The sequence below is a fragment of the Phragmites australis genome, chromosome 5, assembly GCF_958298935.1.
Source record: "Phragmites australis chromosome 5, lpPhrAust1.1, whole genome shotgun sequence".
NCBI lineage: Eukaryota > Viridiplantae > Streptophyta > Magnoliopsida > Poales > Poaceae > Phragmites > Phragmites australis.
In genome coordinates, this window is record NC_084925.1 from 5,219,317 (window position 1) to 5,291,405 (window position 72,089).

At 44.2% G+C, this 72,089-nt stretch overlaps 4 protein-coding genes across 4 annotated transcripts; 1 reads left to right on the plus strand and 3 right to left on the minus strand.

Annotated features, from left to right (window-relative positions):
* Window positions 1-323: 323 nt before the first annotated feature.
* Window positions 324-7,634, minus strand: LOC133918545 (glucomannan 4-beta-mannosyltransferase 1). The gene is made up of 9 exons (XM_062362463.1): window positions 7,245-7,634; window positions 7,018-7,116; window positions 5,159-5,411; window positions 2,076-2,186; window positions 1,848-1,984; window positions 1,567-1,680; window positions 1,237-1,436; window positions 920-1,126; window positions 324-839 (listed from the first exon to the last, which is right to left on the minus strand). Exons 1-9 carry the CDS (start codon window positions 7,521-7,523, stop codon window positions 677-679), a joined length of 1,563 nt encoding a protein of 520 aa, XP_062218447.1. The 5' UTR covers window positions 7,524-7,634; the 3' UTR covers window positions 324-676.
* A 29,392-nt stretch (window positions 7,635-37,026) lies between these two features.
* Window positions 37,027-39,188, plus strand: LOC133917399 (protein LYK5-like). Its single transcript, XM_062361298.1, has one exon. It carries the CDS (start codon window positions 37,030-37,032, stop codon window positions 39,064-39,066), a length of 2,037 nt encoding a protein of 678 aa, XP_062217282.1. The 5' UTR covers window positions 37,027-37,029; the 3' UTR covers window positions 39,067-39,188.
* Window positions 39,189-56,528: 17,340 nt separating this feature from the next.
* Window positions 56,529-56,963, minus strand: LOC133917448 (uncharacterized). The gene has a single exon (XM_062361350.1). It carries the CDS (start codon window positions 56,961-56,963, stop codon window positions 56,529-56,531), a length of 435 nt encoding a protein of 144 aa, XP_062217334.1.
* Window positions 56,964-69,713: 12,750 nt separating this feature from the next.
* Window positions 69,714-70,473, minus strand: LOC133917400 (uncharacterized). The gene has a single exon (XM_062361299.1). It carries the CDS (start codon window positions 70,413-70,415, stop codon window positions 69,822-69,824), a length of 594 nt encoding a protein of 197 aa, XP_062217283.1. The 5' UTR covers window positions 70,416-70,473; the 3' UTR covers window positions 69,714-69,821.
* Between the last annotated feature and the right edge of the window lie 1,616 nt (window positions 70,474-72,089).

A 72,089-nucleotide genomic window follows, 5' to 3' on the forward strand; every position in this document is an offset into this window, starting at 1 on the left:
CTTACTGCCTACTGGCTACTGCTACTTCCAGGATTTCAATTTCATGTTACTTTTTTTTTTCCACCGGTGAAAAGACCAAAATTCATGAAATTTTAGTTATTTTTCGTCCTTTGCTATGTGAATCACAAATGTCAGTGGAAGAAAATTTCGGAATTAGTTATTTTGTCCCCTCCAAAATTCCTGAAATTCGCAAAATTTCACTAAAATTTCAACAAAAATTTTAATCCCTGACTACCTCGTAGTTCATAGAAATAGACCCACAAGAGGGGACTATATTCGACACATGTCAAATGTAGCGGCACACAAGAGAAGGCTTGGAGAGGTAAAAAACCAAGAGAAGGCTGAACACTTGATTTTGCTCAAAACATGTCTGAACCTCTTTTTCTGTATGTTACTAGTACATTGGAAGCAGTCATCCTGCACCCCTTAAAACACAGCACATACTTGCTATATATAAGCAAAAACACCAAAACATTCCTGTCCATTTCCTGCAGTGATCTTACCACACTGCACTTCTATTTTACAGTAGTACATACAACAGAAGGCTACATGATCAGTCCTCAAAAAGACACAGAAAGTGAGGACCGTGTGATCTTTACTTCAAACTGGTTGTCCACTACGAAACTTGCTGAAGACATTGCGAAAATCAGAGGCGGACGATCTGAACATGCTTCTGTTATGACTGCGGGACGATTGTGCCAATGTAGCCGATACCGACAATGAAGAAAGCGATTGACTGAAAGAAGAGGTATATGAAGAAATGGTCCTTCCCATACGCAACATCATAGCATCCGCAGGAGAAGAGGAAGGCTCCCACGCCGAGCTCCGTAACGTGTAGCCTGAATTTTGTTATTGAAAATTAGTTTCAGGGCTTAAAGAAAACACCGGGAAGATGGTAGAATTCATTTTTGTTCCATACCTCTCCCATATCCTCATAAACTGTTTCATGAACTGTCTCTTGTTCGCTTTACTAGACGATTTCATCTTCAGAGCGTTGCCGAGCTTCTCTGTGACGACCCATTCGTTGGCCCTGCCAGCCTCTAACAAGCCGATCAATGTGGCCTTGGTTCTGTGCAGTGACATGACGTTCTCAAAGGCGACCCAGAAGAAAAGCAAGTGAAAAGACCTGCAAAATCCGACGTCTTCGAGTTAAGCAAGCATGTGGTCTGATCACCAAGAATCATCTTTTATGGCCATATTTCATTGGCTTTGTAAGGTTTTCGAATAGATTTTCACCTGGGAGTTCCAACAGCATTGAGGAGGGTGATGCATGAGGGAATGTAGACACAGCCCCACTTCGGTATCCGGACCTCGGGGACAAAGATCGTTGCTGGGATAATTAGGCAGTAGAACGTGAAGGTTATAATATGTGCCACGATCTTGCGTATCAGGAAGAAGTTGTAGATGACATGGATCTTCTTCCAGATTGTCACTTTCTGCAGCATGATCAACACCATGTGGGTTAGCAACACTTTCTGCTTGCCTTAAGTTTTCTGAACTTAATCGGATGTACTGTGTTTAGAGGGTTTAAATTTCTGAATTCATGTTTAGAATGTTTACAGAGACCTTATTTGTCACAATCTCCATCAGCATCTTCCTGAACAGGTTTGCCGGCCCACACGACCACCGGTGTTGCTGAAACCGGAAAGCCTTGAAAGTGCTCGGCAGCTCACTTTTCACCTGAAAAATTGCACATGTCGTGGATTAACTTCACTTCCCTCTTGGGCAATCTGAATGTACTATTGTCTCAAAAAGAAGAAATGGCTGCAATGCAATGAGAGCAATGCAGAAAGCTGCGCTGGATGCTAGCTGAAGTTGATGGATGCCATGATTGGCATGAACTGTACCTGAACATCACCCAGGTAGACAAACTTCCACCCCTTGAGGCTCGCCCGGATGGCGAGATCCATGTCCTCCACCGTGGTCCGGTCCTTCCACCCTCCCGCCTCGTTCACCGCAGAAATGCGCCACACGCCGGCAGTCCCTGGTTGCGAGAACGAATCAGATGCCATGGACAAGATGCGAATGTGGAATGCCAATTGCAGGTAGAGAGCACAGGATGTGAGCTTGGCTACCGTTGAAGCCGAAGAAGGCGCAGACGGAGGAGCTGACTTCTTGCTCCACCGTGAAGTGGTAATCCAGGGACATCTCCTGCATCCTCGTCATCAGGCACTCGTCTGCGTTCACTGGTCACCGCCAAGAACAGGAGAAAAAAATAATACAGTCATCATGACCATCATCGTCCATGATAATCACGAGGAAAACGAGTGACAATGAAAACTGTGTACTAATAGAACAAAGAGATCGGCCAAGAAATCACAGCTAGACCACACGTAGTATAAAAGGGTTTTTTTCTGTGCATTATCAGTTGGGTAGACCAGACAAATAATTTACTGCTGCATTGGACCAGCACTGCCGCGGATACATGTGCATGTTACTTTTTTGGGATAAATGCAAAAACCCCCCCAAAAGTCACTTGGATTTTGACTTTCCCCCCCAAAAGTTGTTTTGTTGCAAAAAACCCCCCAAAGGTTTGATTTTGTTGCAAAAACACCCCTAAAAATTCAAAAAAATTTAAAACAAATCACAAAAAATTCTAAAAAAAACTAGAGACAATTATAAGACCTTTTGTGAAATTTGTTTTCAAAAATAATATCCTTTGCATCATATTTCATAGAGAGTAAGTTTGAAAAAAAAGAAAAACGTGCAACTCATTTATTAATTCGAGTTAAATGCATAGTTAATTATTTACTAATCCAAAAATCATGAAACAAAATTTTTTAGTCTTCTTACATGATCCTCTATCTTGTAAAAATACATGAAATCTTGAAATAGTTATTGTAACGTGCAGGATTCAGTAAATGAGTTGCAGATAGATTAATTCATAACTAATCCATAACACCCCCAAAATTAGTGAAACCACTTTTATTAGTTTACTTAAACAATTATTTGTGTAGGAAAAATAATGGTAGACATGACAAAGTTAAAATAACATGAGTTAATAAATGAGCTGCACATTTTTCTTTTTTTTCCAAACTTCCTCTCCATGAAATATGATGCAAAGGATATTATTTTTGAAAACAAATTTCACAGAAGGTCTTAGAATTGTCTCTAGTTTTTTTTAGAATTTTTTAATGATTTTTTTATTTTTTTGAATTTTTAGGGGGTTTTTTGCAACAAAGTCAAACTTTTGGGGGGCTTTTTGCAACAAAACAACTTTTGGGGGGGAAAGTCAAAATCCAAGTGACTTTTGGGGGGGTTTTTGCAGTTTTCCCTACTTTTTTTAACCTGTTTTTCTTGTTCTGACACTTCTAGCTTGTTTAGTGACCAATTGGACCAGACGACCAAGCAATGTGGTCAGGCTGGACAAAGGCATGGTCTTTAAAGTATAGATTTGAACACTATTTTTATTCGAATATGTTTATAAAATATAATAAAGTTGTGATAAGGTGAAACTACTTTTTTAAATGGAATATGTACATATGATTTTAGTGTATCCAGTATAAATATTTTTAAAGATATTGGTAGTCAAAGTTTTAAAAACTTGAACAAAATATTATCCAAAACATCATGTATTTATAATCAGAGAGAGTACAAAGTTACAGCCAAAGGCATCTAAAAATAAGTTACAGAGGATGGATCACAGCACACTAAAGCTGAATGCCAATTGTCAAACCCAAAGCAGAGTCAGGATTAGTGTCACTCCGTGCTAATTTTGGTTCCATTTTCCATCCACAAATGAGGATGGCATTCCATCCAAAACTACCATCCTCAGTCACGTGTAGACTCCCTCACGCCTAATGCGCGAACTTCCTCGGCGCCGTAGCTTAGTTTAGTCCAGGGAAATCCTATAATATATTTTTGCTCATAAATAAATTCACCATGCTTATCCGGATCTGGATGCGTTTCCACATGGGCTCCGGTACCGATTGCAACTCGATGACCGTGTTCTTTACTAGTGAATTGAGAGAGGCTCAAGGCTAGGCTTTGGGGTTGGCGCACACCAGGCGGCCATGGCGAGCCTGCACTGCACGAAAGCAGAGCAGAGACAGCGAGCCCTGGTCACGGTCAATTATGTGTGCCCACGTCTGCGTTCCGGGATCACCGACGTTTCCGGCGGACCCATGGTCGCAGAAAACTTGTCCGGCAGCGAGTGGGCCGGCCTACTGTCACTCTGTCAGTGGAGTGTGGAGCTGGGACACGGTTCATGTAGTTCTGGTCTTCTGGATAGGGACTTGAGAGAGAGAGAGAAAGACAAGAGAGAGAGAGAGAGAGAGAGAGAGAGAGAGAGAATGCATAGATAGATGGAGCTGGTAAAGTGAAGCTTTTGCTGTGTTTCTTGTGACTCCTCACGGCAGGCACCGATGTCTCTGGACTGTGCATCATCAGTCCCACGTGGCACGGTTCGGTAAGGATCTTATGCCACCACATCTGCGCAGCACGAGCGAATATGCAAATCCTGACAGTGAGAGGCAGTAAACGTCCGGCAGACAAAACGCTAACTTACCCAGGCCGCCGTCACCGACCGACGGCGACACCGCAGGCTGCGACCTATCCTGGCGACGGGGACGGAAGCACGCACGCTCCCTGCCGCGGCCGCCGACGGCATCGGCGTCCTCGCGTTATCTAGATCGGCCGTGCTGTGCCGGCCAGTGCAGACTGCAGAGGATCTGCCGGTGACGATGCCGTCCGGTCCCCGTCGGTGGCTTCTGGTGCCTGATCCGGTCAGGTCAGGGGAGATCCAGGTGCCGGGTACGCCAGCTCAGCCCGCCGACGGCCGTGGCGCGCGCGGACGTCAGCCGCGGCACACGACAGACGACAGCCCCACGAGCAGAGCGTGGCACGAGCCGACAGGGTCAAGGCGGCTCGCTTTGCACCCATCCGCTGGATCAGTGGCTTCTAAATTTAATCCAATGCCTGAGGACGCTTCTCCTCGTTATCCTATTTCAACGTTGACGCTAGCTCCTTCGACATGTGCCCTACTTAGGCCCCCGAGTCTGTTCCAAACCCCGGTTTCGGTTTAACACGATGAGTAAAACTCACTCACTTGGACTTGCATCCTAGCAATTCCCAGGATAAATTAAACCAAGTTATCTTGGACGAAGAAAACTGTGTGCAATTAATTCGATGGATGCAGCAGCTGGTGAATAGCTCTTACCGAACCTCCATCGCGCCTGGACGAGCGCGATCTCCGGGTTGTGGACGAGGTACGGGATGGTGCGCTTCAGGAAGTCGGGCTCCGGCTGGAAGTCGGCGTCGAACATGGCCACGAACTCGCACCCGCGCACGTACGCGTGCTTCATGCCCGCCTTGAGCGCGCCGGCCTTGTACCCCTGCCGGTCCTCCCGGATCTGGTACGTGATGTTGATCCCCTTCCTCGCCCACCGCTCGCACTCCAGCCGCACCATTTCCTGCGTCGCGCACCATGGATTACCTTGGCAATTCTTTTTTTCTTTTTCTTGTACGTGCTTTTAGAATAGGTTTAAAACTATCGAGATTGGTTGTATAAATGTTGTAATATTAGATTTGTCTTTCTTTACTAGTGCTTCAATAGAATACACTTTTATAATGATGTATTTGTTTTAGGTTATGAGAAGTAGTACTCACAGTTATATCTCGGAGATCGTAAAAAATCAAAATTTCACTACCATTAGAACTGCGGGACGCGTGCAGGCGGCTAGATGCTAAATTATTTATATCTCCGCACCTCGCACTACCAATGCGGAGTTGCCAAAACCCAACCCTCCGAGTGTAAAGAATGGAGAGGGTAGCGGGATCCAATGTAAGCCTACCTCTAATAGCAACTTCAGCTCATTTTCTATTTTTACTCCCTATTTATGAATAAAAAATTCTCTATTCAGATTTTTTTCTTATTTTTCAGCATGTTTCAACCGATTCTATAAATATGCTTTCCATTTACTACAACGCGTGTCTGTAAAATAACTATTCTTACAACGTGTCAACAAATGGATAGAACTTCTCCCATTTACTAAATATAGGGAGTAATAGATGGTAAATAAAGAGTCTAAAAGTAGAAAATTGGATAGGAAACCGATCCGAGAGTGTTTTTTTTACCGTTTTTGCTAAAGTTTAAGATAGAAAAGAGACCAGCGGCTGATTGGAGTTGCTCTAAGGGGTCAACACTCGGCACGGCTTTTGCACGTGCCTCGTCAGTGCTAGGGTCCTTTTGCTGTGAGGGTCAGCCGGTCAGGGACAGAAGACTAATGCTGACGATGCGTCGCAGACTCGCAGGGGATCTAGGAGAACAAATCCAAGGTGCCGTAAGGTAAGAATTTTCTTTTTATTGCACAAGACGTTTTCTTTTGACACGCTAGGAGCTGCTGTACCTGAAAAATAATGAAATGATACTAGTACGACCTGATAATGCGTAGGCACAGTTCCCGGCAATAATATTTTCTTGATTCCTCGGGAACGGAGCCATTTTCTGCGTTCTAAAAATGGAGTATTAGCCTAAGCAAAAAACGTCATGCGTTGCTCTTGCAATGGGAAAATTCGTTCGCGTGAATTTAGAGAGAGGGAGGGGAAGAAAAAAAGGAGATAAAAAAAGAAGAAGAGAGATGCATGAGCCCCTCCCTAGCTCTTCTCTATCCGGCACTGGATAACAGGGAGCCTGCCGGGGGAACTAGGGACAGCACGGCCGTACCATGATGCGATGTGCAGCGTGAGTCAAGACGACGAGCGTGGTCCGGATCAGGCGTCTGGTAGCGTCACGGTCTTTTCGATAAAAGTAAATTTTATAGAATTCCTTTTTTATATGTATTTTTTAATATAATCATTAAATCAGATGATATATGATTAAATCAGGAAGATCTTTGAAATTTACTTTCCTTTTCGTAAAAGTAAAAAAGCGTTCTCCATCTTTTTTTAATTTTTTACGAAGTACTATACTTTACTACCCCCTCCAAAGCCCGTATCAACGGCCACCCACCGACAGTTGTCTGTCGAAGGAGGACGATAGCTAGATGATTACGAATGATTAGCACTAATGACGCATACCTTAATCACCGGGTCCGTGGAGTCGTCCAGCACCTGCACCACCAGCCGCTCCGCCGGCCACGACAGCCCGCACACCGCCCCGATCGAGAGCTGGTACACCTGCAGCACGCCGTCACGCACAGCCAAGGTGATTAATCACTCCGGATCGGCCGGTAACCAAGCTGAGAGCTGCTGCTAGCATGCTCGGCGAGGGCGGCCGTGCGGGATGCGCAGCGTACGTACGGTACCTCGCGCTCGTTGAACATGGGGATCTGGACGAGCACGGAGGGGAACGCGGCGGGGCCGAGCTCGGGGTCGTCCTCGGGGACGGGGTCGCAGCGGTACCGGCGCTCGGGGCGGCGCCCCAGCAGGCGCACCCCGGCGATGACCACGGCCATGTACAGCCGCTCCAGGAAGAGCAGCACGGACATGGTCAGGCACACCGCCACCGCCAGCCGCAGCAGCGGCACGATCACCGGCGCCCGCACCTGCGACCACGCCTCCGGCAGCGCCGCCGCCGCGTCCATTGGGTGAGAGCGGGCAAGGGCAATGCAGCGCGCGCGGGCGGGCGGCCGCCGGCGTGGGGTGGGTAGCTAGCGGGCTGAGGTGTGGGTGTTGGGGCGCAGGCTGCGGAGTGTGGGGGAGTGAGCGGGGTTTATAGAGGCGCGTGGAGGCACATGGCGTGCGTAGGGTTTTCCATCCACTGTACACTGCGAGTACATATTTTTTCCCAGAAGGACTTTTCTAGCTCTAAACTATGAATATTTAGTTTTTTTCAGAAGGACTTTTCTAGCTCTAAACTATGAATATTTAGAGTGGAATAGAGTATACAGAGAGGAATCGAGCAGAATGGCATTGCTCCAGTTTGTGATTTGTTTTAACAAGCGTATGTATCATGCTCTCGACTGTGGACCTGTGTCAAATGAGGTTGGAATCCAAACTGTTACACATCACAGTGAAGAAAAACAATTGCATTATTACTGCAGAAGCTGACGGTATCATAAAAATGAAATGGAATGGATCAGATGGGGTTAACAGTAAGAAACATGGATGGATGGATTGGAGCCTACTATACTATTGGACCATCCATCATTGTCCTGCCCGGCGAGGGGTGTCGGTGGCGCGGCGAGGGCTGCCTTGAGAGAGAGAGAGTTTCCAGGTCTGTGTAGGACGCTTCTTTTGTCTCGGGATTGGCAAACAAAAGCGAAGAGAAAACAAGGGAGCAGACGAGTCAAGTTCCTAGGTCGGCCATGCTTTGTTTCCCTGATTTTCCTGCAGTGGATGAGCTAGCTTTGCACTACACATGAGTCTCATTTCATGAAGCGGACCAGAAATCATTACCGCTCAGTGATGTCCACAATCATCATCTAACATACGCATATCTCTTCATCTGGCAAACTTATGAGCATTTTGTACGGTTCCTCCATAGACCCGTGACTGTGATTTTCTAGTCGACGAGAAAATCGATCCTTGCTTTTGCAACAAAAGAAAATCAGAGATGAGCAAACCAGGCAAAAGTGCCAAATTTCTCTAAGCTTGTAGTCCTCCAGGCATTTCAATTTTGATTTACATTTTTTTTTCATTCACCGGTGGAAAGATCAAAATACGCCAAATTTCACTAAGCTTGCAATCCTTCAGGATTCAAATTTTGTTTTATAAATTTTTTTTTCATCGGTGAAAAGATCAAAATTCACAAAATTTCACGATTTTTCATCCTCTGATCTATGGATCCACATGTCAATGTAAGAAAAATTCAAATTAGATATTCCGTTTCCCTCCAAAATTTACAAAATTTGGATGAAAATTCGGTGAATTTTTAATCACAAATCCTAGTTTCTGAAGTGGCCTTCTTTCTAGCTAGCACACAGAAATAAAGCGCCCCACTTGGCTTGCTTTGGAGAGAGGAGGGGCGCACCATCCACAAGACGGCAGGCGTTAACAAGGGAAGTGTTCCCTCCGGCCCAGCCACATGCGCGGCTTCATTTCGCTGCCCTTGCCGCGCTCAACATGCAGAGCTTACGATAGGTTTGGTTGGAGGATGGGCTAAAAGAGATAGGGCTATATATTTTTTTAATAAGATGATTTATTTTTCTGTTTGTTTGGGATGGATAAGATGAATTAGTTTTTTTTATAGAATGAAGTAATTAAGGATGAGTCAGTTTTCTGTTTGTTTCGATGGATTAGATGACTTGAGTCGGTTATAATGAGCTTACCTTTTAATGGAGAAGAATTGGATAAATTTGTGCATGTTTAAATTTGTTTGAATTCAAATTAAATTAAAAAGAGAATATTACATAAAATGATAAAAATAAATATAAATGGAGTATTACAGAGAAACTCTTTTTTTTCACCAAATAATATAGGGTTGGAAATATTTTTATAAATTAGTAGATCACATGAGAAGAATATTAGTGAATTTTTCTAGATTTTTAGGAACTTATTTGAGGCATTAAAAATTAGTAGAAGTTATAAAAGTAGTTTTTTGAGAATTTTAATTAAATATTGGTTCAGACTTTTTAGATTAAACTATTGAGTTCTAGTTTGCTCATAAAAATATTTAATTTTTTTAGATTAATCTTATACTCATAGATAAAATAGAGAGTTAAATAAAAAATACATAAACTCATATGTACGATACAAAGAACTAAGGAAACATGATGAGTGGATCCGGCCGATTTAGTCGCACGGAGCTATCTACCGTAATAAGAGAATATTTCTTTCCCTAACCATTTCATCCACTTTCATCTAGGAACCAAATACCTAGAAAATCTAGAAAACCTGAATCTACCAACCAAATACCTAGAAAACCTGAATAAGACCATCCCAGGTTCACCCTATGAACCAAAGGCACGCTTAACCAGCAGCCGCATGGATTATTCAAACATGGCCTTCGCTAAGACCACGAGGCCATCCAACGAAACGACGAGTCGCGTGGCCACCAGACCCCACCATGCGTTCTCTACGGCGCCGGAGCTGTTCGTGGAGGCGTTGTAAAACTGGAAGCCGGGTGCTTTCACGGGATCGACGACAGCGCAACGTGACCAGCCACCGCATCCAAAGGTCTCCTACGTACCGAGTCAGCGCTAGCTCACCGACTGTATTCATTTCGTTTTTTAGCTGTGTAAATACAAAGCAGCGAGATGGAATGTCTTGAAATTAGAGAATATTTTTTAAAATTTTAAGATAGAGCTGTTTAAAAAATAGTAGAATACAGTTGTTTTATTTCGAATGTGATACTGATGGTGAGCTCAAGGTACTAAAATAAACTTATTCTATCACACTTACTAAACAAATATTTACATATGAATGAAATCATTCTATCCTTAAATATATAAATGGAATCATTTTATCTCACTTCACTCTCAAACCAAATACTACCTTAGATCAGTCAACTCACGGCCTATCGTCCTATCTCTTCGCCGTTTTGGCCCACACCTTCTTCTCACCTCCAACCAGTCTTCCACGGTGCCCACCCCTTTCTTCCCATCATCAACTAAAAAAATACCTTCTTGTTGCCCTGCCCTACCCACGTCCCATCTAGAGGTTAAAATTTCATCGAAAGTTCTACGAAATTTTGCAAATTTTGAGAATTTTAGGGGGGACTGAAATATCTAATTTTGATTTTTTTCTTTTAATAAAATATGAAACCTACATATCAGTGAAAGAAAATTAACTAAAATTTCAATAAAAAAATTATAATTTCAATATTTTCCCTGATGAATAAAAAAAATTATAAAACAAAATTGAAATGCTTCCCACCACTGCATGTCCTACACAGCCGAACTGACTCCCTCCCGGCTTCTACAGCAGCCAGGGGAGAGAACCCGCGAAGGATTGAGATCCTCCGCGCTACAGTATTTTACGCTGTAGCAAATTCACTGTCGCACGGACACTGCCTTAAGGTGGCTTTATTGTGTAAAGACAGAGGATCTCAATCCACCCGTGAAGTACTATCAGCAGTCGGGTACTATCAGCAGCAGTGAAGTCAGAGTGATGGACATCAGGCCTGGTCAGCTGTGAGATGATGTTCAGCTAATATTTCTAAGAGAGATTAGCTTTTCACAAGGCACTGATTACGCTAACAAGGACAGAACATGAGGCGATGAAGCAAAAGGAGATACAGGGAGCAGCAGAACTTAATTTTTCATGCTTAACATAGTATAGTAATACTTCTGAGCAGCCAAAAGCATCACAGTGTCTCTGTTCAAAATACTCTACTCTCCAGTGAGTATATCCCAACTTTCCTTGCATCGATCTTGCAATGCATTTCTTCTGACACTAGTGCAAACAAGAACAAGAAAGTCTGCTTGATCTTTGTAGAATTGTTTAGAGGAAGAGGTACAAGGAGTAATGACTGTTCCCGAGTTCAGCATGAGGCATCCACATTCCGCAGAAGAAGATGAAAGAGGATGCCTAGCATGCTAATAGTATCAGCACTTGAAGTTTGTCTGAATTTTCAGAAACTGATAGAGTATCATGATGCATCTGCAGAGACCTTGTTTCGCGTAATCTGGTACAAGCATTTCCTGAACAGGTCAGCTGGCCCACAAGACCCATCTTACCGTCTGTTGTGCTGCTGCTACCGGTAAAGATTTGGAAGTATACTTCGCAGTTGAGTTTTCACCTGACACCGACACACATCTCGATTGGCTACCCTCCCCAATCTGTTTTATCTCTTTGCCTTTTTAGGGATAGTTTGTTTTAGCTAGATATTATGAAATACAGTTGGTAGATTTTATATTGTAATAAATTGTATTGTAAAAGCTAGATCGTAAAAGTTAAATTATACAATCTGCAGAAGCTGATAAAATTCAGATTGTTGGATTGTTACAATCTAAAAGTTAAATTGTTACAATCTAAATTATGATAAGAGACTATTTTGTTTTAGCTTGCAGACTGTGAATCATAATCCATAATTTTTAAGGTCCTAATTATTTTAGCTGTGGATTGAAAAAACAGCTTGTAAATTATGAATAATAAAAAACTAAGTTGTAAAAACTGAATTGTACAATATCATAATCTGTAATTTGCAAGCTGGATGAAACAAACCCTTAGCTTAACAACATGCAATTCCTTAGGGGGCCAGTTTAGAACTTTTTTTCTCTCCCCCTTAATTCCTACAGAAAGTGAATTGTTTCCTACGGGATTCATGCAAAATTCCTATTAGATTCCTGCTTTCCAAAATGATGCGAGTGAGAGTCTAATGGTTTTTTATTATAGTGTTAATTTAATGGAAATTGTAAAAAAAAAATGTTTTTGCTCTCCGGCTAGCAGGTCTTTTGTTGGCATTTCGTCGGCCGATAAGATACTATTTTGATAATTTTTCAAAAGTAAATATCACTTTTACAAATTTCTATTAAATTAATAATATTTTTTTTTTTAAAAAACGTGAGAGTCCTACCATCTCCTTGCTAGTAGATCTTGCGTGACAATCGTAGGTATCCCTTCCATGGCAAGTAACCACGCCACGCTATGGGAAGTGCGACACTGATGGATTAAACTCTAGTGGGCTCGACGGCACCCTGCTGTTTTGCCATCAGGCTCTTTGCGTGTTCGCCTCCGCTTCGGTTTCTAGCAAGCATATGATCTCTCTTGGTCGGAGCTAGCGACGTGCGGCGGCGGCACCTGCATAGCAGGGGAGGCGTCGTACCGGCGAGCCTAACCCGCTTGTTCGGAGGCGTAATTAGCGGCGGATTAGGGCCGTACATGACAGGCCGACCATTTAATCAGGCCGGATTCGACGTTGGTGTGACGCTGACGCTACTAGAGTTTTTTTTATTTTTTTTATTAAAAATTTAAATAAATAGATTTCCTGCAAAATAATTTGCAAAACTAGGCGCCTGCAGCCCTCTCAGGGGCTATAGCTCTCTGAGGGGGCGGTTAGGGCTATTTTTTTCCTCCAAAAATGTAATTTTTTGTGTAATTAAAGAAATAAAAAGGAAGGGGTGTAAGAAAATTAAGAATTTAAATTTGGAGTAGGTTATGTAATAGTCGGAGAATAAAAAATCAGTAATTAATAGTCGCAGTATTTTACGTGGGTATGGGGTGCGAACGAGGACAAACATAGGGTGAAAACATTACAATACACTGTAACCGCGACGACACGATGAGAAAACAAAAGTGGCATGTACGGTTCGCACTAAGACCTACTTATTAGTGTGCCAATCCTAATCATAACATGCCTTAGGGAGGGAAAAGTATGTCGGGTTACATTAGGTACTCTCTACTGAGTGCATCTAGGATACTTTCCCTTTCAGAGGGCATCGGGACCTGCCGCCTTAGCACGGCGGACTCTCTCCCGCTTCCATTCCCTCTCAGCCTCCTGAGCCTGAGCCACGGTACGGTCGCGCGCCGCCTTCCTCATGCGCTCTTCTTCCTCCCGCTTGAGGCGAAGTTCCTCTTGCTGTTGCTCGTACTCCCGACGTGCGTACGCTTCCCTTCTCCACCTCATGTTCATGTCGATCCACTGCTTCTGTGAGTCATTTTTCTCATTATCGAGCCACTGAATAAAATCACAGAGCGGTGGAGGGGACTGAACAAATGGAACAAGATGAGCGGTGTGATCACTTCTTCATTGAACGTGTCTGAATACGAAATGCATTTACGACATGCTAAGTCGACCATACAAAGTAAACGTGTCTTAATGCATAGGAGTACATCACGAAGCGAATATGCATATGTAAGTTACATAAAATGTAAAATGCTACTGTTGCCTCCCACATTGCCGTCACCCGTGCACCCCATCGTGGTCCCGATGACGCTGGTTAACCCTCACGTGACCCCCTGGAGTAGGTGAGGGGGTCGGGTGGACCGACGTGTCTGGTAAGCCTAGTAGGGACCACCGGTGTCGAGGCCTCGTCCTGCGTGAGCTGTGTTCGAAGGGGAGCACTAGAAACCTGGGACCGTTTTAGGACGTCGTAGTCAGGTGTGCCCCCGAAGAAGTCACGGACGAGGTCGTATGCGGCATCGGGGCCAGCCTCATCCTCCTGACTAGGGTAGGAGGACTGTGAAGGCTCCGCAGGCGTCTATGTGTACTGGTTGGAGGGGCCTACGAATAAATAATCACGTTAGATACGAACAATATGGTATTGAAAGTAGTAGTAAAAATTGTATAATTGTAACTGCATGGTACGACGGTGCAGCAGAAGAAGACCATGCTGACGTGCCGTAGTATGGCTCGTACGTGGCGGGCGGGGTCGGGCGTGAGGCCGCCAAAGACGGACCGACCTCGTCACCGAAGTAACCAGAGCATAATATTAACTTATTTTGCTGAAAGTATTACAAACTAGGATGAAGAAAACCGGCAGTACCTGAGGGTGGACGCACATGGCTCAATCTACGAGGCTGCGTCGAGACTTATGCAGGCGGACCTAATGAATGTTTAATAATAATAAGTAAAGGATATTGTTCAATATTATTTAAAAGTATAATTCGTACCAAGTTGCTCCGAGCCTCCATGACGTGGTAGAAGGGGTCGTGTGGGTGCCGACACGGAAGAACGTCGGTGCACGTCTGATGGCCGAGACGACTCGGCGTGGACACCACTGGACCTGGGAGGCGGTCCATTGTCCCCTGAGAGGGCTGCAGACGTCTAGTTTTGCAAATTCTCCTGCGAGGAATCTATTTATTTAAATTTTTAATAAAAAAATAAAAAAATAAAAAAACTCGACGTTAGGGTGGTAATGGGCCGGATCATATCAGGGCCCTACGGGTTTTAATCTGGCAGGGACGAGTTCAGGGGTAGAAATCGTCTCACGGGGTTATCGGGTTGGGCCCAATCCGAGTTGGGTTTGGTTCTGGATCTGATTTTGCACCGCGTGTGTCCCATGAGCCCGAAATCCCTCACGGCCCATTCCCTATTTACGCCTTACGGCCCATAAGTACGCACACCTCTCTGGCAAGCCGAGCGGCTCCTGTACTTCCTCTTCTCCATCGCCAACAGCTCAACCAAAATAAATCCCGATTGGATTCCTCTCTATCTCCAACAACGGGTTTGATCTGTCACAAAGGGGCGGAGGAGAAAGGGGGCGGAGCCCCTGCTGCAGCACGAGCCGACGGTGCCCTGCTACCTCTGTGACCGTCAGCGCTCTGTTGGGCGCCGTTTGCATGTGGTCGCTCGTGCCAAAGCCCAGCGAGCTGACGTTCTGCCGCGCGCCACATCAGCTCTTGCCGCACCACGGGTCGGCAGCGCCCAGCTACCTCTGTGACCGCCGGTGCCCTGCTAGGCTGCTAGCCGCCGTCTGCATGCGGCCGCCCGCGCAGAAGCCCTGCGAGCGGACGTCCTGCTGCACACCACATCAGGCCCTGCTGCCCACGAGGCCACGACACGCACCGACGGAGGCCCTGCAGCAGCATTTGCCACCCGAAGCACAGGAGGAGGAAGGAAGTTATCTACAACCCTGTGCCATCGTGTCGTCCTGTCAATCTGCGTCATGGAGCCGCATTTGCCACCCGAAGCACAGGAAGAGAGGGCGTCGCTCTCCCGCTACTGTCGCCCGTGCATCAGAGGAGGAAGCCAGGCGGAGCCCCTGCCTCCACCCGAGCCGGCGAGCTTGTGCCCCGACCAAGGCCCTGTCGCTGCCCACTGAGAAGAACGGGCGGAGCCTGCCGCGCTATAGTCCTTAATGGCCGTGCCCGGTCTCTGCTGCTGCTGCCTGTGGAGATCGGCCGCGCGTAGAGTGAGAAGAGACAGAGCCCCCCTGCTGCCATGAGCCCATGAAGTCACGCCGCCACGAAGGCTTGTCACCGCCATCCCGCCGCACCAAGACTGCCGTCGCCGTGTAAAGATCTAGATCCGCTCCTCCCCGTTCTCGGGTCCCTCCAGGGTCAGGGAGCCGGATTGATTTTTCATCCGGTAAACATTTCAGGGCCGGATCAGATTTTTTTTTTTTACTCTTCACCACTGAATACAGCTGTAGTATCTGAACATGAACGCGTACACTCACTTCACACACGTAATTTTAGAGGAAATACGCAGCATCTGAAATGCGCAACATCTAAAATTTTAGAGGAAGAACACTATTTGACGATAAATAGTATAGAACTATTGTATCTGAATATACTAGGATTTTTGTCAGTCTTAGGGTATAATTTTATCTTTGAGAAGAGAATCTATGGTCGTATAAAATCTGCTCGCATATACTCAAGATACACTACAAGAAATCTGACTGGCGATGGTCAAATAAGACTAATGATAACATATTTTTCGCATCACAACGCTTCATCTCAGACTCTACATCATTAAATGTACTCAGTAACAAAGTTCACGAAATTGTCATGTAACGTATTACATTTTATGACAATTATACTATCGTCATGGAAGAGAGACTTTTCAGTGAAATTTTATTTGTCATGTAATGTGAGATTAAATGTTATTATTGGCTTGTGTTTCGTCACTAAAATTCCCACATCCACTGCTTGTCCATGACGAAATAAAGAAATCGACATATAGTTCTCTCTATATCACCACACATCATATGAGAATATTAGCAATATCAAAATACATTATAGAACAATATGAATATTTGGACCATCTCATTACATCAAGCCACATAATCTTTTATAAAAATATAGACAACACAGATCAAGTTCATAACTACAAAATATAAGCATGCCGTCATCTTGCCATGTATGCAGTCATCACAGACTTTAAAAGATATTTTATACCATGTTCTACTAAAAACATGATTAATTTGAACCATGCATTCATCAAAGGCTTCAAAAGCTACCTTGACCGTATCTGGAACGTCCCCTTAATCTATGTTCCCTTGCCGCTGCCACTAGTCTCATTATGCCCTCTACCGATGAAGGCATGGTGGTGGTTCACTGAGCTCATTGATGGCCCCGTGTACAGGGCGATGGTCAGGACCAGCTAGGCATAGCACCACGCCGTTGGCCTTGGCCATCCTCGATGAGCTCCTCAACCTCACCACTTTCAACCTGCATACATATAATTTTATTTTAACACAGGAGAATTAATCGTGTATTTTTATATCGAGCTACATTCAAATTAAGGTTGTATATGTGAACTAGTATAGTAGGCCATTGTTATTATAATTAATTGACAAGGAGATACTATAATTATAAGGGGCTGCCAAATTTTGTAAGTGAGGACGTGAGGCTTATGTTGTACACATTTATACTCACTTTATTTCTACAAATGCAACCAATACCCACTTCAATAAATTTAGCAGCAAGTTCTTTTTTTTTATAGTTAAATATTCATACCCCCTAGTATTAGTTAATTAGGAATCAGACAATACAGAATAGTCCAAAAGAACCCAAGTAGTTAAATGAAAGAAAGAAGGTAAATGCTTCAGAAGAACTTACATTTATTTTTTCTATGTCGATTTTTTCCTGGAAAAGAGCATTGGACATTGATTTGCCACTGACCTTTTGCTTCCTCATTTGTTTATTACTGCTTTCCTGTAGACAACATTGACACGTATTTGGAAGTGTCGGTGTAAAGAATAGTGGGGTTCCCTCGCGGGCGGATCCACGCCGGTAAGATATCAGCAAGTGCCACATGCCATGTTTTGTTCGGAACCATGGTCCTCCCGCATGACCAGTCAGCAACCGCGCGACCAGCCAGCGACCACGCAACCAGGTTCTCCGACCAAGCTCCGCGACCGGTCCCCAGTCACAGGAGCAAACCCCGCGACCAGTCTCCTCTGGTCGTGGGGCAGGTATGTGTCTAAACAATCTAATCACAATAAATACTTTTTCACTTGAGTATTTTTCCTTCCCCAGGTCCTCTTTCCGGTCATTCACGACATGGTCGGCGTAGAGCAGTCGTGACCCGTCCCGTAGCATAAAACGCTACGGGACGACCTAACAGACATGGCAGGAGTTATTTTGCAGGTGCGCAGGTGGCTTGTGGGGACGGGACAGGGTAGTCCGGGCGACCGGGATGACGTAGGCGGTGGAGTTATGGGATATGCTCTGTAGCGTCGTAGAGAAAATGGGATACGTCTGCTCTTAGTAATGATGAGCCTAGGTGGGAAGCTCTAGCTAGGCCTGGATCCATGTCTTGTCTTACGTGTAAATCCTCTCTCCCTTTGATATATAAAGGGAGGAGTACTAGGCTTGTAAAAGGTTTTTTGGGCCCAACGAGTAGAAGGCTGGGTAAGAACATCATCTGTACCCAACTTAGACCACAAGAAAAGAATACACAGGATACATGGCTATTACCCTGAGGGGGCCTGAACCTGGATAAACCCCGGTGTTCTTGAGTTGCACATACTCAACCAGATTCAACAGACGCATTCCGAACAAAGATCACGCACCCACTGTCCAACATACATCGAAATCACTGTCAGGAATTTGCCCTCGACAGGAAGTAACTAGAATATGGCACGATGCTGCCACACTTGAGTGCCCGCATATAGCAAAAATAACCCTATTAGATTATGATTGTGATTCTGATGATTAATGACAACATAGTCAATGAGACTGACATGTTTGTCAAGAATATATGTTAGTAGGTTTTATGGATACAATACATAAAGAAGCCATGGCAACCGTAACAAAGTTAGGTCGAATTGAAGAAGTCATAGGAAGATTTTCATCACCGGATGGTCCGGTAATGTGGATGTAAGCTCACCAGAGCATATTTGACAAAGAGGGAGAGAGGCTTGAAGACCTCACTAGAAGGTCTGATGATTAGCAAGTGTGTTCACCGGAGCAAGCAATTCTTCCAGTGAAGGGTGCCATGCTGAAGAATTAATGCTAAGTCTCACTGGATAGTCCGATGATCAAAGCAGTAATAAACATCCACAGCATTGAGGTGTACTAGGAGATAGAGAGGGAGTAGTGTGGGGTGCAGGCGGTGGCTAGGGAAATGAGAGGGAGCAGTGCTAGGGATGGGCGGTAGTGTGGAGACGAGATGTTATTTAGGGTTGTTAATGGGCTATAGAGTGCCGATATTGGGTTGGGCCATAAATTTGTTTATCTGAATCAAACCTGAAGAATCACTGGGGTATACTGGGCTGGGCTCTATGACAAAACTGATTTTGTCATTGAGGTGTACTAGGCACCGCCTCATATTTTTGTGACTATGATATATAGTAACATCATAAAACAATGGACATTCGATGATGATGGTAATAGTTCGTAATAGATACACCTGACGAAACTACCCTACAATGGACTCATGACGAAATTTCTTGAATTGTAACCAAATAACCCCCATTTTGTGACATTTTCAAATTTTGTCATGGCCTTTTTGTCATAGATGATCAAATTTCTTGTAGTGATATCACGTAAACAAGGATGTTTATCTCCAAGAACAAAAAGAAAGGACTCAAGAGACCGCACGATGACCCTCCTATATATACAGAGCCAGGGAACCCTACGGAGGACAAGCCCATCTAAGTCATTAGAAGACATACGTGTCATCTCATGCCATTGAAGACCACGGAAGCCCTCAATCCACTAGATTTAGATTCATCTAGGCTAGGCGCGCACCCCTTTATAACAGTCTTAGAGATCAATACAAGAAAAATATGACATAAGGTTATTATCTTAAGGAAAGCATGGACTTGTATAAAAATTCCTTTCTGTGTTCTTTGATTTGTCTACACGAAGCGTCCCCTACCTCTTCTACAAGTTCTTAAGATCAGCAGTTCACTAATCATCGACAACTGGCATTATCCATGGGGATCAAACCCACGACCAGCTTTGTAAGTTTATGTATAAGTACTTAGGATATATATATATTGTAATATTAGTAGTCATATTACTAAATAGATCAATATATATCGTTTTTCCTATTTCGATCCAATGCCTTAAAAGCTTAGATAAGCCGATATTCAGGTATTTACGCCCATGTGCGCTCTCGGATTTTTGGACTACATATCTGGGAACTCTTCCTCGATAACCATTTGTGGGCTTCATATGTATTCAGACTACAAAAGCTTGTCGTACGCGCCACAAAAAAACATTTTCTGACGAGAAGGGAAGACCAATTTTAGGGACCACAAAGAGTCTTATCGAGTTCGCGAGTGCCTAAAAGCTAAGACGCTTTTCGCTCTAAGTCTGACCTAAGGTAATTGCGATGTACATCTCAAAAGGTGGTTCCAAAACTTCATAAACTACTTAGAAGATACAATTCAAAGGCAGTTAAATGTTTCTTGTATTCATGAAGAGTCACAGTCTAAGCATTATAGTAGAAATATGATATTTTCATTTAACAAAAATTTGAGCACTTTTACAAATAAGCTAAAGGAAAATAAAGAAATTTACAAGAAGCCCTAAGATCTTCTAGGCGTCGGGCAGGAGGAGGAAGAAAGAAAACAAGTCAGGGACATCTCTCCCTCGTCTTTTTCTACTATGACTGCTGTCATCATCTTCGGTGTCGTGGAGGATGAAGACGGTGTGGAGGCCCTGGCTCTCCACCATCATCATCGGTGTCATTGCCCTGGATATCCCCTTCGGTTGTCCTCGCCATTGTTGATTGAGGGCGAAGGTGAAGAAGAAGACGAGACCTTGTCATCTTTAATGGAGACGCTGCTAGTCACCTCCTCTTTCTCTGCCTTAGCCGCCGCCTCTTCTTCCTGTATCTCTACCTCCAAGAGGTTCTAGTTTACTTCATCTTGGATTGGGGATGAGTCTTCGGGTGCCAGGGACTTGCTGTCTTTAACAGCGACACTACTGGTCACCGCCTTCTCTTCAACCTCCTTGTCGGAGGAGATGTCGCCGACTTTCACAACAGAACTAGACTCAACGCGCGAGATTACGGTAGTGTTAGAGTAGTATACTCTAGTGAAGATGGATGGCTTAGTGAAGATGGAGACTCCATGACTAGACTCTGGTTTGGAGCAGCAAGGCCTCATCGCGCAAGGGCTTTTAAAGGCTTCCGAGTCAGGGAGACGACATATTTTCGCATTCGAGCATTAAATGCTAGGCACAGTAACGTAATGGCTCAATGGCAACCAAGCTCTAGCCAACCATCAATATCACATCTTTTCGGCTTGATCATGCAAACAAAGGGGCAGCCTCTCGGTGCATTCAATTACACGCTGTGTATTTTGAAGCGCACGTGGCGATTGAGAGAACAGAACATTACGTTGTCATACTCGTGCAATTCTTTTTGTTAGTCAGAGAATCTCTTCATCATCATGTAATTTTTTTGCTACGATGGTTCAACTTTCAAACTTGGGGAGCGACAAGTCTTTTCCTCTCGTCCTTTTGCAATCAGGCAAATAAAAAATCCTACTCGAATGGAATACCTTCTCGAGGACTTGCTCGAGAACTCGGAGACATTCAAAATCCCAAATAGATGATCTGAAGACCCTAAGAACTCGGTTGGACATGTCATCCTAATTGGGAGCCCGAGTTCTACTCGATGACGTGGTCAGTCAAAATGCTAATCTTTGCTGACTTGGTCTTTGATCCGTCGAAGCCTTATTTTATGTATCGGTGGGAGACTTGACGATGAGTTGTATATAAGTACCATATTTGAATAACCAATGGTTTTTCTTCATTCTTGAGGTATATCTTTATCGCCGGGAGAAAATCCCTGAACAAATAAAAACTGACCGCATATATCTAGGATATCTCGTAAATAAGAAAGTTTATCTCCAAAAATAGAAAGGAATGAGTCACGAGGCCATACAACGACACAATATATATATATACAGTATCAAAGGACCCTACGGAGGGCAATCTCATCCAAGTCATTATTAGAAGACATACAAGCCATCTCCGCTATTGAAGACTGTAGAAGCTCTCCATCCACCAAGCCTTTCGCAGTTAGATCTATATTAGCATCTTCCCCTAACTACACGCAAGGGAGCTGTCCGTCTAGGTTAGATCAATCTAGGCTAGCCACACACTCCTTTGTAAGAGTCTTAGAGATCAATGCAAGACAAACAGTACGTAAGGCTATTATCCTAAGGGTGCCCTGAACTTGTATAAAAAAACCCATTTGTGTGTCACTGATTTGTCCACTCGAAGTATCCCCTACCTATTCTACAAGTTCGTGATATCAATGGTTCACCAATCGTCGGCACTATTAATATTGTAATCTAAACAAAATGTAACCAGTCCTATGTGAGCCTAATGATGCAAACACATAGGCAACACGGGAACCATCTCTTAGTGTGAGGTGTGAGGGTATGACTCCACATACTAGGATTTCTATAATTTTATGCACATGCGAGTGTTTTCAACGGTATTTCTTTTTTAGGAATGACGGCACGAGCTCTGCCAATTTTATTAAACTAATAATAAAGCAAAAGTTTAAGGGAAAACAAAGAGGGTCACTAATGAAGGAGTAGACCACCACAACTGAAACAAAGGGGCAGGAGGTGGCAACTTCCTATCACGTCACGGACCTACAGCTAACATATATTCGTCAAAGTCCTCTTTAATCTTAAGGGCCACATCTAGAGCCGAATTGCTTGTGTTTTTGAAGGTTCTTGCATGTCTCTCCTTCCAAATGTTCCACCAAAGAGCGATCACGAGTCTGTCAAAATGTCTTCTTAGCTGTTTATCTATCTTCTTTGCGGTAGCACGCCACCAACCGAAGAGGGTGTGAAACCGATCCATCATTGGTAGGTTTTTCAGCTGCAACAAGCTTAGGAGACATGACCACACCACTTTTAGGAACACACAATCTTTACAAAGATGTGTCCGAGTTTCATCTTCTTGGTCACAAAGGCAGCATGTCTGAATATGATGCCATCCTCTTTTTGCCAATTGTTTGCTGTCAGGATCTTCTTTTGTAGGAGAATCCATGTGAAGGTTCTGCATTATGGATGCACTTTGGCATTCCATATAGCTTCCATGTTGATTTTCATCATTGTACCATGGAATTGAGCATTGTATGCACTACACTGCTTGTTTGTCATCCAACGCCAAGCGATTTGGTCAGGCACATCTTGAGCAAGATTGACTTGTTGGATGCATTCCCAAAGTTCCGTTAACTTCAATAGCTCTTCTGGCATGGTGATTTCGTCCAGGTAGGATAGCCACTGATGGTTGCGAAGCCCTCGTTTTACACGGAAGTTCTTCCTCCTTGGTTTGGCATAGATTAAAGGGGCCATATTTCTTGGAACCATCCCATTAATCCAACTTGAATTCCAGAAGTAGGCTTTCTCTCTATTTACCACTACTACTATTATAAAAGCATGAAAGAGATCACGATCTGTTTGGTTATACGGCAAAGGAAGCCCTTTCCAAGGGCGATCGTTGTCTTGCCATTGGAACCAAAGCCAATGGAGGCACAAAGCCCTTGCAAATCTTTGAAGGTCAACAATACCTAAACCTCCATTCTCTTTTGGTTTGGTTACAGTTGCACAATTCACCAAGCAATGGCTGGCACAAACCTTATCGGGCCCCTCTCCCTTCCATAAAAAGTTCCATCGAATACGATCAAACTTCTTTTAAAGCCATTTCTATAGTGGAAAAATTGTAAGATGGTAACTTGTTTTCGAGGATAGAACTGATTTGACTAGAGTCTCCTGTCTTGCGATCGAGAAGAGCTTTTCTTGCTAGCCTGGTAGCTTATTTCTGACCTTGTCGATAAGGGGTTGAACATCGACTTTTCTTAACCATCGTGTGTGTAGAGGAAGTCCCCGGTCTTTAAAAGGGATGGTTCCAATTTTCCTTGGGAAGCCAATCGTGATATTTTCCATATTGATCTCACCGCAACATATTGGCTAGATTTCCATTTTCGCAAGATTTGTGATGAGCCCCGAGCATTTGCCAAAAGCATCCAATATCATTTGTAGGGCATGGAGCTCTTCTCTATCAGGATTGGCGAGAATTGCGGCGGCGTCTGCATAAAGGGAACATCGAAGGTAGGCTCCACTTGGTAAAATCGATTTGAGAATGTTAGCTCTAGCTGCCTCAGTGATGAGTCTATGCAGGGGGTCGATAGCCAGGATGAATAACATTGGTGATAGAGGATCTCCTTGTCATAGGCTTCTTGCATGATGAAAAGCAGGACTTGGGATCCTATTTAGCATAACCCTTGAGGAGGACGTTTCCAGAGTTGTCAATACCTAGTTCCTCCATCTTTGGCCAAAACCAAGTACTTGTAGAACTTCGATCAGGAAAGGCCAACTAACGGAGTCAAAAGCTTTGGAAATATCTAGTTTGACGAAGAGTGCTGGATGTTTAGCTTTGTGGAGCTCTTTGATCACATTCTACACATACAGAAAATTATCATGAATGCAACGCCTCTTTATAAACACACTTTGGCTTTTAGGCACTAAATCTTGGAGGTGCGGTGCAAGTCTATTCGCGAGCATCTACGTGATAATTTTAGAGATGCTACTGATAAGGCTTATCGGTCTATAATCGGCTACAAGTTGGGGACCATCCTTTTTTGTAAGTAACATAATATGTGCCTCATTGATCAAGTTAAGTTTGTCTGATCCCAAGCGATGGAAACTGTTCAAAGCTTAAACAAGATCCGCCTTGATTGTTTCCCAATATTTTTTGAAGAACAGTCCTATGAACCTGTCTGGGCCCGGAACCTTTTTGGGATGCAAATCATTGATTGTGCTGCGTATTTCCTCCTCATCAAAAGGGGCTTCCAATTCTGACAGATCACAAGGTTGATAGTTCAAAGCTTCCCAGTTGATAGCAAGTTCCCCTGGTTTGTTTGTGATAAGATGATCGATGAAGTGCTTGTACAATAGCGTTTCTTTTTGCTACTGGGAAGTGGTGATTTCATCATTGGAAACTAAGGTTGGAATGTTTTTCTTTCTCCTCCTTGCATTTGCCGAGATATGGAAGAATTTTGTGTTGGCGTCGGACAATCTGATCCTTATCAACCTTGCTCGCTGCTAAGCATAGGATTTTTGTAGGACAGCTATGCCGGTCGCCCTCTGCTTCAGCCACCTTCGCACCTTCGAAGGTCTTTTTCAGCTTGCAAGAGCAATCGAGCCTCTTGTGCAGCATCAAGTCTGAGAATTACCTCTCTTGCTATTTGTAAACGTAAACTTAGATCTCCAACATTTTGTTTCCTCCAACACTTGTGGGCTTTGGTGGTCCCATTTAGCTTCACATGGATTTTGATAATGTTGTCGGAGACTAGGACCGGTTGCTGCCAGGTGTTCTGGACTATTTCCTGGAACTCCGGTAGAGATGCCCAGTAAGACTCCATGCGGAAACTAGTGTATCTGTGTACCAAGGCTTCTCCATTAAGAAGAAGCGGACTATGATTAGATCCATCTGAGGAAAGCGTCGAGAAGTGTGCAGTCGGGAAGAGCAAGTCCCATTCAATAGTACAGAAGAAGCGATCAATTCTTGTCATAGTGGGCTATGCCTGATCGTTGCTCCAAGTAAACTTGCGTCCATGGAGCTTCAACTCACTGAAATTTAAGTCACCAATCGTTCTTTTGAATTGTCTCATCATGTTTAGGTTTAGTCTGTTATTATTTTTATCTTGTGCCTAATAAATTAGGTTGAAATACCCGTTAATTAACCACATAGGCTTTATTAGAGGTTGAAGGGCAACGATGTCGTTTAGGAAAAGAGCTTTTTGATCTTGACCCTGAGGGCCATAAATGGTTGTAAGGGACCATTTATAGTTTTCCGCTAGCATGTTGATGGTGGCTAACAATGTATGCTCTGTTGTGTGACACTCTGAGATAGTAAAGAAATTTTCATCGCATGCCAATAGAATGCTACCACTCGCTCTAGTTGATGGCAAAGAAATATAGTTTTTTTTATGAAATTGGGTCCAAGAGTTTCCAACATAAAGGCTTCATCCCAGGTCTGAACTTTTGTCTCTTGAAAACAAATGATAGTCGATCTAGTGGATATGACCAAGTTTTCAACGCTTGTGCATTTTGCTGCAGAGTTCAGACCCCTGATGTTCCAACATAAGATCAAAGCATTATGTTATGACATGAACGAAGGACAGAACAACTCGACTTAGAGAACATGTATATAGCTCACAGCCAAAAACAAAGGATGCGACCCTGCTATTCCCAACACACACAGAGGCTGTTTTGGTAACCAGCAGCTTCCTAACACACACATGTTGGCATGACCCTACTGTTCTGCTAACCAGCAGCTTCTGTTCGACGATGAGAGAGTCTGAATGACCTGATGGCCCTCTGAAGGCAAAGACAACGGCAGCACATGGTGACACTAGAGAAGGGCTTGGACCAACTAACTCCTAAAAGAAACAGCAAAGAAAACATAGAGAATAACACAGAAAGCATGGTTGGGTAGCTGATTGCTACTGGCTTGTTCCTCATGACCTTTATGGCTACACCAGCTCGGTTTCTTGGGGTGGTTCTGACGCAATCTTTCTTGTTACCTTCCTCTTCTTTCGCAGGCCTTCTCCCTTGTCCATCAGTGTGGTGATCACTTCAATAGTTGCTTTGGACAAGGGTTACTCGAAGCTCTACAAGTAAGAGGAAAGTTTATCGATTTTGGAGGGTTGTTTGGGGAAACCTCCCCTAATTTATTAGCTAACACTTGTTGCGCAAACGGTAAAACATCTTTTCGTAATGAAGCTCTTTTGAGAGCCTGTCACTTCTTCGTGAGGTACTGTAGCATTGTGTGATTTGGAGTTAAGATCTGGAGGACTAATATGTGAGCATCATGTAGCAAGGGTGAGTGAAACCTTGCTACTGTTGGTACTGTAGCATTTTCAGTGATATTATTTATAGCGGTGCGATAGATATACTTATGGGTGTATAAGTGTGTGATATATATGTGCGGCTACGTCACCTTGTTGTACGATGCCAACTCGTCGAGCACGGGCAGCTTAATTTTGTTGCACGATACGGCGAGGAGCGCACTGAGACGGTCAATCCCGCGACCGGGCCAGCAAGCAATGATGTTCCGTGAAGTGTGGACGGGGAGCGTGAACGCCACTGGACCCTACACTCACGTCGCCGGCGTCATTATTCCGTGTCACGGCTGACCGACCCCGTGGCCATGGACCCGTCGTTTTTGACCGATCGCCGCTCCTCTCTACGTATCGTGCACGTCGTCATTTGCTGCTAGCTTAACTGCGAATCAAGTTTACAAATCCGTTTTATAGTTGAAAACCGGAACTTACCAAATTTCAAAAAAAAAAATATTCAAAATTTCCGAAATTTGTGAATATAAAAACAATCATTCAAAATTCGATGAGAGTACGATCAAATTCACTCAGTTAAATTTGTAAAATTCAGTGAGAATTTGACTGAATCGATCATTTAGTAACCGCTCGAATTCAACCGAAAACCGACCGTATTTTTTTAATTTTCTGCATTGAACGTATTTCAAACGAATTCTTCGAAAACCTTTTGGTTTTCCTGATTTGCTGAGTGCATTTCCCAAAATGCAGTGAAGTTTTTTTTTAAAAAAAATTAGTTCAACCTTGTAAAATCAATAAATAATTCATCCGAACTTCAAATCAAGTGAAACAAATTTTTTTATTCCCTTATAACTATCTAAATGAATTTACTAAATCTAGTTAAATGCATAGTTAATTATTTGATAATAAAAAATATGAAACCAATTTTTTTAGTCTTCTTATATAATCCTATGTCTTTTAAAAATACATGAACTTATAAAATAGTTATGTACCATGCATGATTGTGTAAATGTGTTGTAACTAGATTAATTCATAACTCACTAGTCACACCTCCAAAATTATTGAAACCACTTTTATTAGATTACTTATACTATTCTTTATGTTGGAAAAATAATGGTAGACATGAAATTTTAATTATAGTGTCATTTCTTAACATGTTCACTTTACGCCTGTGAAATTTGTAAAAATTATGGAGAAATTAATAAAACTCTAAATGAAGTGAATCCAATTTTAAAAATCCTCTTAAGATATGATTAAAAAAATGTGTTTATATGTTAATCTTTTACTTAACATGTTGGGCCAAATCATCCTACTCATACAGCTCATTTTAGCATTTTTTTTCTCAAACTTACTCTCCATAAAATATGATGCAAACACCATTACTTTTGAAAAACAAAGTTCACATAAATTCTTAAAATTATCCCTAGTATTTTTAAATTTTTATTGTTTTAATTTAATTTGGAAAATCGGTTGAATTTAGAATACGGTACGGACCGAATTACACGAATATTGTGAATACTGAACGGTTTTCAATGAATTTCCAATCCGTGCTATGATTGCACCTGCATGATCCGTTGAGAAAAGGGGAAATTCAGACTACGCCATGCGTGACTTCCACAAAATACCATCCATAAGCTGCAACTCAGTCTCAGCATACCATTTTCCCCTCTCCCTCCCTATTTCTTTTATTTTTGGCCTAAATTGGCAAGCGCTATGACTGTTTTGCCCCTGCAGTCACATCACACGAATTTTCACTCCATAATGGTTGGATCAAACCAGATAGCAGTTATAACCTATTTTTGCATATGTAATGGTTGAAGAACAATGATGTTTTAACATGCCACAAAATTTTTACATGCGTCAAATAACATGACACAAGCAATTTACCAAGCATCCAGATTACTTTACATGTCCAAGCATATATAAATAGTCCAAAAATTACATCCAATTTGAGAATTCAGGTAATTGTTTGTATCTATCCATCCTAAACACATCAATTCATCCTTGGGCCAACTTCTGAACCGGGATAATCTTACTCATCTTGAGCTGTTGATGTTGGATTCTTCAGCCATGGCCATTGCACTCGAGTCGCCTTCACGTGCATGCCTGGCATTCTCCACAGCCACCCACCGCGCGTCACACTTAGCTAGGCAAGCGTGTCGCCCCACCGTGCCCAGCCGTGGGGGCTTTGCCCCTTCTGCATAGCCGCCAGCGCACGCCCAGCTGCGCTGGTCGGACGCCATGGCCTAGACGTGCTCGTTGTAGTGAGAATGGTCTTATTAGGTCATGATTGTGATTTTGGTGATTAATGATAATATAGTCAATGAGACTAACATGATTATCAAGAATATATGTTAATAGGTCTCATAGATACAATACATGAAGAAGTCACCGCAGCCAGGACAAAATTGGACTGAATTGGAGAAATCCCAGAAAGATTTGCCTCACCGGATGGTCTGGTGCTCTGGGTGTCGAACTCACCGGAGTATATTTAATAAAAGTGAGAGAGGCCTGAAGATCTCACTGGAAGGTCTGGTTATTAGAGCAGGTACACATCAGAGCATTTTGTCCAGAGAAGGTTGCAGCAATTGAAGTTAATTATTAAAGCACCGGATAGTCCGGTGATCAATATGTTGCACACACCGGACAAATGAACAGTGTAAATGGACAAAAGGAGGTCAACACACTGGAAGGTCTGGTGTATGTGTTGTACACACCGGAGCCTTAACACCCGACTAATTTACACAGGGTGCCAAGTGTTGAAGAATGAAGTTCAAGGTACCGGATGATCAGGTGATGAATCTGTGTACACTAGAGCATTATTTCCAGAGAGGGTTGCATTGTATCGGTTGGCTGAAGTCAACTCACCGGATAGTACGGTGATGAAGTGATGTGCACCGGATGCTAACATCGGAGTAATTTACACAGAGAAGAAGGAAAGGCTCGGATAACTCAGGATAACTCACCGGATAGTCCGGTGATAGGGATGAAGTATACAACGGAGTGCTTGGTGTTCACAGAGGCTTGAGTGAGGTTCTAACGGCTAGTTTGTGAGAGTGTACTCACCGGATGATATTATGTTAGTACTATTGTTCTTACCGGATCATCCGTGTTAACAACTATTCTGAGTCATTGGGTTAACGGCTAGTGCACGGGTTTGAGACTATAAATACACCTTGACTCAGTCATTTGAAGGAGTGGCATGCTGTTGGAGTTTAGAGGAAGCTCATACACACTTAAGAAGATATCTAAGCCATCAAAGTGTTTAATGTGATTATCCAAGGTGATTAAACATAAGATTAATGAGTGATTAGTGCTTATAGGCCTAGAGAGACTGTTGCTAGGTGATTGCTGCCTAGAGAGTGGATGAGGGAGTGATCCAACCTTGTACTAAGTGGTACGCTAGCACCTTAGAGTCTTGGTGGCTCGCTAGCAAGCTTGTTGACCATCCGACTTAGTGTGGAGCGGCGGCAAGACGATTGTGTGGGGACGCGGAAACCCTTGCCTTGGTGGCTTAAGCTCCGAAGTGATCACGACGGCAAGGAACTAAAAGAGAGGCTAGAGATGAGACCTTACCTTGGTGGCTTAGTGGCTCATTCGGGTGGAGGTCTTGTCTTTGTGATTTGGTGGTTAAAGAGTCGTGACCAGGTGCCGACTAGGAGCATATACTTTGTGGAGCTCCAACATGGATTAGGGTTGGTATTCATGCTATCGATACCATGAGAAAAAAATTCATTGTGCCGAGTTTGCTCTATCTAACTTATTTACGTTTTCGCATTTACATTTTTGCAATTTATCTTCTTAGATAGGTTGCAAGCGCTTTGGTAGAGTAAACACATTACATAAACCTAGAACACATCTAGATAGAATTTGATACAGATTTATCTTGTGTTATTTTTGGAGCCGAAATAGATCTAAGTGTCTTAATTCACCCCATCTTAGGACATCACTAATCTCTTCAATTGGTATCAGAGCTAGGGCTCACATCTAACTTTACAATTTGTGCTAGAGCTTCACACCTTTCATAAGGTTTTGTCAATTTAAGTTGCATTTGAGCCTTAGTTTTATTGTGATACGTTAGGCTTACCACCTAGTGAGTTGTGACGTTCGGGGTTGAGATGGATTCCTATAGTGCTCCAGTTTTCGATGGCACAAACTTTTCTTGGTGGAAAATTCTAATGACTTGTTATTTGCAAGCTCGAGAATTGGATATTTGAAGAGCCACCGAGGATGGGATGAGATCTCGCATCACCAACAAGGAGTAGAAGATCAAGAACAATAGGGAGACAAGGGGAAGAGCCAAGGTATTCACAAGCATATGAAAATGGGTGAGCGATGATGAAGAGTCAAGCTTAAGTGATGAAAGCTTTATCATCCTCCCCTCCAAGAAAAGTTCTTCCTCAAGGTCGTTATCACACAAGTCGTCATTGCGTAAGTCATCACTCAAGTGTTTCATGGCCAAATATATGGATAGCGATGTAAGTGATGATGAATCCGATAAAGATTCTCTCTCCTATGATGGACTTTTTTATTTGATTATTGAGTACCAAAGGGTTCTTAAGAAACAATCAAAAGAGCTTAAGAAATGCAAAGCACTTAATGACATTCATGCTACATTTGTTTCTAATTATGAATAATTATTGTGCAAATTTAATTTGCTAAACAAGGAGCATGGAGAGCTTAAAGCTAAATTTGAGTGCATTAAATCTCAAACTAAGGTCCCTTTGAAGCAATCTATCTCTCTATTTAATTTCAATTCTAAGGTAGATGCTTCTACTTCTTATGATGATTTAATTGCTTTATCTAGCTCACCCCCTTCAATGAGAAATACATTAAGAATATTTTTATAGAATCATCTAACAACCTCATTGCATAAGAGAATGATGAGTTTAAGCAAGAAGTGAAGAAGCTCAAGTAGGACTTAACGAGTTTAAAGGGCAAAGGACATGTCTAACCTCCTCAAGATAATCGTGATTTCATGGTGAAGAAGCTTACGAAGAGGTTCACTGTGACATGCTTTAAATACCATCAAAAAGTCTAGAAGTCCTTCCAATGCAAACAAGTAAAGAAGGAGACCAAGGAGAAGAAGAAGAAGATGATGAACCTCTCCAATAAGATCTCTAACCTCTACACCAAGCCCAGTTACAAGATCAAGATCAAGAGCAACCACTATAAGCTCAATAAGAAGGACAATAGTAAGGTGGTTGCACACATAGTTGGAAGAACGGATTGGAGGTGGAACCAACCCATTTAGGTGTCCAAGAAAGTCATCACCAACATGAAGGGGCCCTAATCGGTTTGGGTTTCAAAGAAGACTTAAAACCTAAAGGGTCTATGTAGATTTGGAGACTTGGTTCACAAGATAAAGTGAAGGTTCAAACAAAGAATCCAAATCTACAAGAATGAGTACATTGATGAAGATTATGATCATCACATACCTAAATCCACATCCAAAGGTAAAAGAGGAAAATGGTAACTAGACTTATGTTCATACATTTTTTTTTTTAGCTTATTTGCCTCATCTAAGATTGTATATGCTTATTTTAATTTATTGTAATATCTATTGTAGGTTTTCATATGATACGTTACTTGTGTTTATCTCTAATCTATGAGCAACCTAAATAGTTTATTAGTTATGGGTTCTTTACATGGCACTAATTTTTATAATTAGTATCTTTCATATATCATGATCCAATCTATTGGTTAAATCCCTATTATTATCAATAATAAGTGCATATATCTCACAAGTATTCAACACTTGTATGCACCCTTTTAGGGGAGTATATCCTATAGGTTGTGATTTTAAGACTGACATGTGTTTCTAGTGACATCATTTGTAGTCTCTAGTCTCATGGAGCAATCAAAATATCCCCGGAGGTATGTAATGCTTAAATGTTTCAATTGTTATCATTGTCAAATCTTTTATTCATTTAAGCTACCTCCATACATAATATAGCTTAAACTTTTTATGTTGACATATTATCTAGTTGTGCATATATTTCTTTCTCATTGTATATATGCACACATATAGGAGGAGTTTAGACTATATTATGTGAGTTTCATTATGATCCATGTACTTTTATAACCTACAATTGGTATCATTCATTTATAGTGATATCCATATAATTGGTATCCTTTTATTGGATCATGATTTATGAATCACTCTCCTATGTACTCTAATATTTTTTCTTTGAGTTCAACATGTATTTATAGTCTTTTTTGGGGATTATTGATAAAGGGGGAGAGTTTTGATGACCAAAGCAAGATGCCAGTTTGCAAGATGAACAATATGGAGGAGATTGTAGCAACTAGCAAGATGTCTAGGAATGCCGAAGTCGACAAATGGGGAGAAGAAAATATGCTAGGCGTCTAGATTGACAAAAGAGAAGCTCTTATATAGGTCGTTCAAAGGAGATAGTGGCAATAAAGAAATGGAGAGCCACAACAAAGAGGGACTAAGTGGTAAGAATATACATCCAAACAACGTGGTAAGACTTTGTAATCGCTTATGATCTTTATATTTGGTATCATTTATTATTTGCCATTTCCTTTGGTTGTGTTGTCATCAATTACCAAAAAGGGGAGATTATAGAGAAAATGGTCTCATTATGCCATGATTGTGATTTTGGTTATTAATAACAATATAGTCAATGAGACTAACATGATTGTTAAGAATATATATTAGTAGGTCTTATGGATTCAATACATGAAAAAGCCACCGTAGTCAGGACAAAGTTAGACTGAATTGGAGAAATCCTAAGAACATTTACCTTACCGGATGTTCTAGTGCTCTGGGTGTTGAACTCACGGGGAGCATATTTGACAAAGAGGAGAGAGGCCTAAAGACCTCACTGGATGGTCCGGTGATCAGAGAAGATACACACCATAGCATTTTGTCTAGAGAAAGTTGCAGCCATTGAAGATGAAGATCAAAGCACCGGATGGTCTGATGATCAATGTGTTGCACACACCGGATAATGAACAGTGCAAGTGGACAGAAGGAGGTCAACACACTAGAAGGTCGGATGTATGTGTTGTACACACCAGAGGCATAACACCAGACTAATTTACACATGGTGCTAAGTGTTGAAGAACGAAGTTCAAGACACCAGTGGTCTGGTGATGAATGCTATGTACACCAGAGCATTATTTCTAGAGAGGGTTGCATTGACTCGGTTGGCTGATATCAACTACTGGATAGTCCGGTGATGAAGTGATGTGCACCGGATGCTAACACCAGAGCAATTTACATAGAGAAGAAGGAAATGCTTGGATGGCTTAGGATAACTCACCGGATAGTCCAGTGATGGAGATGAAATATACACCGGAGTGTCCGGTGTCCAAAGAGGCTTGAGTGGGGTCCAACAGCTAGTTTGTGAGAGTATACTCACTAGATGATCCGGTGTTAGTACTATTATTCCCACCGGATCATCCGGTGTTAACAACTTTTCTGAGCCATTGGGTTAATGGCTAGTTCGTAGATTTGAGGCTATAAATACCCCTCCACTTAGTCATTTGAAGGGTGGTGTCGGTGAATCAGGAACCAGGGGTCCCCGAATCCTGAGACCAGGTCAGCAATCCGCCACGTGGCGCCCTTCCGCGGGTATCATCTCTGCGGGGTACGAAAAGACTAAGTCCCGGGAGGGGGTGCTTGGGGCCATGAACAGTGGCCCCCGAGTGCCCAAGTTCCCCGATGATCTGCGAAGACCAAGTGTCAGGAAGGGAGTGCTCGGGGTCATGAACAGTGGCCCCCGAGCACCCGAGTACCCCGAGGACTCAAGGAAGGTAGTTCCGGGAGAGAGTGCTCGGGGCTGCGAACAGCGGCCACCGAGCACTCGGTTCCCCGAGGATCCGAACAGTCGATTCCGGGAGAGAGTGCTCGGGGCCGTGAACAGTGGCCCTGAGCACTCGATTCCCCGAGGACCAAGAGAGCGCGTTTCCAAGAGAGAGTGCTCGGGGATGTGAACAGTGACCCCCGAGCACTCGGTTCCCCGATGGCCCAAGAAGTCCTTCGCCGGTGGCCCTCACAGGGGTTCAGCGGTGAGGTGTCAGCCAGTGAAAGGCCCGATGCCGCATTTAAGAGGGCGCGTGGCCTGTCACATCCAACTGCTCCTGCCACGCTCGGTGTTAGTCCCTGCCACATCCTGGCAGGAGGATGTGGGGACATTTAATGCACGGGTCCCATCCCGCGTCATCCGGCGTGCCTCGGGATAGCATCGCGAGGCCCAAGGCGCCCCGCCTACCACCCTGCTGTGTTAGGCGAGCAAGACGGGGCGGGCACGCCGGGCTACTCTGTCGCTGCCCGGTGGGCCCTCTCCACGGCGCCCGTTGCCAACGCCATCATGACGACCAAGACAGGGCGAGGGGCGCGTTTTCAACCCCTCATCACTTCGCGCAGCAGCACATGATGACTGCCTTTCCATTTATGGCGCCTTGGAACTCGTGTCCTCCCTTTCGGGGCATGCTACCGCCGGCGAGTATTTAAGAGAGCCGGCGAGCACGGACAAAAGGAGACTATGATACACATTCTCAGAGGCTGAAGAATCCAGAGTGAAGACAGAAGAACACCTCAGTACAAGCACAGAAGCTGAGACCACCGAAGAACAAGGAGCCCGAAGCTCTAGGATAGACAAACATTCTTGTAACCAGCAACATCTCTGAGGGACATTCCCGGGCATTTATAGCATCCACACAGGAGTAGGGTATTACGCTCAGTGCGGCCCGAACCTGTCTAAAAATCCCTCCAGTGCATTTACTGCATTCTGCATTAGATCATTCCATCCCCCTGCCATCGCATTTACACCCATTTATTTCTCCCGCAAACATATTCAGAATCATCCCCTCGGCCGAATCTCAAAAAAGGGTCCCTCCGAATCCCTGCGATAGGAGTTCACCCTCCGACAAGTGGTATGCTACTGGAGTCTAGAGGAAGCTCATAGACACTTACGAAGACTTCCAAAGCCTCAAAGTGATTAATGTGATTATCCAAGGTGACTAAACATAAGATTAGTGAGTGATTAATGCTTATAGGCTTAGAGAGAGTATTGCTAGGTGATTGCTGCCTAGAGAGTGGATGAAGGAGTACCTTGTACCAAGTGGTACGCTGGCACATTGGAGTCTTGGTGACTCACCGGTAAGTTTGTTGACCCTTCGACTTGGTGTGGGGGACGCAGAGACCCTTACCTTGGTGGCTCAAGCTCCGAAGTGATCACAGCGGCAAGAAACCGAAATAGAGGCTAGTGGTGAGACCTTACCTTGGTGGCTTGGTGGCTCATCCGGGTGAAGATCTTATCTTTGTGACTTAGTGGCTCAAGAGCCGTGAACGGGTGTCGACCGAGAGCATATTCTTTATGGAGCTCTAACATAGACTAGGGTTAACATTTATGCCATTGAAACACGGAAAAAAATTCATTATGCCGAATTTACTCTCTCTACCTTATTTATGTTCCTGCACTTACATTCTTACAATTTACCTTCTTAGATATATTGCAAACACTTTGATCGGTAGATTAGACATACTAGATAAACATAAAATACATCTAGATAGAATTTGATATAGTTTATCCTGTATTATTTTTAAAACCGAAATAATTCTAAATATCACAATTCATCTTTTCTTAAAACGTTGCCGATGCCTTCACCCACCGCTGCCGGTCTAGGATTAGGGTGGCCGAGGTGTGCTTCTGTGTTGAGTGCGTGCATCTGGGTCATAGAGCATATGTGTGTTGTGTGCACTGTAGAGAAGGGGCAAAACGATCTCAGCGCATGCCAATTTAGGCTAAAAATAAAAGAAATAGAGAGTGAGAGAGGAATGGTGTGCTGAGACTGAGTTGCAGCTTATGGATGGCATTCTGTGGACGTTGCACTCCTCCATGGCGTTTTGTGGATTGCCTCACCAACGGATGGCGAGAAATAGCTGAAATTTTTGTTCATCCAAAATTGCAATATATGAGTATGTACATATGATGATGTAAGAGTCTAAGTGTATCCATAAGTTATTCTAGTGCTTTAAAAAATAGCAATGTAAAATAAAAAGGATATGCCGAGCAGGTGAGACTCTGATTTGAAGTTTAGTACGGAAGAGAAAAAATCAATAGGCTATAGATCGAATGGGCTATTAAGATTGTTTATTTATATTAAGATTTATATTATATATTCAAAAATTATAAAGTAAATAAGAGTACCAACATATTAATAAATATTATGTAAGATGAATAATAAGACAGAAATAACGTTTGTGTCCATACTTTTTCTTTCTTTCATAGAGTCTGATTAGTCATCCAATCCTATGTCCTTTTTGTGACCAACAGATGGTACCACCACATCACATCAGTTAGCTTGAAAAGCACGAAAGGGTTGACCTCCTCAGGTGAGTCCAGTCCAGTGCAGCTCCAGCTTGACTGCTTGACTCCGCCCCTCACCGCCGCGCTCCTCAAATACCCAACCCGCCGCCCCGTCCCTGCAGGAATACCCAAAGCAAACAAATGGCTCCACCTCCTCCGCACCAAGGAGGGGTGCTCCCCGCAGTGGCGCTCGCGCTCCTCCTCCTCACCGTCGCGGCGCGGGCGCAGCAGGAGTACGAGGCCAACAAGCAGGACGCCTGCTACGCCGCCAATGGCAGCTCCGTCCTCGGCTACACCTGCAACGCCACCTCCGCGCCGCCTCCCTGCGACGCCTTCCTCGTCTTCCGCTCCTACCCGCCGCTCTACGCCTCCCCGGTCTCCATCTCCTACCTCCTCAACTCCTCCGTCTCTGCCGTCGCCGCCGCCAACGCCGTGCCGACGGTGTCCCCACTCGCCGCCTTCAGCCTCGTCCTCGCGCCGGTCCCCTGCGCCTGCACCCCCGGCGGGTACTACCAGCACAACGCCTCCTACACCATCCAGTTCCTCGGCGAGACCTACTTCATCATCGCCAACATCACCTACCAGGGCCTCACCACTTGCCAGGCGCTCATTGCCCAGAACCCCCGGCTCGACAGCCGCGGCCTAGTCTCCGGGCACATCCTCACCGTGCCGCTCCGGTGCGCGTGCCCCTCGCCCGCTCAGGCCGCCGCGGGGGTCAAGCACCTGCTCTCCTACCTCGTCATGTGGGGCGACGACGTCACCGCCATCGCCGCGAGGTTCCGGGTTGACGCGCAGGCGGTGCTCGACGCCAACAGCCTTGCTAAGGATGACATCATATACCCCTTCACCACGCTGCTCATCCCGCTCAAGGCCGCGCCCACGGCGGACATGCTCGCCTCCCCGGCGCCGCCCCCTGCGCCGACTCCGCCGCAGGCCCCGCCGGCGCAGTCGGGTGGTTCGGGAGCCGGTAGGTGGGTTGCCGTTGGGGTTGGTGCTGGTTGCGGCGCTCTTGCGTTGGCCGCCGTTCTCGGCCTGCTCTTCTTACGCGCCCGGCGGCGCCGGCGGCGCGGGAATGGGGAAAGCGACCGTCCGCGGAAGGTGGTCATCGATGTGTCCGCGTCGGCGGATTACGGTGCCCTGGCGTCGGGGAAGCAGACCACCACCACCACGACCTCCTCGTCCTCGTGGTGGACGAGCCCGCTGGTGGCCAGCGACGTGCGCGGTGCCGTGGAGTCGCTGACGGTGTACAAGTACTCGGAGCTGGAGAAGGCCACCGCGGGGTTCTCGGAGGAGCGGAGGGTGACGGGCACGTCGGTGTACCGGGCCGTCATCAACGGCGACGCGGCGGCGGTGAAGCGGGTGTCCGGCGACGTGAGTGGCGAGGTCGGCATCCTGAATCGCGTGAACCACTCCTGCCTCGTCCGCCTGTCGGGCCTCTGCGTCCACCGCGGCGACACCTACCTCGTCTTCGAGTTCGCGGAGAACGGTGCGCTCAGCGACTGGCTCCACGGCGGCGGCGGCGGCAACACCCCACGGTGGAGGCAGCGCGTGCAGGTGGCGTTCGACGTCTCCGACGGGCTTAACTACCTCCACAACTACACTAACCCGCCATGCGTTCACAAGAACCTCAAGAGCAGCAACGTCCTCCTCGACGCCGACTTCCGCGCCAAGGTGTCGAGCTTCGGGCTGGCGCGGGCGGTCACCGCGGCCGACGGCGGCGCGCAGCTCACACGCCACGTCGTGGGCACGCAGGGGTACCTGGCGCCCGAGTACCTCGAGCACGGCCTCATCACGCCCAAGCTCGACGTGTTCGCCTTCGGGGTCATCCTGCTGGAGCTGCTGTCCGGGAAGGAGGCGGCGTTCGCGGATGATGGCGGCAACAAGGGGGAGGAGGAGACGCTTCTGTGGGAGTCCGCGGAGGAGAGGCTGGTGGCGGACGGCGAGGACGTCGACCGGGTCAAGGTGCGCGCGTTCATGGACCCGCGGCTGCACGGGGACTACCCGCTTGACCTCGCGCTCGCCATGGCGGCGTTGGCGCTGCGGTGCGTGGCGAAGGAGCCCCGGGCACGGCCGTCCATGGACGAGGTGTTCGTCTCGCTCTCGGCGGTGTACAATTCGACTCTGGATTTGGATCCATCGGATTACGGCAACTCCGGGTCTTCGATTGTTGGGAGGTAGTAGCAATTAGCCAGGAAAGATCGCATTTTTCAAAGGAAGATGAACAAGATGTGGAGAATCGGGGATCGACCTATGTTATAGTACTATCCGATCACTTACACAACTGATGCTGGAAACATTCTTATCCGAGCGGCAATATCAGCTTTGCTATACTAGTGAGAACGAAGAAATGTATCATTCATTTCATCATTTGCATCACATTTTCCCAGAGAAGAGTAAATCATTTGCTACCCGCGAAAAGGAAAATCTTTGCGGAATATTTCGGGCATCTGTACTGCTGTTGAGAGTTTGGAATACATAATTTATACGAACCATCGATTCAAAATGCCACTTCAGTGACTCTTGAGTCGAACATATCCTCACTTTGCTGTCACCCCAACAACGTATACCATTGGTCAGATGAACACAACGACTGTTTTCGCTTCAAAAGAAGAAGAGAACCCAAAAGGAAATGATCACTGTGAGTAAAGAAGCTTTATTAAGGTTTGTCAGGCTATTTCTGGTTTCTACTTCTGTCAGAAGCACAAATAAATGGATTTGCTAAAAAGTAGTTTCTGAAGAAGCTAGAAGACTGGTTATGAGGAAATGAACTAAAAGCTGAGAAGGTAGTTGAGAGTAGCTTTTCTGAGAAGTAGTGTTCTGAAAAGCCAAAAAATTATTATAAAATCTAACAGCTAAAATCCAAAAGCAGCTTTTTAGAAAAGACAAAAGCACAGCTTTTCAGAGAAGCCGGAAGCAGAAACCTAAACAAACATACCTAATTCGTTTTCAAACGGAACACCTCTCAATTTGCAAGTGGCAATAGTGGTGAGAGGGAACAAGGAAGAAAGTAAGGAGTCCCTGGCATGCTTCCTGTGCCCTTTTCAACAATCAGGAGGTGACAGTGCTCTCAAACATTCAGCTAATCTTTCAGTAAGGACTACGGGTGTGTTTGTTTGTGCTGCTTCTAGCTAAGAAGCAGCACGAGCTGGAGCCGATGAGTTCTGATAAAGCAACTGGAGCTGGTGAGTCCTGATTTGCTGTTTGGAAAGGAAGTTTTGGATAGCTGGTAACCATATGGCTTGATGTGAATGACTGAAATACCCCTATGTGCTGCAAATTTTGTTCAAGTGTTGTTTGTGCCGATTTAAGTGCAAAGAACATGTTTAAGAGCATTGTAAGCGTAAATACCATTTTTAATAGCCAATTTAGCACAAATTACTTGTTATTAATCAAATTTAAATGAAATTGCATGAATTAACTGTATAAATTGCATATTTTGACTAGATTTTACATAGATAAGACATTTCAATAAGAAAATATTATAATTTCTGACTTTCTGTGCACTATAATCATCAGAGATGTGGAACTGAGCACATTGACTAGCGAGACACTAGCAACACAGAAATGCAACCCCAACCATAGGCAATATAGGAATGTATCAGCTGCTCTCTAGACGAGTGGGACTGCGGGAATGATACTACAACCCCACTTCTCAAGGAACCGAATTTCAGGGATTAAAAACAAAGGGGCATAAAGGAACGAACAAAAGAGCAAACACTCCAAATAGAGACATCCGCCTCAGAGCAAACTAAAGATACCATACATGATTGGAACATAAGGCTGTTGACAAACGATACCATACATGCAAAATTAAAGATATAAGTTCATCATGTCGACATATTACATCATAGTTACACCAAAATATATAGCTACACATCATTCAAAAGTATTATATCGTTCTCTTGTCTAACTATTGCAAGGTTTCTATCCTCTTGCAACCATCAAAGCATTAGCAATATTTTCATGAGTCGTATTCATATCTTCATCACCATCCCTAACATAACTTCCTCAGATGTGTTGATCACATGACCTAGAGGAATGTAGTCCTCGTCACGATCACATCTAGCGAAGTAACGATCAAACAATGCACGATCCCTAATAAAGTTATGCAATGCCATACATGCAAATGATAATCCTTGTTTGCTTCTCTATTGGGTAGCTAGGCACATTCCGTAAAATGCGCCATTTCTACTTCAACACACCAAAGGACCGCTCGATGACATTTCGGAGTGACGAATGAGTATGATTGAATATCTCTTTTTTACCACTAGGAGCTCAGCCTTGTCGGAACTCCGGTAGATGGTACTTTTGGCCTCTATAAGGTGCTAGATATCTAGTCTGATTGGGGTAACCTGAATCAACAAGATAATATTTTTCTAAATAATACATATGTTAGTGAAATAGAAGACAAACAATATTGTAAATTTAGTTGCGCACAAGCAAAAAATTCACCTGGTGGAGGATGAGGAAACTTTCTTTGTATTTGTCCAAGGTATCTTTAAATATTCTTGTATCATGTGCCGAACCTAGCCATCTAACTACTGTGGATGTGAATCTCGTATCGAAGTCACATACAACCATAACATTCTGTGTTGCAAACCCATGACGACCAACATGGTTAACTATCTCATCACTTGGCACAACAATTGATATGTGTGTCCCATCAATATCACCTATGCAATTGTTGAAGTGAGGACAAAATCTAGAATCTTGGAGTCTCTTATGCATAGTTGTGAATTGAGGATCAATTAATTTAATGATGTCTGTAGCTAATAAATTCAAACATACCAATACTTTTCTGAACTTTCTCTTGATTGTTTTAGTAGACCTATGAAACTGATTTTGAACTTGACTCACTGACCGGGGGGGGGGGGGGGGGGGGGCGAGCGGGGCACCAACAATCCACAGAAACATCGCAAGAGCCTCTTTAGAACACATGTCCCTTGTTGCTTTCAACCCATATTTGAGTACCAAAGTATCATGCAATATATCAAATCAAGGTCTATGCATTATGAACATTTTGTAACAATCCTTTGAAGAGATCAAACAATCAAAGACCCACTGTTGTCTAGTATATCGTGGCTCCTTCCTCTCTTTTTTTATAAGGTACTTCTCACTATATGTGAGAGCAATAAAAGCAGCATACATGTATTGTTGACTTTTCTTCTTTCTTAACCTCCTCTTTTTTATAGCAGGATCATTATCATCACTTCAGCAAATGTTAGCATCACTATCAGTTATTGTGCTCGTCTAGAAACAGAAATAGGACAAATTTAGAACAACAATAAAGAAGTTTAGAACAATAAATAGAAAGTGGACAAGTTTTGAACAATAATGCAAATAATTAGCAATCCAAACATAAGATTTAAGTTGCATTATATGGGTCTCGTCAATATAAAATAAATAGAATCTCAAACATGAACATAGAGTTTAGAACAATTATTAAGGATACAAATAATGAGACATAAGGATACAAATAAAGAGACATCTAATGTCTTCTCCTATCCTCGTACCATCTTTTGAGCCAATTGAGCCTCCCTTCCTTTGTCTTCATAGCATAAAAAAAGCATCAATTTTCAAGTTTACCAAACATCTCTGTAGCGATGTAGTATTCGTCGCTTGTTTCGGTAGCCCCACATTTCACAACCTCTTGCATGATGGCCTCAGTATCATTAGCCAAGGAAACATTTAGCTCTTTTTAAGTTTTACTGAATATTGTTGTACCATCCACTCAATTGCTACTTTAGTTAATCTCAGTTAAAAAAATTATCAGTTTATCCACCTTTCTTTCACCCAACTCATTACATTCATCAGAAGAACAGAACCAATGAGAGTTAATCCTTACTGATTCTGCATGTCGCAACAATGGAAGGAATCCTGACGTGCCGTCTCCAGTAAAGAGGATTCGAGTTGTGTTATTATTCATGTGTCATATAATCACTTATACAATGGATGCTGTAAACAACCTCATTGGAGCTGTAGTACCAGCTTGTCATTTTGTTAAGAACTAACTATGAAACGTACCGTTCATTTTCTCATTACTATTCCATTGTTCCAGAGAAGAATAAATCATCTGCCAAACATTTTGGGCTTCTATACTCCTGTTGATCATTAGGAATTTATCAATTAGCACAACTATTGATGATGGATAAAGTTGATTATGCAAATACTTATTTAAAGTAGAGATACCTAATCATCAATTGTACGTATTGAAGAGAAGGATACAAGATTTTATATAGGTTCAAATCTCTCTTAGGACAATAGTCATATGTCATGTTCTGTCTTGAATAATCCCAAAAAGATAATTACAATAGGAGTGTGTCTAGATCCAATCATAAGGATCTCGGAGAATTCTCTCATGTTTTAAATCCTACAGCCCTTGTCAGATGAATATAGTCATGGCTCGAATCTTTTTGTGGATCTTAATGGGTTGTTTCTATTTCTATCCGACTAAGCTTATTTCGTATTGCTTGTCCGTCTTCTGGCTTATCATGTTCCTCCTTCTGGATGCATCTCCTCTGCTTCTTATATAGTTGGGTTAGGAAGGCATACCGTACTTGGAGTATCTGAGTGTAACATTTCTGTATTATATTACTTCTAAATATCTGAATGACTCCTTCCTAATCCGAGAATGATTTTTGTGTACAAAATGATGAACTGCTTGAAATATTAGAACATGCCTTATTTACCTCTAGGCGATTATAAAACCTACCTATAAAATGAAGGACACATGTACAGTAGTGATCTATCTTAAAGATATACTGTATTTCTAGTAAATCCTTAATTATCAATCATTAAATTCTCATCAACAACCCATCCACTCAATTGTGTAAACAAGAGGGATTGGCATAATGCAATAGATTGATGCTGAGCATCGAGGGTAGTTTATAGAGAGTAGAAGGCTTGGAGGAGCAGTCTCTTCTAAAGACAAAGTAGGCATCACGGGGTTATAAATCATAAACTACCAAATATAAAGATATACCAATATAATCTAATATCCCCCTTTGCAATTGTAGCACAGTGTCTCAGATGGTGAGACTGGAGAGAAAACTAAAGGTAGGAAGCCGATGGGATGACATCACCCCATAGTCGTAATAGGAGCGTTTGCGTCGTAGACGCTATGACTGGAGTGAAAATCGACGAGTTGCTCAAGGGCTGATAGCCCTTTGTGCCTATGTCAAGGCAGCTGAGAGTGAGTGGCGTGGTGCAGCCATGGTCGATATAGCCGAAGTTGGGGTTGACGTTGATGAGGTAACCACACGATGGCACCATGGAGTAGGGGACACAAGGATGCAGCATGGATGAAGACAGTGGCTCGATCAAGGTAATTTTTTGGGAGAGAGTTGATGCCGAAGGCGATATTATCAAAGCCGCCGAAGACCAGGCACCCCACTGGGTTTGCCAAGCTTGGGGACAAACACACACATCGGTGTTGCTAGTACCAGACATGCAAAGAAGGGGACCATCACAAAACATAAGTTGTTGTTGGATGTACTAGAAGAGAAGGCCTCCAAGATGGTTGCAGGACATAGAGAGGTGAAGAGGTATGTGCTAGTGTAGCCCGTGGTTATTAGAGTAGACGAAGTGTAGTTGGAAAGAGACTGTAACTCTAGCGGTGAGGTTTTGGTGGACGGAGACTGAAGGTGTGGTGGAATCAGTGGCCTGAAGTGGTGACACTGATAGCATGGAGAAGCGCAGTGGCAGTGCTCAAAGTAGGTGAAGAAGAACCCCAACATTGTGACAAAGACCAACACAAATAATGGTGGCAGTGGCAGTGCCGCTCATGAGTTGATGCAGCATTGAGATCCATCAATGGTAGTGCTGTTCCTAGGATGGTGATACTGCAGTCAAGTTGTATTGACCATGGGCGATGACGTTGCAGCACGAAGGGGCAACACAACAACAACCTTGGTGTTCGGTGAAGTAACGCGCCATCTCATGGACGAACGTCCTAGGAGGGGTTGTGCATGTCATATCCGTTCGCTTGATTGACTCATCAAACTGAGGGGCGCAATATGTGATGGGCGTGGATAATGCCTCACAAATTGGATTTGGTGCCAGTGTTGTTAGAAAAAACCTGATCGGTGGTGGCGATGACGAACCAACATGGACATCATGCGGATGAGGGTAGTCGGGTAGCACCGCGTGTAGGCGTCCCTTGAGCTGCACACACAACCTTGCCCCATGGTTGGAGATGAGGTGTCGACTAGTGTAGAGTCAAATGCCAATGTTGGATGAGTGGTGCGTGAGGACGATGATGGATGGGCAACGCCAACCACTTTATAATCTAAAAAACAAAAAAAAAATGCCAATTAACGAGAGACAAAAATCGATCAAAGTGACCAAAAATAGACTCTCTTGGCAGCTGATCAACACAATCGGTTATGTAAACCCTAACTATGGGTTGTGCAACCCCTTGGTTGAGATCATGGAGACTGATGCCCCCCCCAGGATGGGGTGGCGGAAGCTTGTGGTGGAGGCTAGAACCCAAACCATTCTGATACCATGTAGAAAGAAGATGTCAATATGGTATAAGAGATAGACGATTCAAACTTGAAACCTTTGGCTTTGATACCATGTAAATAAGAGAAATTGACGTAATGCGCTAGATTGATACTTCACCTCAAGGATGGTTTATATAGAGTACAAGGTGACGATGAATATAGGATAGTTACCATATTTGAACACCCTAGGATTTTCCGTAACTCTCGAGCATATCACTATCTTTGAGAGAGGGATCCTTCGATGAAAGGAAATTACCTATAGGTACCCAGGGGATCCCATAAATAGTGAAGTTCATCTCCAAAAATGAAAAGAAAGACTCCAGAGGACGTACGGTGCCCCCTATATATACGAAGCCTAGGGACCTTGCAGAGAAGAAGTGAAGACAAGTCGAACAAAGCCAAGAGAAGTTGAAGGAGTCACCAAAACCTTTCGACAAACTAGAAGACACACGAAGCCGAGTAAGGAAATCGCCGACTAGGTTTAGATCATCTAGGCTAGCTACGTACCCTTGTAACCGGCTCAAATCAATACTAGACAAACTGACGCTGGGTTATTATCCTCAAGGAGGCTTGAACCTGTATAAAAACCCATGTTTCCCCTTATGATTCATCTACTCAGAGCATCTCCTAATTCTTCAACAAGTTTGTTACATCGTTGGTTCACAAATTGTCGACAGCTTGCGCCATCCATAGGGATCATGACAATAGGCGTTGAAGAGTCTACATAGAACATATTGTCGGTGTCACCCAAGCCTTCGCCAAGAGCCATTTTCTGGATCAGGAGTTCTACAACAACTTTACTCCTCTTCCTGGCAAGGTGGTGATCGATCGGGTGAATTCTGACGATGAACTTTCCGACGATGATTCTAGCGATGAGGTAAGTCACTTTATGAATCAATGCGCCAAGGATTATGGCATCGAGATTGAACCACTCGGCTGCCAACACAGCCGTGAATGCCCTATTCATCATAAGCTAGGATCTTCCCTCGTAATTTTTGACAACATGGTTTGTCAAGACACATATCCTGAGCAATCTAATGAAAAAATCATGATGGATCTGCAATTAAGCTGGTTATGCAAGCCTTACACGACATAGTACTTGGATCTTCGACCACTCCCATCGGTTAGATATCGCTCCCTGTTACCTTCGGGAAGCATGACAACTTCCATACGAAAAAGATTTTGTTCAACGTGGTCAACTTCGAGATGGAATACAACACTGTCTTGGAAAGACCTACTCTTGCCATGTTTATGGTAGCCACACATTATGCTTATCAATGCGTGAAGATCCTGAAACCCAAAGGGGTCATCGTTATCTGGGTTTGCCCCAAGGCATGTTTCCATTGCGACAAGTAGAGTCTCGACATGACATCTCAACACCAACCAAGAAATGAATCTAAGAGTTCAAGTATCAAGGTGAACAAGAAGCCTCAGTCGTAACCACGACCACAACGCCTCAAGACGCAAAGCGAGAAGCTCCGAGGCTAGGTTTAACGACTAGTTCAGAACCCATGTAACAACGCCTACGTTACCCCCGAAGTAATAAGGATCAATGCTTATCGGCATAATCTAGTCTGTGTTATTTAGGTTTAAGATTTTAGGTCTAAAATAGCTCATGGATCGTCGATAAGCTTTGGAAGTCCCAAGCATAAGTGCTAAGAGTACCTTCATAATAATAAAGATCATATTACCTAGAAAGTTGCTCGAATTCTTTTCCTGCCTTATCTTTCTGTAAATCCTCATGCCCGACAATAGGATAAATTGCTTCACGGGTTCCTCATCCCAACCATACACCCGGTGCGGTGAAAAGCTTTTCTCAACCCAAAGGTAATATGAGATCTTTTTTCTTTATTGTGTTTTCTATTTAGACTGCCTACCCAAAAAATTCTCCCGGACAGACAGTCAGGGGCTTAACAAGTACTATGTACTGAAAATTGAAAGCGACATATTGTGTACCCTGTGAAAGCAAATTCCAACAAGAAGGGAAGGATCATTACGTTGCTAACTCAGGTTGTGAAAAAGCTCCTTATCGCGTTCCACGAGTGACCGGGGGCTACGACGTCGCCCACTCAAGTGAATCTAAGGCTGGTCATAATAAGTGCTTTGACTAGTGATTAACGTGTCCTGAACTAATCAAAGGAAGAAGTTAGTAGGAGGTCATGATATGCTGTCGAATGCATCCAGCACGAAGTATTCCTGTCAAATACGAAAAGCATTTAAATTCTTACAAGTCTAACAAATCTACCAAGTTATTTATTATAGATTGCAGGAAAAAGTTTTAAGGCAGGGAGTTAACTCCAAAAATTTTATGTGTAAGTACTAAGAGTAAGTTTACACTAGTAAATGTTCATATTTCCCGTAAGGATGCTTGAATCTTTTTGTGTTATTTTTTGTCTTCCCTAAGCTAAACGTTTGGCACCTGTAAGATGGGTACACCGGCAGTAAGCCGCAATCCGAGTACCTTTATTTATCACACGCACCCGGATAAGTCTGGACAAGGTCACACATGAACCAATTTAAGGAAACAAGAGTTTCTACGATCAAAAGGGAAGTATGAGCATTTAATTCTTTTCTTACCCCAGTCGGCTGATTCATAATGGCTGGTCAGTATTTTTTATCTTATTATCTTTAACTATCTATCTGAGTTTTTCCAAAAGATAATCAATCAGGGCTGAATGAATACAATATATCAAGATCTAGCGACAACATATTGTGTGTGTGCCAAAGCGATTTCCTTCACATGGGGACGATGTTTTAATTTATGACCTTGCAAGATGTGATAAAGGTTCCTTATCACGTCTCTGAGTGCCCAGGGGCTACGACACCTCCCACTCACACTGGACCTAGGGCTGACCCGATTAAGCTCTTCGATTAGTGATGAAATCATCCTACCCTAGCTAGTTGAGGAAGCGAGTAACACTAAGCATGTTAGGTTGTCATTATATCTTCAGCTTTGAGTTCCTAAGAAGTCCCGCCGATTTTATTTACATTATTTTTGGTTTTTACTAATAAAAGAATAAGTTTCTATTCCCAAGCATAGGTTACAAAAGAAAACCTTAACGGACTTGGCTATTCTTCGACTAGCCACTACGGCGGTTCGAAGTACTTCTCGGAGCTATGACCTTTCATGTCCCATCACATTTTCTGTTCGGGATCGCTTTTGGCGCACTCGGGGGCTATTAGTACGAAATACCAGAAGAACTAACGCACTACACCAACAAATACGCTCAATTTCCAAACGTCATCATGATTTTTTGCTATGACGGTCCAAGTTCCAAACCCAACCAACGACCAATCTTTTGCTCCCTGTCCTTTTGCAAGGATGGGATGATATTTTCAGGCTGATCAGAAAACCTATTTGAATAGAACTTCTTCTTGAGGACTTGTTTGAGAACTAGAAGGTGTTCGTAATCCCAAATAGATAGCCTGAGAACCCAAAGAACCTGGTTAGATGCTTCACCCTAATCAGGAACCCGAATTTTACTCGATGACATAGTCAGACAAAAATATTATCTTTATTGGCCATGTACTTAACCAGTTGAAGCCTCAATTTCACGTACTGATGGAAAGCTTAACGATAAATATATGATAGTTACCATATCCGAATACCCCAGGGTTTTCCGCAATTCTCGGGGCATGTTTCTATCTTCGGGAGAGGGATCCTTGGATGAAAAGAAAATACCCGTAGATACCTAGAGGATCTCGTAAATAGGGAAGTTTATCTTCAAAAATGGGAAGAAAAACTCTAAAGGACATATGATGCTCCCCTCTATATACGGAGCCTGGGGACCTTGCGGAGGAGAAGCGAAGACAAGTCTAACGAAAGCCGAGAGAAGTCGAAAGAGTTGCCAAAACCTTTCCACAAACCAGCAGACACATGAAACCGAGCAAGGAAGTCGCCGACTAGGTTTAGATTTATCTAGCCTAGCTATATACTCTCTTGTAACTGATTCAAATCAATAATAGACAAACAGAACGTAGGGTTCTTATCTTCAAGGAGGCTCAAACTTGTATAAAAATTCATATATGTTCCCTTATGATTCGTCTACTTAAATTATCTCCTAATTCTTCAACAAGTTTGTTAGATCGGTAGTTTACAAATCATCGACACAAGGCTTGAAGGGCAATAAACATATCCTAGAGATAAGGTATGCATCACGGGATGATAAATCCTAAACTACTAAATATAAAGATATACTAATATACTCTAACATCCCCAAAGTCGTAGCGGGACGAGTGTCACAGATGGTCAGATAAGGTAGGAAGCCGGCGGGCTGACAAATTGCCACTTCAGTTACTCTCAGTTAAACATACTATTACCATTCTTGAGAAGAACAGAGCCACTGGTGGGTTAAGCCCCACTGATTTGCAGGCCGCAACAATGGCGAGAATGAATCCCTGAGATAATTTTGTACCATTTCAGTAATCAGGAGGTGCCAGTGCTCTCAATTCTGAAAAACTCAGTAGGTGCCAGTGCTAGTGGGTTTCGCTAAAATGTTTAGCTCCTTTTTAGGTTTTACTGATAATGAATAGTTCACTAACAAAGGAAAAGACATGGAGAAGCCAAGATGGCAGCTGAAGAGATTGATAGGACAGTAAAATTTCAGATCTGAAAGGTTCACAGGCAACATCCTTTGATCCTTATGTCAAATTAGAGAAAGGTATTGAATCATTTACGGCTATGTGTATCATATAGTCATATAATGTAGAGGCTGCGATATTTTTATTCCATCATATAAGAAAAGGTATTGGATGGTCGACATTGTGAATGCTAACTAGAGAACCATCGCCAAATTCTTCAGCCGCACGACACACTGGCCTTCTCCGCAGGGACCGGTACTTACAGTCATAACAAAAACACTCTTAAGCAGGAGCGTCGGAGAGGACTCACAAGAAGCTCGGCATGCTAATACCTTGCTCGCCGCACGATCGCAACATATAGGCTGTTCGACTACGAGTTATTTCCATGGTTCAGAAACCACGTTGCTCTGAATCATTTGTATACCGGATTACTGATCAGATACACTGCACGATTAGACGATTCGTTACTGAAACTCTTTGAGCCTGCCGTAATTACAGCGTGTTTGGTTTGCCGGACTAGCCAGTCCGGGGTTGCAGGTTGCACCGTTGCAGCCGCTCGGGACGACGTCGTTCGGTCATTTTCCTCGCCACGAGAAAACACTCGCTGGGTGCCTGGGTTGGCTAAGAAAGACATCAGGCATGTTGGTGGCGGACGGGATCGTCCCGTGACGCAATCCAAACGAGAGCTGTGTTTGGTCTCGACGACCCACATGACCGCGCACACGACCACCTCATATCCAATCACGGTCTCTCCCGACGACGACCAGTACGAGACCGATCAGTACGTATCTGAGCACGACCAGTCCGGAGATTCACAACTGCAAACGAGCAACTAGTTCTCCGACCACGCAAGCGATCAGTAGTACCCGAGCGATTACATGAGTGACCAGTCGTGCTGTGCTCGACCACACGTTCGCCGCGTACGAACTCGATCACGTGATCATGTACCTATACGTGAGTCTCGAACTTCTCGGCATGGATACAAGGATGAATACTCGACGAGAACTAAGATCAGAGGCAGATTGAAAGATTTCTGGAGAAATTTTTTACTCTATTAAACTTTTCTCAACTTGCTACTTTTTTGACTTATCTGGCATACAATCCAGGGATTAGAACTCTATATTTATAGCGACATGCTAACTTCAAATCCTAACATGAATCATACCATCCCACGATCCGATTCTGGACTCTAATTCCGACTCGAACTAGACCCGTGCACATCGCACATTATGAAGTACTAAACACATTCAAACTAAGACTCTGACTTGAATACAGCTCCAAGCCGCATAAAACAAGTCCCCGAGACCCATGACTAGGATTAAGTCCAACAAATTCCCACTTAATTCTAACGTGGGCCAAGATCACAAACTCCCAATAGATATCGCATGACCGCTAGCTTCACAGCTGGCAATGCCTTCGTCAGAGCGTCAGCTCGCTGCTCCTCTCTGCAGATGAAATCCACCTCAATTTGGCCTCCTTCAACACACTCACGGATGAAATGAAACTTGGTGTCAATGTGTTTACTACAGCCATGAAACACTGGATTTTTCATCAAAGCAATTGCTGATTTGTTATCAACAAACAATTTGACCGCTTTGGGTTCTTCTCCTGTCAGCTCCCCCAACAGACTTCAAAGCCACAGTGCTTGGCATGCCGCTGCCGTTGCCACCATGAACTCAACCTCGTAGGAAGACAAAGCCACTATTTTCTGCTTATGTGAGTTTCATGACACCGGACTATCATTGATATAGAAAGCCATACCTCCGGTACTCTTCCTGTCATCCATGTCACCGGCTAGGTCACTATCAGTATACCCGGCGATTACTTCTTCTGTTCCTCCTTTCGTATACACAAGTCCATAATGAACAGTGCCCTTCAAATACTGAAGAATCTGCTTCACTGCCTTGCGATGCATCACCATGGGCTTCTCCATAAATCTGCTCGTCACCCCGACAGCAAATGAAAGGTCAGGTCTTGTATGGAGCAAATACCTTAGACAACCAATAATGCATCGATACTCGATTGCATCCACCGACTGTCCATCTGGATCCTTATGCAGCTACACCCTTTGTTCCATGAGGAATTTTGTGGGATTGCAATCCAGCATACCGAATTGACCAAGGACCTTCTTTGCATACGCTGTTTGCTTGATTGTAATTCGCCCATCTTCTTGCTCTACCTCAATCCCGAGATAGTAATTAAGCAATCCAAGATCGGTCATCTTGAACTCACTCATCATCTGCTAATTGAATCCTATGATCTCTTCTAGACTTTCTCCTGTCACAATGAGATCGTCAGCATATATTCTGACAATGATTCCAGCCCGACCTATTCCTCTTGTGTATACGGCATGATCCTGTGTACATTTGCTGAAACCAATCCATTTCAAGCTCTTGTCAAGCCGTATGTTCCATGCTCACGGCGCTTGCCAGAGTCCATACAATGACTTGCTGAGTTTGAGCACAAGATGCTCTTTATTCTTCACTACAAATCCTTCCGGCTGGGCCACGTATACTTCCTCTTCGAGCTCACCATTTAAGAATGCCGATTTGACATCCAGATGATGAACTTGCTAACCTCGGTTGGCTGCAACAGCAAGAATGATGCGCATGGTGTCCAACCTAGCCACTGGCGCAAACACTCCTTCAAAATCGATTCCTTGTCGATGCACATATCCTTTCGCGACCAACCTTGCCTTGTGCTTGATCACATCTCCTTTTATGTTCTTCTTCAGTTTGTAAACCCATTTGAGTCCAATTGGCTTGTGACCAGCTGGCAACGCTGTTAGAGTCCATGTGTCATTCTTCTCTATAGACTCGATCTCCTTGGCTATGGCGTGCTCCCAAACTTGCTGTCCAGCAACCTCGTGGTAGGAGGACGGCTCCTCTGTCTCCACGAGCATGGCCTTTGCTTCTAGGTCTTCATCAAGATCCACTCTTGGAGCATTTCTTATGATGTCGTCGATGTGCCTGTAATGCACAGGGCCTTCATCTATGCTGTTGCTGCTGCTCGGCAGTGGTGTGGCCAGATCGTCCACTAGCAATAGGTGCCAGCAGCACTACTGGAGTGGTGGGGGTTGTTGGAGAGGTGGCTGTCATGCGTGCCACAGCACGTGTCCTAGTTGCTGTCCCTTCCGACATCACCTCACCGACTAGCGGAGTCGATGAAGGAGCTAGATCACCATGTGTCGCTGGTGCAGGCACTCTTGCTGGACCACCTGCGAGTGGCATAGAGCCGTCCACTGTTGGCTCAGTGTTAATCGCCTCCTTGACATCGAAATCAGATGGCTCCCCGCTGCCTGTTCTTGTACACCAGCTCCACTCCACGCTTTCATTGAATTTAAAATCACGACTTACATGAATTTTCCTGCGCCTTGGATCAAAGAGATGATGCGCCTTGCAACCATCCTCGATGCTAAGATAGACCATCGGCTGGCTTTGGTCATCGAGCTTCTTCAAGTGTGGCGTTGTCACCTTCACATGTGCCGTGCAGCCGAACACACGAAGGTGTGCCAAATGCAGCTTCCTTTCATTCCATGCCTCAATCGGAGTGCGTTCATCCAGCGCCTTCGTTGGTAAGCGGTTCAGCAGATACACCGCGTGCCGCACCGCCTCCCCCCAAAATCTTCAAGGCACGTTCATGCTCTTGAGGAGGGACCTCGCCATTGCCCTTACAGTCCTGTTCCTCCTCTCCACCACGCCGTTTTGCTATGGCGTGTATGGCACGGTGAGGTGCCATTCGATCCCGGCCTCCTCGCATAACCAGGTGAACTTGGCAAAGAGGAATTCCCGACCATGATCAATCCTCAACATCTTGATACACTGCCTGCTTGTGTTCTCAGATTGCAACTTGAACTTCCTTAACACGAAGCAGGCTTGGTCCTTCATCTTGATCATGTACACCCACATCCACTGAGTAAAGTCATCAAAAATTAACATAAAATAACTATTACCGGCGAGCGTCGAAGGTGTGATCGGCCCGCAAAGGTTGGCATATAGCAGCTCGAGTGGCTTCTCTGCCTTGTAATTTGCCGCTACCAAAAATGGTTGTCTCGCCTGCTTCGCCACCAAACACCCTTGACATAGCTGGTTTGGGTGCGTGATTGGCGGCACTCCTGCCGTCATCCCCTTCTCGACGAGCAGCTTCATAGTAGTGAATATGACGTGATCAAGCCTCGCATGCCAGAGCCACACCGGGTCTTGAAGACTGGCTAAGAGACACATTGACGTCGCATGATGCAGCTCGATCTTGTAGAGGAGATTTGGAGTTCGCCTCACTTTCATTAGCAATTGCGCAGGACTACTATCATATACACGTAGATGTTCAGTATCTATGATCACCTTGTGTCCAACTTCAGTAAGTTATCCTAGGCTGATAATATTGCTACAAAGTCTTGGAATGTAGTAGACCTCCTTCAACAGCCATTGATCGCCGTTCATGCAGCTGAACACGATCAACCCTAAGCCCATGATCTGTACCGTGGAGCCATCCCCGAACTTCACTTTGCCAGTGACACCTTCGTCTAGCACTCTGAACTTCTCTCTGTCACCGGTCATGTGATTACTGGACCCATTGTCCAGGTACTAGACCTCGGAGCGGGAGCCTCCCTCTGATGTGTCACGCAGTTCCAGCTTCAACTTCTCTTCATTCAGGGACACGGCATCCCGCCTTTGCTGCAATCCCAGAACCGTCTCCTTCGACATTGCGAGCAATAAGGCCGGCTTGGTGTCATTGGTATGTGTGAGATGAGACTCGCCTTTCTCTTCCTCCTTCTTCTTAGGTGCCTTGCACTCGTTTGTGTAGTGCACTATCTTGTAGCAGTTATATCACTTGATGTGGCTCTTGTTGCGGCGACTGCCGCCCAAGCCACACTCCTCGTCATTGCGCGACATCCCACCAAGACCACCTCTGCCACAGCTTTTGCTGCGTCCACGACCACCCCGGTCGTGGTTGCTATCTGTAGGAAGGTGGTATTTGCTCTTATTGCTTGACAAGGAGTCACTGCCATCCTTCTTCTGTCGCGCTAGCCACTCAGCTTGAGTGAGCAAGAGCTGGTCGTCACCGATGCTATTGCCATCGGATGCACGCGGGGCGAGCATGTTCTTCAAACGCCTTCAGCCGCCCCACGGCTTCCTCGAATGGCATCTTGTCGAGGTCGTAGAACTGCTCGATCCTGGCAAGCACACTCAGGAATCGATCTGGCACGATGTCGAACAACTTTTTGACCAATGCAGCGTCGTCAAGCATCTCCCCCAAATTGGCGTACCTGACGGACATGGCATTGAGCTTTCCGACGTACTGGTCTAGCGTCTATCTTTCCTGTATGCTCATAGCCTTGAAGTCACTCTATAACATCTATAGCCACGCATTCTTGACGTGATCTGTGCCTACAAACTTTGTCTTGAGACAGTCCCAGACCTCCTTTGCAGTTTTCTTCCTTGCCACCTGCATCAGGAGATCCTCCGGGAGCGCTTGGAAGAGATATGACCTTGCCTTCTTGTCCTTCTTCTCGTCGACGGTCGTACCGACCGTTGGCTCGACTGCCTCCCAAACACCTTGATCCTCCATCATCACCTGCAGGTGAATCACCCAGCTCGTGTAGTTTGTCACCGTCAATTGCGGGTATAGGAACAGCCCACCGTCGCTTTCCCGCATCGTCTCGCCCTGAGGAACGATCGACATCTTCACGAGTTATTGCTGCGCCCTACCGGCTTTGATACTAGATGTTGGGTCTCGACGATCCACAGGACCACGCACACGACCACCTCGTATCCAACCATGGTCTCTCCTGACCACGACCAGTACGAGACCGACCAGTACGTGTTCGAGCACGACCAATCCGGAGATTCACGACTGCAAATGAGCAACCAGTTCTCCGACCACGCAAGCGACCAGTAGTACCCGAGCGATTACACGAGTGACTAGTCGTGCTATGCTTGACCATGTGTCCGCTGCGTATGAACTCGATCATGTGAACATGTAGCTATACGTGAGTCTCGAACTTCCCGACATGGATACAAGGACGAATACTCGACGAGAACTACAAAGACCAGAGGCAGATTGAAAGATTTCTAGAGGAAAATTTTACTCTATTCAATTTTTCTCAACTTGCGACTTTTTTCGACCTATCTGGCATATAATTCAGGGATTACAACTCTATATTTATAGCGACTTGCTAACTTCGAATCCTAACATGAATCGTGCTATCCCACGATCCGATTCTAGACTCTAATTCCGACTCGAACTAGACAGTGCATATTGTACGTTACAAAGTCCTAAACACATTCAAACTAAGACTCCGACTTGAATACAGTTTTGAGCTGCGTAAAACGAGTCCCCGAAACCCACTACCAGGATAATCCAACAAGCTGGTAGGCTTGGCTGTAACTGGTTGCCCGTGGGAGCTCCAGCAGAAGCTTCCAACGATGTCAGCTTGTCAGCTAGGGCTGGATCATGTATGTAACACCCATGCATAAAGCTCAGGTAATCTTTGCAGGCTGCTCATTGAGCTTCGCGTAGAACGCACCTTCCTCCTCGCCGGCCGTCTTTGCCATCCTATTGCATGGCCGGGATGACGCGCGCCGTTTTCTTGCCGCCGCGCCCCCGCCCCCGCCGCTGCGCCTTCTTCGCCGCGGGGGGCGCGAGCGCCGCGCTTGCACGCACCGCCAGAGCGGCCATGCTGGCGTTCGACAGCGGGCGCCCGAGCATCGCCGCCTGGAGCATGAAGTATATCTGCCCCGGCCGGAGCAGCTCGCCGGCGGGCAGAGCCGGGGGCTGCTCGTTGAAGTCGAGCGCGTCGCAGTTGCACATGAAGAACGACGCGGCCTCGGCGTCGCCGGCGAGAACGTCGGAGACGGCGACGAGGGGAGAGGCCGGGAGCTCCTTCAGCGAGCCGTCGGCGGCGATGATCCTGACTGGCGCCGGCTGTGTTGGGTGCTGCACCTGCCGCGAGACACTGCTACCATGGATGCAAGAAAGCGTTGATCCCATGGAACCTTGTGTGGCTTTGTGTTTTCTTGTGGAATTAAAGAAAGTTTAATGCTATGAAATCTGTAGGTGTATGTGGGGTGATAGAGGAGTAGGTGATGCATATATAGAGTGTTCAATAGGTCATGCGAAAATGGGAGAGATTTTACTTTTCTCATTTCGTTCCGTAAGTGTTCGAAGAAGGTGCTTCCTTCTGTTCACGGGACATTATTAATCCTACCCAAAATGCATTCAGTCAAACTTGTAAAACCTTAACTACCTTTTATGCCACATGAGAACGATAATACTTTTAACATTACGTGAAAAATAGATAAAGGTGATGGGTCATAACTATCATAGCCCGTCACTCCGAACGCATCACTGATGATATGTAATAAGTAACGGATAAGGACTCGTCACTAATAAGATCATTAGTGATGGATTAAGACCCGTCACTTATTAAGGTCATTGGTGACGGGTCACAGTTGACCCGTCACTTATTAAGGTCATTGGTGACGGGTCACAACTGTGACTCGTCACTTATGACTGATATATGGTTTTTGCGCTTTTTGGACGTGAAAAAAAGTCAAAAAAATATTTTTCACAAGCCAATCCAACTCAGACCTATCACCACTCATCACGTGCCTTTACCTATTTTTCAGGTTATTTTTAGAATGTGCGTTCCGTGGGAATCAAACTCACGACGGCCCCTCGCGTGCGTAGCTGCCTAACCACTTCAACCTCGTGTGCGTCCTGAAGGAACTTGGATAAAAGATCATTTTAATTATTTTACCGAGGGTCATAAGTGACGGATCACAACTGTGACCTATCACTTATTACAAGTCATAGGTTACGTTACCAATGTTAATTTTATAATAGACATAAAAGCTAGTTGACTCGGAGTGTCTTCGGTTAAATGTGTTGAAATATATGCCATAAATTGAGCATGTATATTATTCCAAACATATAATTGCAATAACAGAAAAGGGAGCTATCTATACACATGGTAGAACAACTGAACAACTGTAAAAAGACAGTAATAACATCTATCATGTGTACCTTAAACAGCCGGATTTCAGAATATAGCATATGAGCAAGTACTCCAAAAGAATGACAGCACAAATGGAAAGGAAAAATTTATTGCTCTCAGATTTATGTCAAACAATTGGCCCCAAGACTTAGAAGTCTTGCTCCCTAATTGTTCTATTGATCTCATCAGTGATTGGGCTATTACTAAGATCTCAAGTAGCAATTAGAGCTTGGACAAATTATCAATTTCAAGCACTGGACAGTGAGCTTAGAGTAACAGAGGGTCTGTAAACCGAGTATTTCTATGTCACTGCTGTTCTAACATGAGTATACAGAAACTAAAACATGTAGATATACAATGACCAAATATTCAGTAAAGTAACATAAGCCTTCTCTGTACATATGTGATTAAAGGTTCAGAACTGAAGCAAAAGAGACCACGGCCACTGAACAGAACAGCACAGTCTGAATTCCTATGGCCAGAGCTCAGAACCACATTCAGTACTGAATAGCTCAAATGTCCAGTGCAACACAAGTCTAAAAACTATTGTACTCAGCTAATAGCCTAATCTTAGGTCATACAAAATCATCACAGAGCAGAGTGCTGTCCAGAGGGAGAAGGGGAGGATACTCACAGCGAAATTCGACCAAAATCGAAAAGAAGGGAGGCTAGGCACGGCTCGCAAGCCGCTGTCCCAGAAAACCTAGCACCTGCCGTTGCCGACGGCGTGAAGGAGATCGGAGATACAAAGCCAATAGCTCTGCAATCGGCACGAGCTGGCGAGCCTGAGCGACGCAGCTCCGGCTCCCAACACCACGATCACCGTCGGCAGTCACCACCGAGCACGTAGCACTCGGTCCAGCAAGCAACAGCCAACCCACGAACAGAGAGATGCAAGTCACTTTCTTCCTGTTCTTTCTACCTCTTTTTTTCCCCATCTTTTTGAGAGGAAATCAGCCCAATCTTATATGAGAGACTCACCTGGCTCCCATACTCGGATGAACGCTGCCCCCCCCCCCTCAAAATCCGGCCTCAACCAACTGCCTATCCTCCTCATCTCGCACGCCTCCGATCGAAGCGTCGCCCAGGAGACTCGGGAGCCCCCCAACAGAAGCCACCGCCACCCTCTCCAGAGAGAGCATGGGGTGCTCTGCTGCCCCTAGGGCAGTGCCCATATGGAGATAAAAGGAGCCGACGGGCCTTGGGCCGAGATGATTTTTGGACCGGCAGCAAGAAACAAGAAGCAGGAAAATAAAAGCCTAAAGGCAATTTCCAACAGGAAAATCCAAAAAGTGACAACAATCCCCACCAATTTTAATGTTGGAAATACCGGTTTAATATACAGGTTTTAAGAAACATGTACCTTTCGAGTTTGAACACACTACCGATCCATACAAACTTTAGCCCACACAGGTAGAGGAGGACAAAACCTTGATCCTCCACCTTGGTGTGTGGACCTCCATTCATATAGCACCCTGTACGAGGCTGCCTTGCTTTCAGCTCTCAGGTTGGACTTTATGGTCATGTCCAGGTATCTTATTCATGAGTGCCACATAGAGAAGTACCCATCTTCTCTCTGATTGCGACCACACAATCACACTCATATAGGTGAATTCTCCTAGATGTCCTATAGGACGACATCTATTGCCATACGGCACTAAATTCATTAAGAGCTTAAAAGCTCAACCTCTCCTACAGAAGAGCGACGCAGCAAATGGGATCAATTGCTCTTGTATCCACGCAGCTTGTTTTCCTAGAGCCTAGTTCACAGGATCTCCGATCTTCTAGGATAGGTTACTGCCAACATGAACCTTTTCAGTGGGTAGTAATCCCATTCCTCTCGACGCTGCCTGAATAACTGTTTTAGCCATTCCTTTGGTGAAAGGGTCCGCAAGGTTCCTTTCAGGCTGAATATAATCCACCGCGATTATACCCATCTCTAACGCATGCCTTAGCGACTTGAGTCGCCGTTTTATGTGCTTCGAAGACTTCATATTGTCCTTCCTACTCTTCACCTTAACTAGAACAGTTTGGTTATTGCAGTAGGTGAGAACAGCCGAAATTGGTTTATCCAATATCGGCAGGTCAGAAAGGAGTTCTCTAATCCATTCTGCCTCTACGGCTGCTGAGTCTAGCGCCACTAGCTCAGCCTCCATCGTGGAGCGAGTAAGGATGATATGCTTAGATGACCTCCAAGACACTGCTCCGCCTGCTAGAGTGAAAACATATCCACTCGTAGCCTTCATATCATCTGAGTCACTGATCCAGTTGGAATCACTGAATCCCTCTATGACTGCAGGATGGCCAGAATAGTGAATTGCAAGGTTCTTTGTCCCCTTCAGATACTTAAGTATCCTCTCCAGTGCTATCCAATGATCATCTCCTGGGTTGGACGTATAACGACTCAACCTGCATACTGCATATGAGATGTCAGGCCTAGTTGCACTGGCCAAGTACATGAGGGATCCTATTACCTGCGAATACTTTAACTGGTCTTTACCATGGCCTACATTCTTCTTTAGCTTAGCATTTGGATCATAGGGCGTGGCTACAGGCTTACAGTTTAACATACCAAAACGTGTAAGCACCTTGTCCACATAATGGGATTGACTAAGAGTTATCCCATTCTCGTCCTTTATGAGCTTGATGTTTAAAATTACATCAGCTTCTCCCAGGTCCTTCATATCGAAGTTCTGAGATAGAAGAGACTTAGTTTGGTTAATCATTTCCAGGTCTGTCCCAAACAGTAATATGTCATCCACGTATAAACATAGAATGACACCTCGACCCCCACCATAGCGATAGTACACGCACTTATCGGCTTCATTAACACAGAAGCCGACCGAAGTCAGTGTAGTATCAAACTTTTCATGCCATTGCTTAGGGGCCTGTTTGAGACCATACAAGGATTTGATTAGCCTGCATACTTTACGCTCCTGCCCTGTTACCACAAATCCATCTGGCTGCTGCATATAAATCTCCTCATCCAGCTCCCCATTAAGGAAAGCTGTCTTGACATCCATCTGATGCACAAGGAGATTATACGAAGCTGCCAGTGCTAAGAGCACACGGATAGTGGGTAATCTGGCCACAGGAGAGTAAGTATCAAAGTAGTCCTCTCCTTCCTTTTGCGTAAAACCCTTAGCTACTAATCGGGCCTTGTACTTTTCTATAGTACCATCGAGTCTACGTTTTCTTTTGAAGACCCATTTGCAGCCGACTGGCTTGCAGCCAACTGGGAGGTCTGCTAACTCCCAGGTTCCGTTAGTGATGATCGAATCCATCTCACTACGGACTGCTTCCTTCCAGTACTCCGCTTCTGGAGAAGCGTATGCCTCTGAAAGGTTTCGTGGTTCATCATCCACGACATAGGTGACAAAGTCATCTCCCAGTGATTTTTCAGTTCTTTGCCTCTTGCTCCTCCTGAGTTCCAAATCAGAAACCGTGTCATCAACACTCTGAGGAACATGGTTGTCAACTAAAAGATCATGGGAAACCGACTCCTTTGCTCGCATAGGAAAGATGTGCTCAAAGAAAGTCGCATCCCGAGACTCTATTATCGAGTTAACGGCAATGTCTGAGACCTCAGAATGGACCACTAGGAATCTATAGGTTGTGCTCTGGTGTGCATACCCTAGGAAGACACAGTCGACAGTCTTTGGTCCTAATTTCCTTTTCTTCGGTAGGGGAACATGTACTTTAGCTAGACAGCCCCATGTGCGAAGAAAGGACAGATTCGGTTTCCTCCCCTTCCATCCTTCATAAGGGGTTACCTCGCGATTCCGAGGAGCGACCCTGTTCAGGACATAGTTAACTGTGAGAACAGCCTCACCCCACCATGAGTTAGCCATACCAGAACTTTGTAACAAGGCGTTAACCAGGTCACAAATTGTTCGGTTCTTTCTCTCGGCTACTCCGTTAGACTGTGGTGAGTATGGTGGCGTAAATTCATGAATTATGCCACTTTCTTCACAGAATTTGGAGAAATCCCTGGGAATATATTCCCCACCTCTATCAGACCTCAGTTTCTTTATTGTCTTCCCCAGTTGGTTTTCCACCTCGGCCTTATAGATTTTAAAGTATTCTAATGCTTCATCCTTTGTTCTCAGCAAATAGATGTAGCAGAATCTAGTGGCATCATCTATGAAAGTAAAGAAGTATCTCTTGCCACCCTTGGTTAAAATTCCATTCATCTCACAAAGATCGGAATGAATCAGCTCAAGTGGCAAAGTGCTTCTCCCCTCGACCGTATGAAATGGTTTGCGGGGCTGCTTAGCTTGCACACACACCTCGCACTTATGGCTCTTATCATAATTATATGAAGGAATAAGTTCCATCTTGCTCAACCGCACAATTGCTTCATTATTAACATGACACAAGCGAGAATGCCAAATATCAATGTTCTTATTAGAATATGAAGAATAGAAAATGTTTGCAGAGCTATCAAGAATAGAAATGCGGAACATGCCTCCGCAATCATAGCCTTTCCCTACAAACGACCCACACCTGGTCATCACTACTTTATTCGACTCGAAGACTAGTTTTATTCCTTGTCGGCACAGCATCGATCCACTGAGTAGATTTCGGGTCATGGCAGGCACAAACAGTACGTCCTTCAGGACCAGAGTCTTGCCGGAAGTCAACTTCAGGCTCACTTGTCCCACTCCGCGTACTGCTGCCGAGACCCCGTTCCCCATCAGTACGGATCCACCATCTGCGCCCTGAAGAGAAGTAAAACATGTCTGATCAGCACAAATATGCCTTGTAGCACCTGTATCAACCCACCAACTTACTGGTGAATTTGCCATAAAGGCCTCAGGTACATACCCACTAGTGGAGTCGCCTTTGCCGGTATCATCGGCCGTTGCAACCGCCATATGCACTTGGGCTTTGGCTGCCTTCTGCTGATCAGGTATCGGCCCCTTGCCCTTACGATCGCGGCATCTGTTGGCTTTGTGATCCAACCCGCCGCAGACGTAGCAGACAATCTCGGGCTTCTTCTTCTTCTTCATGGCATTAGCCTTTGGTCCCGAAAAGCCAGGCTTGGTCTTCTCTTTCTTCACATTTTTCCCAGGATGGTTCTTGTGCTCGACAAGGTTGGCTTGAGCGGGCGCCTTCCCCCCACCATAGCCTGCCTTAGACTTCTCCTCGACATTTATAGCAGCAATGAGCTCATTAAGAGTCAGTCGCTGCTTTAAGTGCCGACGTGCAGTGACAAAATCACGCTAAGAAGTAGGCAGCTTGGCCAGGATGGCATTGACCTGAAAGTTCTCAGGGAGGACACAGCCATACTGGCCTAAGTCCCGCACGATCAGTTGTAGCTCATGGATTTGTTCCATGACTGATCTGCCATCTCCCATGCGAAAGTTCAAGTAGCTTGCCACCATGAAGGATTCGTTGCCGTTGTCGCTTTCAGCATACTTGTCATTCAGCTCCGTCCACACCTTCCGCGCTTCCCCGAAGCTCACGTATACATCGAATAGCCTGTTCGACAAGACGGCCAAGAGACGTGCCAAGGCAGAGGCATTAGCCTTCTCCCAACAGGCCCTTAACGCGTCGAGACGCGTTCTTTCGACCTTGTCTAGCACGGCTTCGCCCTGGGGGACGGGCGGCTCTTCGGTGAGGACCCAGAATAATCCGAGCTCCATCAACCATAGCCTCGTCCGGGCCTACCAGCGCTTAAAGCTGGTTCCGTCAAAGCACTCAGGCTTAATCGCGTCCGAGGACGACTGTGGTAGGCCAGAGGAGCTAGAACTAGCCATCTCAGAAGCAAAACTAGGTTTTCTGGATTGTTGAAATATATGCCATAAATTGAGCATGTATATTATTCCAAACATATAATTGCAATAACAGAAAAGGGAGCTATCTATACACATGGTAGAACAACTGAACAACTGTAAAAAGACAGTAATAACATCTATCATGTGTACCTTAAACAGCCGGATTTCAGAATATAGCATATGAGCAAGTACTCCAAAAGAATGACAGCACAAATGGAAAGGAAAAATTTATTGCTCTCAGATTTATGTCAAACAATTGGCCCCAAGACTTAGAAGTCTTGCTCCCTAATTGTTCTATTGATCTCATCAGTGATTGGGCTATTACTAAGATCTCAAGTAGCAATTAGAGCTTGGACAAATTATCAATTTCAAGCACTGGACAGTGAGCTTAGAGTAACAGAGGGTCTGTAAACCGAGTATTTCTATGTCACTGCTGTTCTAACATGAGTATACAGAAACTAAAACATGTAGATATACAATGACCAAATATTCAGTAAAGTAACATAAGCCTTCTCTGTACATATGTGATTAAAGGTTCAGAACTGAAGCAAAAGAGACCACGACCACTGAACAGAACAGCACAGTCTGAATTCCTATGGCCAGAGCTCAGAACCACATTCAGTACCGAATAGCTCAAATGTCCAGTGCAACACAAGTCTAAAAACTATTGTACTCAGCTAATAGCCCAATCTTAGGTCATACAAAATCATCACAGAGCAGAGTGCTGTCCAGAGGGAGAAGGGGAGGATACTCACAGCGAAATTCGACCAAAATCGAAAAGAAGGGAGGCTAGGCACGGCTCGCAAGCCGCTGTCCCAGAAAACCTAGCACCCGCCGTTGCCGACGGCGTGAAGGAGATCGGAGATACAAAGCCAATAGCTCTGCAATCGGCACGAGCTGGCGAGCCTGAGCGACGCAGCTCCGGCTCCCAACACCACGATCACCGTCGGCAGTCACCACCGAGCACGTAGCACTCGGTCCAGCAAGCAACAGCCAACCCACGAACAGAGAGATGCAAGTCACTTTCTTCCTGTTCTTTCTACCTCTTTTTTTTCCCATCTTTTTGAGAGGAAATCAGCCCAATCTTATATGAGAGACTCACCTGGCTCCCATACTCGGATGAACGCTGCCCCCCCTCAAAATCCGGCCTCAACCAACTGCCTATCCTCCTCATCTCGCACACCTCCGATCGAAGCGTCGCCCAGGAGACTCGGGAGCCCCCCAACAGAAGCCGCCGCCACCCTCTCCAGAGAGAGCACGGGGTGCTCTGCTGCCCCTAGGGCAGTGCCCATCTGGAGATAAAAGGAGCCGGCGGGCGTTGGGCCGAGATGATTTTTGGACCGGTAGCAAGAAACAAGAAGCAGGAAAATAAAAGCCCAAAGGCAATTTCGAACAGGAAAATCCAAAAAGTGACAACAAAATGGTCATAATTTTTGCATACGAACTTCGATTTCGACGTTTTTTTGACTCTACGGACATCTTAAAAAAAGTTACATCCGTTTCTCCCCACTTTGTCAGGTTTGGCGAATTTTTTGAGGCCTAAAATGGCTTAGAAGATTGAGTTCTCGCCTCCGAAAGTTTCTGCACTATTTTCGGAATGAGCGTTTGTGTCCATAGCTGTTACCCCTTACATCAAACTTGAGCAGAAATGTACAATAGTTTACATTCTAGTGCTTCTAAAGTGAGAAAAAAATAAGAGAAAAATAAAATAAAAATAATTTTTTTTGCAATGTTTAAATCATTTTCTTTATTTCTGAATAATGTCATTAGTAACGGGTTATAACTTGACCTGTCACTTATGACAGGCCTATGAGACCCATCACCGATGAGTTAGTCATTGGTGACCGGTGAAAACTTGACCCGTCACCAATGACGATTCATCACTCATAAGTCATCGTAGACCAGTCATTAGTGACGGGTCAAGTTTTCACCCGTCACCAATGACTGGCATTAGTGATGGATCACAACTATGACCCGTCACTTTTATCATTACAACCCGTCACTTATGTAGTGTCTCATTTGTCTGTTTTTCACGTAGTGTAAATTTATCACCAAAAGTACGTTTATGTCATTGTAATTTTTTTTTTTACGCTTCCTAATCTTCATACGTCTGAAATTGAGCAAGATTTCAGGCAATGAAGAATTGTAACCGCAGATATGTTTATGGTTAGGGGTTTTAGGGTTTTAGAATGTTGGAGGTCTGCCGGACTTAAAATAGAGGTTGGGCAGTGGCTAGATAAGTGGTGGGCTACAGTTTGACAGTGCAACAAGGCACCGACAACAGCGTCGGAGACGCGAGCGGTGGGTAGAGTCAGCAGCAGGGGTGACAGGGATAGCGCGGTGGACGGTGGCAAAGACGTAATTTCCTGAACTTGCATACATGCATGCAGCACTAGCTTGCACAGTACATGCATGGCTGCTTAATTCAGTTTGGAACAGAAGTTTGTGCGTTAGCACTTGTAATTTCCTGAATAAGCTGTAGCTTTGCTTAGCCATCGTTTGATTATTACGACACAAATCGACCTACCTAGGCAGTCCAGTGCATTTCTTTCTTTCTTTCCATTTTTTTTGCTGTCTGACTGTGACAAGATAGAGGAAGCGGGTACGCGACCTTGTTCAGCCTACCTTGCTGCGGATTTTTCAGGCACGTTGTCCGAAACCGTGTCGGTCGTCGTCAGACACACATTCCTCCTGCACCGTATGGGGAGGAGAGAGAAAAAAGAGTAGCGGCTTCAGGACACCACCAACCACGACTACACCACCAACCAAGACCAACATATCGGCGCTTTCATTTCTTTCACGCTAATCTGCTATCTTAAGACGTCAGAGAAGAGGAAAAAGAATGGAACAAACTTTTAACGATCATAATATGATGGCACCTCAACTATTTCGGACGAAATCCACGTCGAGAGTCACGCAAATTTCAAAGATAATTTGTTCACGCGCGAACAGGGGAGGCGACGACTGCGATCGAGGAGGTATCCCTGCGATGAAGGTACCGCATGGTGTCTGGCCAGATGATGCCTTCATCAGACGTCGGAAGCGAGGAGCAGAAGCTGAGATATAATAATCAGAGACGCCGTAATTGAACAATCCATCAGCCGTATCTCCGGTGATCACGCATGCAGTGTCGAACAAAGCCTGCATTCAGTGGGTGCCAATCTGGGGGCGCAATTTACTGCTGACGATGACTGATTATGAATATATATATGGTGATCACATAAGGTAGGTAAATGCAATTTCGCATGTCTTTTCGTAAGCAAGGTCTACCTCGGACATCTATCTCTTTCATATAATACTTATCTATCTATTAGTTCATATATTTTATAAGTTTTTCCACCTACTCTTTTAACACAAATTAATGGTTTTGATAAGCCATACAGCCGCATACAGTGTCGAACAAAGCATGCATTCAGTGAATGCCGATCTGGGGGCGCAGTTTACTGCCGATGACCGACGACTGAACATCACTGACATTTCGGATAGTTAGCTTTGCACCGAAGAATTTTCGTCTTGAAGGTAGCAGCTACTCTAACGACGACTTCCTCTCTGCTGCTCAGGTAGTCAGGTTGACGTTTGTGATCTGCACCCATTCACCTGAGCCTGCATTTTTTTGCTTGGACCTTGGGGCCGGGTAGTAAATTGAATGACACGCAGGGCACGCAATAACTTGTTACCAATATTACTTAACGATACGGATACGAATATCAGAATTTAACTTGAATTCGTGTGTTTAATTCGGTAAAAAAATTAGACACGTGAAATAAAATTCAGAATCCGACAATCAAAATCCGACTCTGATTCGAGGTAACACTGCATGTTACTGACTTAGACTATGTTTGTTTCTGTTTATCAGTAGCTTCTGCTTCTTAAAAAAGCTGATAAGCTAAAATAAACGTTAAATTTATTACTGCCTTATGGCTTTTTTATAAGCTAATTTTTAATAAAATTATCTAAAATATGATAATCTAACTGAGATTAGCTTTTCTAAAAAGCTGATATGCTAAGAGCCTAAAAATTAAACTCATAAAATAGCTATATTTTCAAAAATGATAAATAGCTTTCCCAATAAACAATTTTTCAAAAAATCCTCATAAATTTTAACTGTGTTAAACAAAGTATAGCGACTTTTCCTTGTGTGGCAACTCGCGAACAAGCTGGGGTTCAAACTTATAGTTCAGTGATCAGTCAAAATTACCAACCCCCATTTGTTGAACAGTTCGGTTAGTCAACTTTTCCAGGGTTTTTTATGTGTTGGCAAGCTACAGATGTGATGTTTCATAGATTCTGCAGGAGTTCGAGTGAGAATTGGAACATGATAGACGATCAAGCATATTGTTCGACGTTCTCTTAACCGGCGGTAATAGCCCTCCCTCGGTCCCAATTATATGGCTAGATTTAAAGATACAAATGTATTCGTTAGATAACCTTGATGCCTATAATTGAATTTCCAATACACTTCTACTGGTTACGATAAAAACCTGTTTATCGTACAACTGTAGTATTTATAAATCTAAACTGTTATAATTTGACGTTCATTACGTGATCCAATTTTGCTGATGACAGAGGCCCGCATTACAACCGTATTTTCTGAATTCGTTTATTTTCTGAAAACCGTATTTTATTATATATATATATATTGCGCCTAGGTACACTATAGTTCACTATTACGTCACCTCCAATTACAAGTAAAAAAACTACCAGCTACAACTAAAAAAATAATCAGTTACGTTATCATATAATAAAAGATATATAATTATAACTAAAGAAGATATCTGAGTTACGATCATATATATTTGTATGAACTAACCTATCTTATGTATCGTAAATATACTGTTTTTAGTATCGTAACTATGGATGTGCACAGAGATGAACAAGTTACGGCCACATGATAAAAATACATAATTACGACTAGATAAGTTATCAGAGTTACGACCATATATATTTATAATAACTGACATATCTTATGGATCATAAATATATTGTTTTAAGGATCGTAATGAGGATGTGTGTAGAGTTAAACTATGTTACGTATAGACATATAATAGATATATAGTATTTATATATTATAGACACGTGAAGGTATCCGAGTTACCTCATACAGTATAAATATATATAGCCGCACAGGACTAAGTTGACAGCTCATCTTTAAATTATCTACTTTATAACTCATTTCACATAGTAATCTTCGCGGGTTGGACACTCACGTTTATTCCCCGCTAGGGCTTTCCATGTCAAATCTGTACTAGGGGATTTATAGGATATATTTTGAATTTTTGAGTATTGAATTTCAAGGATTTTCTCATACAACTATAGCAAATGTAATAATAAGCAAGATAAATTTTATTTAACCTACAAGTTATAGTATGATCCCACTAAAATAAACATGATAAATCCTTTTACGTTTCAACCAATTCATCCTTAAATTCCAATTCTTCAAGAATTATCATGGAAATATTTTTTAGCTATGAGAGGCTCGGTACGGTCTTTATATTGTTCACAACGATGATATAGTCGATCTTAGACAAACGATGACATTGGCAGTAGCTGGTTAGGTTTTTGTATCAATCAGTTCACCGGTCCTTGGCTATGATATACATTTTTTTCTAAACATGTAAGGAATGACTCTTCCCAACTTTCTATTAAACTGATAAATAAAAACTACAGAGTCCTCGGCTACGTACATCCTTCGATATAGAGGTTGGAATATGAGTTATTTCATTATCTAAAACAACTATAGAGTCCTCCTGCTTTTACATAGCGAGAAATTCTTCATTCATGCACAGTCGCAGGGAAATCCAAAATCAGAAACAGGAAGAGTATTTATCAGAAAGAGAATCAATGAATCACCTTTTTTACATTCTTGTTGTAATTTTGCAACTTCGGGATTATGTTCAAAGGCAGGTAATACATATGAATTTTTATTTATTTATTTTTTGCATGAGAGTCCTCCTGTTCCCTAAATCTACTAAACCAAAAATGGTCTCCGAAAAGAACAAAAAGTGAGTCTAAAAGAAAAAAAATATTTCCCTCAAAAAGAAAAAAGAAAAAAAGAGGCTACAGCCTATTGCTTCACTCGGCATCCTCTTGAATGTTGCTCAGCACGCACTTCAGCCGCGATCGCGCCGCTGCCGCAGCGAGCTTCTCGTTGCTCTTGGCCGGGCTGAGCAACAGCCTGAACTCCCCTAGCGTCTGCTCGTTGAGCTTCTCGTTGAAGAAGTCGACGTCCCCGTTGTCCTCCAGCACCGGCATGAGCATGACACGACCCTTCTTGTTGCCGCCGGGGCGCCGCACTCGCCGCTGCATCTTGTTGCTGGACGCGAGCGCGGTGCTCGCGCGGACGGCCAGCGCGGCCATGACAGCGCTTGACAGCGGCCGCCCGAGCATGGCCGCTCGGAGCACGAAGTATATTTGCCCCGGCCGGAGTAGCTCGCCGGGGGCCAGCGCTGGCGGGTGCATGTTGAAGTAGAGCGCGTCGGAGTTGCACACGAAGAACGACGACGCCGCGTCGCCGCTGAGGCCGAGCACGTCGGAGACAGCGACGAGGGGGGACATCGGTAGCTCCTTCAGCGAGCCGTCGGCGGCGATGACCCTGGCTGGCGCCGGCAGGTGCACCTGCCGCGAGAGGCTGCCTCGCTGGATGCAGCAAGAAAGCTTCAATCCCATGGAATCTTGCGTTTCTCTCGGTGTGTGTGTGGGGAAAAGTGTTGAGATTTTTTTAGTGTTTTGGAATTTGGATGCGGAGATTAAAGGATGGGTGGTTTACCTATATATAGAGCAAGAGGAGAGAAGTGAGGGGAAATGGCCAAATGGGAGACATGATTTTTTTATTTCTACCCCTTTTCTTCTAGCTCAATTATGCAGACGCATGTCTTCTTTAGTTGGATAAATTTCTCTATCTTTTTTTAGCTTGGATCAAGGGTGCTGGTGATGAATGTACAGTGTGCACGCAATACACATTGTATTATTCTGTACTCTACATATATTCCTACAGACTATGTGCTTTTTTTAAGACGTGAAAAACATAAGTGATTTTCAGTTTGTGTATTCAGCACTCTCAGATATCGGTTATTATTAGCTAGCTATAGGAATACTTACATATATTGGACATCAGAAAGTAATATACGTCGATTTATCTCGAAAGGTAACTTCGATTAATCTCTGTCAGCTTCTTTTTTGGGTTTATTCATCTCTTTTTGCAAAATGCCAGCTTCCTAAGATTGCTGGTCACTTCCTCGCCCTTTTCCATTCCCAGCCCTATCGGTCCCGTGATGTAAAGGCATTGTATCAGCGCATACGCACGCAACTAGTCTTGCGTGGTCACGTCTAGAGTTCAATTTATCGACGGCAACCGATCAAACTTCGTGATTACCGACCTTATCGCTCCGATCTGGTTTCAGAAACCGAACGGTAACTGAATTTAAATTCAAAAAATTCGAAAAAAATAAAAAAAAAATAAAAAAATCTTTAAAAACTAGAGACAATTCTAAGACCTTCTGTGAAAAAAAATTTCAAAAATAATATCGTTTGCATCATATTATATAGGGAGGAAGTTTGAAAAAATAAAAAAAGTTGAAACTTGCGGCTCAGTTATTAATTCATGTTAAGAAAAAACTTAACATATAAACACATATTTTTATTATGTAGGACGTATCTCAAGAGGATATTTAAAATTGATTTTACTTCATTTAGAGTTTATTAATTTCTCCATGATTTTTTTCAAAGTTCACAAGTACTGGCTATTACAATTTGCTTGGGCTGTATGGATTGCCAGCTGTGGTTGTATCTGTAATGAACATGGTTTCATCACTTCAAGTACTGGCTATTACAATTTAATTAAAACTGTGTTGCCCGTTCCTATTCCACCTCTCATGCGATGTGAGAGAGTGTTAAAGTACAAATAAATTACTCGTTTTTCTCTTTTCCTATCATTTAGATTTTTAATACATCTGGTTGGTGTTTGCAGCCGAATACGCAGACAAAAAGAGAAGCGCATACCTCGGATGTAAAGTAGTACGTTCACTTGCTGTGGATGTCTCCAACGTGCACTCGCTTTCAGAGTTCAGACAGCCGCTAATAACGAACTTACCAGACAGGCAGGCAGGTAGTCAGCCACCACTTGTTCCATCTTCAGACCGCTGAACATTCGGGTGTCGAGTACTTCTGGTAGTAGTAACATACGAGAATTGAAGTATTGAACCATCCATCTTCAGACTACTTAACATACGGGCCAGAGTCGACTGGAATTTTTAGACCAGCTGTATGTTGATTTTTCAGCCTCGTGCCCTTGTCCCGTTCAGTATCGATCGTCGTGGGGCATGCACAAACACATCATTCCTA

What these genes read in the sequence shown, in the direction of transcription:
- LOC133918545 (XM_062362463.1), bottom strand. Translation starts at nt 7,523, where the DNA reads ATGGACGCGGCGGCGGCGCTGCCGGAGGCGTGGTCGCAGGTGCGGGCG. An exon ending in CCACGGACCCGGTGATTAAG is followed by an intron (nt 5,412 to 7,017) that starts GTATGCGTCATT and finishes TGCGCGACGCAG; the next exon opens with GAAATGGTGCGGCTGGAGTG. An exon ending in TCTACCTGGGTGATGTTCAG is followed by an intron (nt 1,681 to 1,847) that starts GTACAGTTCATG and finishes GCAATTTTTCAG; the next exon opens with GTGAAAAGTGAGCTGCCGAG.
- LOC133917399 (XM_062361298.1), top strand. Translation starts at nt 37,030, where the DNA reads ATGGCTCCACCTCCTCCGCACCAAGGAGGGGTGCTCCCCGCAGTGGCG.
- LOC133917448 (XM_062361350.1), bottom strand. Translation starts at nt 56,963, where the DNA reads ATGGGATCAACGCTTTCTTGCATCCATGGTAGCAGTGTCTCGCGGCAG.
- LOC133917400 (XM_062361299.1), bottom strand. Translation starts at nt 70,415, where the DNA reads ATGGGATTGAAGCTTTCTTGCTGCATCCAGCGAGGCAGCCTCTCGCGG.